General features: G+C 41.9%; 2 protein-coding genes and 2 non-coding genes across 5 annotated transcripts; 3 read left to right on the forward strand and 1 right to left on the reverse strand.

The window, feature by feature from the left end:
• Positions 1–21052: 21052 nt before the first annotated feature.
• Positions 21053–26871, forward strand: rpl12 (ribosomal protein L12). 2 transcript variants are annotated; one of them, XM_061975146.1, is made up of 6 exons: positions 21053–21210; positions 23419–23492; positions 25987–26085; positions 26199–26280; positions 26348–26434; positions 26724–26871. In XM_061975146.1, the coding sequence occupies exons 1-6, from the start codon at positions 21174–21176 to the stop codon at positions 26840–26842; spliced, it is 498 nt and encodes a 165-aa protein (XP_061831130.1). In that variant the 5' UTR covers positions 21053–21173; the 3' UTR covers positions 26843–26871. The 2 variants fall into 2 exon arrangements, with proteins under 2 accessions (XP_061831130.1, XP_061831131.1); XM_061975147.1 differs by having other exon boundaries at positions 21160–21308.
• LOC133616264 (small nucleolar RNA SNORA65) lies at positions 23534–23660 on the forward strand. Its single transcript, XR_009816837.1, has one exon. It is a non-coding gene; the product is annotated as a small nucleolar RNA SNORA65 (small nucleolar RNA).
• On the forward strand, positions 26514–26643 carry LOC133616263 (small nucleolar RNA SNORA65). The gene has a single exon (XR_009816836.1). It is a non-coding gene; the product is annotated as a small nucleolar RNA SNORA65 (small nucleolar RNA).
• A 3790-nt stretch (positions 26872–30661) lies between the features above and the next one.
• On the reverse strand, positions 30662–42864 carry pole3 (polymerase (DNA directed), epsilon 3 (p17 subunit)). Its single transcript, XM_061975432.1, has 4 exons — positions 42501–42864; positions 39650–39735; positions 34193–34311; positions 30662–31436 (listed from the first exon to the last, which is right to left on the reverse strand). Exons 1-4 carry the CDS (start codon positions 42564–42566, stop codon positions 31261–31263), a joined length of 447 nt encoding a protein of 148 aa, XP_061831416.1. The 5' UTR covers positions 42567–42864; the 3' UTR covers positions 30662–31260.
• Positions 42865–72089: the final 29225 nt, after the last annotated feature.

Here is a 72089-nt window from a genome sequence, read left to right on the forward strand (position 1 = left end):
CATACACGGTGTTGATAGTGCACTGCTTCCCCTTCCTGAGGCGGCGGATGGTGGTCCAGAATCGCTTCGAAGCCGTCCGGAAGTCGTTTTCCATGGCTTCCCCAAACTCCTCCCATGTCCGAGTTTTTGCCTCCGCAACCGCTGAAGCCGCACACCGCTTGGCCTGTCGGTACCTGTCCGCTGCCTCAGGAGTCCTATGAGCCAAAAGAACCCGATAGGACTCCTTCTTCAGCTTGACGGCATCCCTCACCGCCGGTGTCCACCAACGGGTTCTAGGATTACCGCCACGACAGGCACCAACTACCTTGCGGCCACATCTCCAATCAGCTGCCTCGACAATAGAGGCGCGGAACATGGTCCACTCGAACTCAATGTCCAGCACCTCCCTCGTGACATGTTCAAAGTTCTTCCAGAGGTGGGAATTGAAACTCTCTCTGACAGGAGACTCTGCCAGACGTTCCCAGCAAACCCTCACAATGCGTTTGGGCCTGCCAGGTCTGTCCGGCATCCTCCCCCACCATCGCAGCCAACTCACCACCAGGTGGTGATCGGTTGAAAGCTCCGCCCCTCTCTTCACCCGAGTGTCCAAAACATGAGGCCGCAAATCCGATGACACAACTACAAAGTCGATCATGGAACTGCGGCCTCGGGTGTCCTGGTGCCAAGTGCACATATGGACACCCTTATGTTCGAACATGGTGTTCATCATGGACAATCTGTGACGGGCACAAAAGTCCAATAACAGAACACCACTCGGGTTCAGATCCTGGCGGCCATTCTTCCCAATCACGCCTCTCCAGGTTTCACTGTTGCTGCCAACATGAGCATTGAAGTCCCCCAGTAGAACGAGGGAATCACCCGGGGGAGCACTCTCAAGTACTCCCTCGAGCGAATCCAAAAAGGGTGGGTACTCTGAGCTGCGGTTTGGCGCGTAAGCGCAAACCACAGTCAGGACCCGTCCCCCCACCCGAAGGTGGAGGGAAGCTACCCTCTCGTCCACCGGGTTGAACTCCAACGTGCAGGCTCTGAGCCGGGGGGCAACAAGAATTGCCACCCCAGCCCGTCGCCTCTCATTGCCGGCAACGCCAGAGTGGAAGAGAGTCCAGCCCCTCTCGAGAGAACTGGTTCCAGAGCCCTTGCTGTGCGTCGAAGTGAGTTCGACTATATCTAGCCGGAACTTCTCAACCTCGCGCACTAGCTCAGGCTCCTTCCCTCCCAGCGAGGTGACGTTCCACGTCCCAAGAGCTAGCTTCTGTAGCCGAGGATCGGATCGCCAAGTGCCCTGCCGTCGGCTGCCGCCCAGCTCACAATGCACCCGACCTCTATGGCCCCTGCTATGGGTGGTGAGCCCATTGGAGGGGGGACCCACGTTGCCTCTTCGGGCTGTGCCCGGCCGGGCCCCATGGGGACAGGCCCGGCCACCAGGCGCTTGCCATCGTGCCCCACCTCCGGGCTTGGCTCCAGAGGGGGGCCCCGGTGACCCGCGTCCGGGCGATGGAAATCTGGGTCCTTTATTTTTATTCAGTTCATGCATGTTTCAGAAAATACAAATCACTATCTTTTTGGTGTCTGATTGTTGTTTTGTGTCAAAAAGATAGAAAGTCACCACAGTTTGAATCAAAACACCAGTGTATTTGTAATGCGACCGTTGCATTTGAATTATTTACAAAACAGCGTAATACAAAAAGTTATGTTCAACAATATTGTTAGAATTTGCCACATTTGCATTTGAAAATAAGGTACATTTTCCAGAAAATTGTGGAAAATAAGGGGAATACACACCCTACCCACAGTTGATTTAAAGGTAAACTTGCATTGTAAGCTATCATGTACACCAGGGGTCCCCAAACTACAGCCCGCCAGCGTCCACAATCTGACCAGCGGGACGTCCCAAGTTGAAAATATATATATATGTATATATATATATATATATATATATATATATATATATATATATATATATATATATATATATATATATAATTAACGTCTGGACTTGAGGTAGTTTGTACAAAAAAGAGATCAGCACTGTAATCTGGAAAAGTAAATAAGTTTGTTTGTGTAACCCAGTAGAAATGACAGACCAAAACAGGGGAATCGAGAGGCATGTTCTTTGTTGACAACCATCACGTCTCTGGTCAAGGCACCTTCTTTCATATACACGCACTTCCAGCACGTCAGGTCCAACTGCACCAAAAAAATTATAAATGGTTTACATTTGTTTAAATAACTGGTTAAACTAAGCAAAAGAAAATACTGATGTAAATGGTGCACTACGTAACGTTGTTTATGGGTGTCTTTATTACATTACCTATTAATATAATGTACATCTGTATCTAGTGTGCTATAATATTGCAGAGACTTTCAAAATGTGCACTTAATTCTTACTAGGCCTGGGCTGATATTCAATAGGTCAATTAACTGATGTTGCATTAGGACCAGATGTTCCTCCAAGGGAATTTAAGTTACTGGTCAATCCCAAGTTCTTTTGATGACACATAAGATGAGTTTAAATTATCACCAGAACAGAATAGGTATTTTGTCATTTATTTTCAAAGCTTTGAAGAGATTAGCCTAGGACAACACATTCAAGTTGATCTGGAAAAACATAACCCAAGTGCTGTGTTCTTCAATATGTCCCTCGCCCCCACCCTCCAGAAGTAATACACAAGTCAAATGTTCTACTCTGAGAAGAGACAGGATAAGAAGAAAAAGGAGTATTGCTACTCCCTGCATTCCGAGCTCAAGGTAGTCCACAGTGTACCCTCGGTCATGAGATGGAGAAAAAAATAGAAAGAGCACAAAGAGAAAACACTAGTTATTTCAAACCTGACTATAGAAAGAAATAACTCTTAAATATGGATATATGTAGATATCTATCTTCGTCACTGACAATAAATGAAAATTAAGTCGGTAAGTTTTCCAACGTCAATAAATCGCCATGCGCATGCTTCAAGAGCATTCACTCTTTACGTCAGTTTTAGCAGCTGCGGACGTCTGTGCCATAGCGAAATGAAAAGAAAGGGGTGACTCCTCTTGTCATCATTAATGCTGCGTTCCATTTACCTCGGAAGTTGGAATGATGTCACAGCCGAGTTGTGAGCGTTCCTGTTATGTTCTTTGTTCGCCCGCTTTCCCTATTATTTTGTCCCTGCTGTTGTCTTTTTGTTTGTCCTCCTTAGTGCTTCCTTTCTCGATTGGGGACGGCCAAATTGGACACACCTGATCCTAGATGAGCGTATCATCACCGAGGATCCAGTTTGACAAACGCGCTCCTACACGACCGTAGCTAAACATGACAAACCTGCACGCCCACTTGAAACACAACCACCTGGCACACTCGCTGAGGCATTTGGTGAACAAGCCAGGACAGTGAAACCAACACAGCGCAAAAAAGGGTGTGCGCTCACTGAAATTGTGGTTTGAATCACCACTACATAGCCCAAAGACAAGCTGCCATTCAATACTGTTGAAAAGGCAGAATTTCAAAAAGTCCTGCAAACACTTGAAAGACGTTTGTCATGTCATGTTGGCGTTTCTCACTCAGAATATGCCAGACTTAAGTTTTGTTTTTGCATATAACCTGTTAATACCTGTCTTAATGAAATTAAACAATGGATGTCCGCTAACTTCTTGCAACTCAACGCCAAGAAAACGGAAATGCTGATTATCGGTCCTGCTAAACACCGACATTTATTTAATAATACCACCTTAACATTTGACAACCAAACAATTACACAAGGCGAATCAGTAAAGAATCTGGGTATTATCTTCGACCCAACTCTCTCCTTTGAATCACACATTAAGAGTGTTACTAAAACGGCCTTCTTTCATCTCCGTAATATCGCTAAAATTCGTTCTATTTTATCCACTAGCGACGCTGAGATCATTATTCATGCGTTCGTTACGTCTCGTCTCGACTACTGTAACGTATTATTTTCGGGTCTCCCTATGTCTAGCATTAAAAAATTACAGTTGGTACAAAATGCGGCTGCTAGACTTTTGACAAGAACCCAGAGCCAGAGCCAGAGCCAGAACCCAGAGCCAGAACCCAGAGCCCAAAAAAAGTCTGCGGGCTATAGAGCGTTTTCTATTGGGGCTCCAGTACTATGGAATGCCCTCCCGGTAACAATTAGAGATGCTACCTCAGTAGAAGCATTTAAGTCCCATCTTAAAACTCATTTGTATACTCTAGCCTTTAAATAGCCCCCCTGTTGGACCAGTTGATCTGCCGTTTCTTTTCTTTTCTCCTCTGCTCCCCTTTTCCTTGAGGGGGGGGGGGCACAGGTCCGGTGGCCATGGATGAAGTGCTGGCTGTCCAGAGTCGGGACCCGGGGTGGACCGCTCGCCTGTGCATCGGCTGGGAACATCTCTGCACTGCTGACCCGTCTCCGCTCGGGATGGTGTCCTGCTGGCCCCACTATGGACTGGACTCTTACTATTATGTTGGATCCACTATGGACTGGACTCTCACAATATTATGTCAGACCCACTCGACATCCATTGCTTTCGGTCTCCCCTAGAGGGGGGGGGGTTACCCACATATGCGGTCCTCTCCAAGGTTTCTCATAGTCATTCACATCGACGTCCCACTGGGGTGAGTTTTTCCTTGCCCGTATGTGGGCTTTGTACCGAGGATGTCGTTGTGGCTTGTGCAGCCCTTTGAGACACTTGTGATTTAGGGCTATATAAATAAAGATTGATTGATTGATTGATAATACGTAATATGTCGTGTTTATATTGTTACTCTGCACTTTTGTTTAAAAAGGTCCTAACTTGATTGTCAGTTAAGTAACGTACAACTCTACCTCTGCCTAGATGTTCAATAGTGAAGTGTCAATATTTTATAATTTTGCCATTTTATTTATTGATTTTATTTGGTATATTTGAGGGCCTCCAACCCCTCCTCCTCCCCCCCAACATATTGTGTTGCTTTTTGTTGTGAAATGCAAAATGTTGCTAACAAAGTAAATGTTAGTTATTGTTCCTTTTATTTAACTTGGAGATTTAAGTTTACATTCCAATTACAATGTTAAAATATACGAGAAACACACGTTTATTGCATTTGAAAGGATATATATGCAATATTGTAATGTTTTATCATTACATCATCAATCAATCAATCAATCTTTATTTATATAGCCCTAAATCACAAGTGTCTCAAAGGGCTGCACAAGCCACAACGACATCCTCGGTACAAAGCCCACATACGGGCAAGGAAAAACTCACCCCAGTGGGACGTCGATGTGAATGACTATGAGAAACCTTGGAGAGGACCGCATATGTGGGTAACCCCCCCCCTCTAGGGGAGACCGAAAGCAATGGATGTCGAGTGGGTCTGACATAATATTGTGAGAGTCCAGTCCATAGTGGATCCAACATAATAGTAAGAGTCCAGTCCATAGTGGGGCCAGCAGGACACCATCCCGAGCGGAGACGGGTCAGCAGCGCAGAGATGTTCCCTGCCGATGCACAGGCGAGCGGTCCACCCCGGGTCCCGACTCTGGACAGCCAGCACTTCATCCATGGCCACCGGACCTGTGCCCCCCCCCCTCAAGGAAAAGGGGAGCAGAGGAGAAAAGAAAAGAAACGGCAGATCAACTGGTCTAACAGGGGGGCTATTTAAAGGCTAGAGTATACAAATGAGTTTTAAGATGGGACTTAAATGCTTCTACTGAGGTAGCATCTCTAATTGTTACCGGGAGGGCATTCCATAGTACTGGAGCCCCAATAGAAAACGCTCTATAGCCCGCAGACTTTTTTTGGGCTCTGGGAATCACTAATAAGCCGGAGTTCTTTGAACGCAGATTTCTTGCCGGGACATATGGTACAATGCAATCGACAAGATAGGACGGAGCTAGACCGTGTAGTATTTTATACGTAAGTAGTAAAACCTTAAAGTCGCATCTTAAGTGCACAGGAAGCCAGTGCAGGTGAGCCAGTATAGGCGTAATATGATCAAACTTTCTTGTTCTTGTCAAAAGTCTAGCAGCCGCATTTTGTACCAACTGTAATTTTTTAATGCTAGACATAGGGAGCCCCGAAATTAATACGTTACAATAGTCGAGACGAGACATAACGAACGCATGAATAATGATCTCAGCGTCGCTAGTGGATAAAATAGAACGAATTTTAGCGATATTACGGAGATGAAAGAAGGCCGTTTTAGTAACACTCTTAATGTGTGATTCAAAGGAGAGAGTTGGGTCGAAGATAATACCCAGATTCTTTACTGATTCGCCTTGTGTAATTGTTTGGTTGTCAAATGTTAAGGTGGTATTATTAAATAAATGTCGGTGTTTAGCAGGACCGATGATCAGCATTTCCGTTTTCTTGGCGTTGAGTTGCAAGAAGTTAGCGGACATCCATTGTTTAATTTCATTAAGACACGCCTCCAGCTGACTACAATCCGGCGTGTTGGTCAGCTTTAGGGGCATGTAGAGTTGGGTGTCATCAGCATAGCAATGAAAGCTAACACCGTATTTGCGTATGATGTCGCCTAGCGGCAGCATGTAAATACCAAAGAGTGCAGGGCCAAGAACCGAACCCTGAGGAACTCCGCACGTTACCTTAACATAGTCCGAGGTCACATTATTATGGGAGACGCATTGCATCCTGTCAGTAAGATAAGAGTTAAACCACGACAAAGCTAAGTCTGACATACCAATACGTGTTTTGATACGCTCTAATAAAATATTATGATCGACGGTATCGAAAGCAGCGCTAAGATCAAGAAGCAGCAACATAGATGACGCATCAGAACATTACATCAACGGTTAATTTGGTCTCATAAAACTAACGGCAATAATATTGTTTATCGACATTAATTCATAGGTCAATATACCTATGTGTTAGCGGCCCAGGCATAATTCTTACTATACTTACTGTCATCAAGTTTTGAGCAAATCGATGACCTGCAGTTCAATAAAACATTTTTTCAAAATCGATCCTGTATGACGTTCTGACTACCAAATTGCATGTGTGTCCAAATATTGAGGTATTTTCTTCAATTTCATTTCTGAAACCAAAAAAATAACCTGTGATTAATATGCAAATAAATCATTAAGTCATATTGAAATGAGTCATGTGCCTGAGATCTGCACACCCTGAACGACCACCTCTGTGTGTCGCCAAAGTATCCACTGCATGTAGAAATGTGCGTACATGAAGCATAAAGTTGGTGCGAGGCACCGCACGTTCCCACCTCCAATTCACTACTGACACACATAGACAGCTTATAAGTAGTGGAATGTGCTCCCAACAGGTGTAAAAGAAAGGGCATCTCTATCCTCCTTCAAAACCGCAATAAAAGTACACCTCCAGGCAACTTCAACCCTAAACTAACACCCTCCCCGGATTGTTAATAATCAAATGTAAATAATCAAATGTAGATACTTTTTCATATGCTTTCTGATCTCTCTCTCTCTCTCTCTCTCTCTCTCTCTCTCTCTCTCTCTCTCTCTCTCTCTTTCCGTAAACGATGCATTTTCTTCTATTTTTAGGTTGTGTCGGGACTCCTGATGACATTTTGAGACATTTTATACAACTACAGCAGCAGAAATGTGCTGCTGAAGCAAGTCCGTTTTTTTGAATTTTTTGTAAGGGTCCCGCCTTACGAAATTTTAGCAAAATTTTTTTTCCGTAAACTATGCATTTTCTTCTATTTTTAGGTTTTGTTGGGACACCTGATGACGTTTTGAGACATTTTATACAACTACAGCAGCAGAAATGTGCTGCTGAAGCAAGTCCGTTTTTTTTTATTTTTTGTAAGGGTCCCGCCTTACGAAATTTTAGCAACATTTTTTTTTCGTAAACGATGCATTTTCTTCTATTTTTAGGTTGTGTCGGGACTCCTGATGACATTTTATGACATTTTATACAACTACAGCAGCAGAAATGTGCTGCTGAAGCAAGTCCGTTTTTTTGAATTTTTTGTAAGGGTCCCGCCTTACGAAATTTTAGCAAAAAAAAATTTCTGAAAACTATGCATTTTCTTCCATTTTCAGGTTGTGTCGGGACTCCTGATGACGTTTTGAGACATTTTATACAACTACAGCACCAGAAATGTGCTGCTGAAGCAAGTCCGTTTTTTTGAATTTTTTGTAAGGGTCCCGCCTTACGAAATTTTAGCAACATTTTTTTTTCGTAAACGATGCATTTTCTTCTATTTTTAGGTTGTGTCGGGACTCCTGATGACATTTAATGACATTTTATACAACTACAGCACCAGAAATGTGCTGCTGAAGCAAGTCCGTTTTTTTTAATTTTTTGTAAGGGTCCCGCCTTACGAAATTTTAGCAAAAAAATGTTTCCGTAAACTATGCGTTTTCTTCTATTTTTAGGTTGTGTCGGGACACCTGATGACGTTTTGAGACATTTTATACAACTACAGCAGCAGAAATGTGCTGCTGAAGCAAGTCCGTTTTTTTGAATTTTTTGTAAGGGTCCCGCCTTACGACATTTTAGCAAATTTTTTTTTCGAAAACGATGCATTTTCTTCCATTTTCAGGTTGTGTTGGGACTCCTGATGACGTTTTGAGACATTTTATACAACTACAGCAGCAGAAATGTGCTGCTGAAGCAAGTCCGTTTTTTTGAATTTTTTGTAAGGGTCCCGGCTTACGAAATTTTAGCAAAATTTTTTTTTCCTAAACGATGCATTTTCTTCTATTTTTAGGTTGTGTCTGGACACCTGATGACGTTTTGAGACATTTTATACAACTACAGCACCAGAAATGTGCTGCTGAAGCAAGTCCGTTTTTTTGAATCTTTTGTAAGGGTCCCGCCTTACGAACTTTTAGCAAAAAAAAAATTATATATATTGTAATGTTTTATCATTACATCAACGGTTAATTTGGTCTCATAAAACTAACGGCAATAATATTGTTTATCGACATTAATTCATAGGTCAATATACCTATGTGTTAGCGGCCCAGGCATAATTCTTACTATACTTACTGTCATCAAGTTTTGAGCAAATCGATGACCTGCAGTTCAATAAAACATTTTTTAAAAATCGATCCTGTATGACGTTCTGACTACCAAATTGCATGTGTGTCCAAATATTGAGGTATTTTCTTCAATTTCATAACCTGTGATTAATATGCAAATAAATAATTAAGTCATATTGAAATGAGTCATGTGCCTGAGATCTGCACACCCTGAACGACCACCTCTGTGTGTCGCCAAAGTATCCACTGCATGTAGAAATGTGCGTACATGAAGCATAAAGTTGGTGCGAGGCACCGCACGTTCCCACCTCCAATTCACTACTGACACACATAGACAGCTTATAAGTAGTGGAATGTGCTCCCAACAGGTGTAAAAGAAAGGGCATCTCTATCCTCCTTCAAAACCGCAATAAAAGTACACCTCCAGGCAACTTCAACCCTAAACTAACACCCTCCCCGGATTGTTAATAATCAAATGTAAATAATCAAATGTAGATACTTTTTCATATGCTTTCTGATCTCTCTCTCTCTCTCTCTCTCTCTCTCTCTCTCTCTCTCGCTCTCTCTCTCTCTCTCTCTGTCCACTACTTGCTGTACATATCAAGTCAGACGTACACTGTTTCAATGTCCATTTCTCTGTTCTCAATTGTTGATGACTGGAGTGATGATAACAACCAAACCATCACACAACCATGCAAATTTTGCATTTCCTTTGGAAATCGAGGTCCCAGAGTCTGGAGGAAGACAGGAGAGGCACAGGATCCACGTTGCCTGAAGTCTAGTGTAAAGTTTCCACCATCAGTGATGGTTTGGGGTGCCATGTCATCTGCTGGTGTCGGTCCACTCTGTTTCCTGAGATCCAGGGTCAACGCAGCCGTCTACCAGCAAGTTTTAGAGCACTTCATGCTTCCTGCTGCTGACCTGCTCTATGGAGATGGAGATTTCAAGTTCCAACAGGACTTGGCGCCTGCACACAGCGCAAAATCTACCCGTGCCTGGTTTACGGACCATGGTATTTCTGTTCTAAATTGGTCCGCCAACTCCCCTGACCTTAGCCCCATAGAAAATCTGTGGGGTATTGTGAAAAGGAAGATGCAGAATGCCAGACCCAAAAACGCAGAAGGGTTGAAGTCCACTATCAGAGCAACCTGGGCTCTCATAACACCTGAGCAGTGCCAGAAACTCATCGACTCCATGCCACGCCGCATTAACGCAGTAATTGAGGCAAAAGGAGCTCCAACCAAGTATTGAGTATTGTACATGCTCATATTTTTCATTTTCATACTTTTCAGTTGGCCAACATTTCTAAAAATCCCTTTTTTGTATTAGCCTTAAGTAATATTCTAATTTTGTGACACACGGAATTTTGGATTTTCATTTGTTGCCACTTCAAATCATCAAAATTAAATGAAATAAACATTTGAATGCATCAGTCTGTGTGCAATGAATAAATATAATGTACAAGTTACACCTTTTGAATGCAATTACTGAAATAAATCAAGTTTTTCAAAATATTCTAATTTACTGGCTTTTACCTGTATATCTGTATGGACCCCGACTTAAACAAGTTGAAAAACTTATTCGGGTGTTACCATTTAGTGGTCAATTGTACGGAATATGTACAAACCCCGTTTCCATATGAGTTGGGAAATTGTGTTAGATGTAAATATAAACGGAATACAACGATTTGCAAATCATTTTCAACCCATATTCAGTTGAATGCACTACAAAGACAAGATATTTGATGTTCAAACTCATAAACTTTATTTATTTTTTGCAAATAATAATTAACTTAGAATTTCATGGGTGCAACACGTGCCAAAGTAGTTGAGAAAGGGCATGTTCACCACTGTGTAACATGACCTTTCCTTTTAACAACACTCAGTAAATGTTTGGGAACTGAGGAGACACATTTTTTAAGCTTCTCAGGTGGAATTCTTTCCCATTCTTGCTTGATGTACAGCTTAAGTTGTTCAACAGTCCGGGGGTCTCCGTTGTGGTATTTTAGGCTTCATAATGCGCCACATATTTTCAATGGGAGACAGGTCTGGAGTACAGGCAGGCCAGTCTAGTACTCGCACTCTTTTACTATGAAGCCACGTTGATGTAATACGTGGCTTGGCATTGTCTTGCTGAAATAAGCAGGGGCGTCCATGGTAACGTTGCTTGGATGGCAACATATGTTGCTCCAAAACCTGTATGTACCTTTCAGCATTAATGGCGCCTTCACAGATGTGTAAGTTACCCATGTCTTGGGCACTGATGCACCCCCCATACCATCACAGATGCTGGCTTTTCAACTTCGAGCCTATAACAATCCGGATGGTTCTTTTCCTCTTTGGTCCGGAGGACACGACGTCCACAGTTTCCAAAAACAATTTGAAATGTGGACTCGTCAGACCACAGAACACTTTTCCACTTTGTATCAGTCCATCTTAGATGAGCTCAGTCCCAGCGAAGCCGACGGCGTTTCTGGGTGTTGTTGATAAACGGTTTTCGCCTTGCATAGGAGAGTTTTAACTTGCACTTACAGATGTAGCGACCAACTGTAGTTACTGACAGTGGGTTTCTGAAGTGTTCCTGAGCCCATGTGGTGATATCCTTTACACACTGATGTCGCTTGTTGATGCAGTACAGCCTGAGGGATCGAAGGTCACGGGCTTAGCTGCTTACGTGCAGTGATTTCTCCAGATTCTCTGAACCCTTTGATGATATTACGGACCGTAGATGGTGAAATCCCTAAATTCCTTGCAATAGCTGGTTGAGAAAGGTTTTTCTTAAACTGTTCAACAATTTGCTCACGCATTTGTTGACAAAGTGGTGACCCTCGCCCCATCCTTATTTGTGAATGACTGAGCATTTCATGGAATCTACTTTTATACCCAATCATGGCACCCACCTGTTCCCAATTTGCCTGTTCACCTGTAAATGGTAAATGGTAAATGGGTTATACTTGTATAGCGCTTTTCTACCTTTTTTTTTTTTTTAAGGAACTCAAAGCGCTTTGACACTATTTCCACATTCACCCATTCACACACTGATGGCGGGAGCTGCCATGCACGGCGCTAACCAGGCCCATCAGGAGCAAGGGTGAAGTGTCTTGCTCAAGGACACAACGGACGTGACTAGGATGGTAGAAGGTGGGGATTGAACCAGTAACCCTCAGATTGCTGGCACGGCCACTCTCCCAACTTCGCCACGCCGTCCTTTATTTGGAACATCCCACCTGTGGGATCTTCCAAATAAGTGTTTGATGAGCATTCCTCAACTTTATCAGTATTTATTGCCACCTTTCCCAACTTCTTTGTCACGTGTTGCTGGCATCAAATTCTAAAGTTAATGATTATTTGCAAAAAAAAAATGTTTTTATCAGTTTGAACATCTTTGTTGCATATTCAACTGAATATGGGTTGAAAATGATTTGCAAATCATTGTATTGCGTTTATATTTATATCCAACACAATTTCCCAACTCATATGGAAACGGGGTTTGTACTTCACTGTGCAACCTACTAATAAAAGTCTCAATCAATCAATCAATCAATATGGTCATACTCTTGTTTGCTAGCAGCTATGATTTCAGTACTATTGAAGATCTTTGCTCCTTCTCAACTCCATCCATCCATCCATTTTCTACCGCTTATTCCCTTCGGGGTCGCGGGGGGCGCTGGAGCCTATCTCAGCTACAATCGGGCGGAAGGCGGGGTACACCCTGGACAAGTCGCCACCTCATCGCAGGGCCAACACAGATAGACAGACAACATTCACACTCACATTCACACACTAGGACCAATTTAGTGTTGCCAATCAACTTATCCCCAGGTGCATGTCTTTGGAGGTGGGAGGAAGCCGGAGCTCTGTGGTAATATTATTTTCACAAAATACAACCAATAGTACGTTAATGTTAAATCTTATTTGTGAAAAGTAATCCCCCGATTCCTATTTTCAACAGTCCGCTCATTTGAGCAGGAAAACGCTGGACACCAGCCCGGCATCTTTGTTTTCTACCTGTCAACTGTCAGTTTAGGCTGCTCGCCGGCCCCTCATCACCACTTCAAGATGGCGGCCGAATTTCTCGCGTCACAGCAGCCAATGCTGCTTCTACTTATAACATGTCTATGCTGACACATCTCAACTTTGCCGTGAAAAAGGGCGTACATCAAGTTTTTGTGCGTACACACTAGAGATGCGCGGATAGGCAATTATTTCATCCGCAACCGCGTCAGAAAGTCGTCAACCATCCGCCATCCACCCGATGTAACGTTTGAGCAGAACTGCACCCGCCCACCATCCGCCCGTTGTTATATATCTAATATTAATTAAAAAAATTTAAAAAAGGGTGAAAACTACGCGAATTGCACCTTGTGCAGACAAGATTTTTCGATCGGACACGGAGGAATTAGCGATGTAAAAGACCACGTTGGGACAAAAAAACACAAGTCTAATGCCGTTGCTAGCGATACAAGTGGAAAACTTTCAACGTTTTTCGTCGCCCAAACAGATTCTTTGGATGTGATAAATGCCGAAGTTTTATTTACGGAGGCAATAATTGAGCATGGACTTCCAATCGCACTGGCTGATCACATGGGACAGTTAATAATGTAATGCAACCTTTAAAAATCATTACGCGGTGATCGCAATCCCAAAAATAAACTTTTCTTGCATGATAATGTCCAGAAAAATTCGCTTTATATTACTATAGAGTCCTTTTAACGAATGAGTTTGATGGTTTATCACAAACCTTAAATGAAAGAAGTCCTTTGTTCTCCTGCACCATGCATGCGCAATCCTGTCGGCTGTATTTCACAGCACGACATACTGTAAAAAGTGTTTATACTATTTATACTTTCAATTAACAAATTGAAGTCTTGTGAAAGGTTGACAAGATAACTGGCATTAACTGTCAAAATAATTTTATTTTGACAGTTATTTTAATTTTAGTTAGCTTACAGAATAAACATGTCAATCAACCCATATGATTTTTGCTGTAATATTTTTGTTTTGAAAAGTCACTGTGACTGATAGAAAAGTGATGGTTTTAGCAACATTTTAACCTGTCTGAATGCTAATAGTCATTTTGCGTCGGGGGGCGAAGCCCTGAACCCTCCACCAGGACTTTGTCCTGGACCTACCGGGGCCTGCGGCCCTTGGACCCTGGCTACTAGGTTTTTCTGATTTAAAAGTTGGCAGGTATGGTGAGGTTATAAAGCTTTTGCCTGTTAAAGAAAGGAGACTGATCCAATGCACAGACATTCGCGTGCCACGCTGTCACGACCCAGACGCACACCAGTGCGCAATCATATGGGAGCCGCGCTGAGCGCACCTCCAAGCGCGTCTCGCTGCCGGCGACGGCCAGGTATATGGGCCCACGCTCCAGCGCCATCCATTTTCAGGGCTAGTTGATTCGGCAGGTGGGTTGTTACACACTCCTTAGCGGGTTCCAACTTCCATGGCCACCGTCCTGCTCTCTATATCAACCAGGGTGAGCCCCACCCCTTTCATGAGCGCACTACACGCGGAGTGACCCCTGTTACGCGCCCCCGGCAACAGGGGTGGCAAGCAGGTAAGCTGCGCGGGCGGAGCGCGCGGAGTGACCCATGTTACGAGCCCCCGGCCACGGGGGTGGCGGGCAGGTAAGCTGCTTACCTGCTGCGCGTGACGCCGGCCGCGGCGAAAGCGGACGAGGCGGGGTGTCGGTGCGGTGGGCGCGGTAGTGACCCTGGACGTGCGTCGGGCCCTTCTCGCGGATCGCCTCAGCTACGGCTCCCGGTGGGGCCCTCTCGGGGGAAGGGGCCTCGGTCCCGGACCCCGGCGAGGCGTCCCTTCTCCGCTCCGTAAAAGTGTCCATCTCTTTTCTTTTTTTTTCTTCTGTTGTGGCATATGCAGCAGGTGCCTGCTCGTTTTTCGTATGTGGGTAACAACATTTAACTATGTATATATATTTCCGAATTGGTTTAACTGCCACCCGCAAAAAAAAAAAAAAAAAAAAAAATTAATCCGCCCGACCCGACCCGCGAGCGGATAAAATCTTAGTTTTTTTAATTTCATCCGCCCGATCCGCGGATAATCCGCGGACTCCGCGGTTGTGTCCGCAAACCGCGCATCTCTAGTACACACGCTTAATACATTAGCCTCCAGGTCAATGCATACGCCAGTTTAAAGATGAGTGAGGAGACTCCAGCTGGTGTGCTTGATGAAAATGTGGCTTCGAAATACACCCCGGTGTGTCTTTAAAACTGCTACCGGGTTTTGAGCACATAAATGATGTGCGTTCAAGGAAAACATTTTAAAATGTTCCTTTACAACATTCTGAAAATAAAATGGCATGTGTGTTCAAATATTAGGGTTTTTCTTAAGACAATTTAAATTATGCAAGCAATTAATCCGAATTCAAAAGTGTGATTACTCTGATTGATCATTTGACAGCATAGATACGGTATACATATATATATATATGTATATATATGTCTTAATAAGGTTATCCAAAAAATAGTGCTCGATACCGTAGTAGAGCGCAATATATGTATGTGTGGGGAAAAAATCACAAGACTATTTCATCTCTACAGGCCTGTTTCATGAGGGGGGGTACCCTCAATCGTCAGGAGATTTTAATGGGAGCATTCGCATACCATGGTTTATATAGGGCACAGAGTGGGTGGGTACAGGCTGGCCTAGGGGCGTGGTGATTGGCTCATGTGTTACCTAGGAGGTGTTTCCGTCTATGGCGGCATGCTGTTACAATTTCGCTGCGCTTGTTGAGGGATGACAGGTCTGGACGGTAAATAATAAACAGTTTCTCTTTCAAGCATAGGTTGCATCTTTTATTACCACTATTGTAAGGTGTGCTGGATGCAAGAATTTGCCATGTTATTGAATATTCAACATTATTGTCTTTGAGGTCCCAAATGTGTTTGCTGAGTTCTGTGGTATTTCGCAGGTTTTTGTTCCTGAAAGAAGCCTTGTGATTGTTCCATCTGGTTTTGAATTCTCCCTCGGTTAATCCTACATATGTGTCGGATGTGTTAATGTCCTTGCGTATTACCTTAGATTGGTAGACAACTGATGTTTGTAAGCACCCCCTGTTGAGAGGGCAATCAGGTTTCTTTTGACAATTACATCCTTTGTTGGTTTTGGAGTCGTTCTGTCTGAGGGCCGACGGCTCATTTGCAATTGTTTTGTTGTGGTTTGAGATGATTTGTCGTATATTGTTCATGCAGCTGTAGCTCAATTTAATGTTGTTCTTGTTGAATACTTTTCTTAGGATGTTGTCTTTGGGAAAGTGTTTGTCAATCAGATTGAGGAATTTGTGTCCAATGTTCGTTGAGACGTTTTTGCTGTATGGGGGGTTGTACCAGATGATGTCGTTCCGTTTTCTGTTCTTTTTTGGCTGGTTTCCTGGCGTGGGTTCATAGGTGAGGGTGAAATTGTATCCGCTTTCACCAAGGGCTTTTTGGTACGGGGGGGTTGCTTGGTCAAATTCAGCTTTGCTAGATGACAGCATCGATAGCCTTTTATTGATTCCGGTAGGTATTCTTTTCGTGGTGGCGCACCCACTCTGTGCCCTATATAAACCATGGTATGCGAATGCTCCCATTAAAATCTCCTGACGATTGAGGGTACCCCCCCTCATGAAACAGGCCTGTAGAGATGAAATAGTCTTGTGATTTTTTCCCACACATACATATATATATATGTATATATATATATATAGCCAGAAGTCGAGTTTCTTAACATGGAGATATTCTCACTACTTTTCTTTTGTCGACCACAAAGAAAATAACATTTTAGTTAAATGTAAGTTGTGTCTTGGATCAAAGATCCTATCCTAGCAATTCAAATCTGCTGAAACAGCTACAAAAGCAACATGCTTCGATGAAGCTAGTAAAGAGAGACACACTTCACCTCCTAAGCAACAGCGGCTGGATTTTAACAAGGCATCTGCCTCTGCTCATCATTCAACACTGAAGGTACACACACTCTGTCAATTCTCTTATATAATGTTGCTCTTTCATTCTAGACTTCTAGAATGTTTGATTATCACATCACTCTAAATGTATAGACTATAAAGTTCACAAACATAAAGAGGGATGCTAGTGTGCCAGGCCAATCTTTCCTTATCTCTAAACTAAAACTGGGGAAATGTGTAGAGTGTTCTGGGCTTCACTGAAGACATGATTTTATTTTAGAATTTCTTGAGAGAGAAAAAACGCCTGGTTAGGCATTGTGTATGTAGTTTGTGCCTTCCTTGGTTTACAGCTACAGTATGTTGTTATTATGCTGTTTGTTACTTATGTCTGTTATGTTGCAGCTATTTAAAATAGTTTTGTCAATTTGTTCTGGCCTGAAACAAATTGGCCCTTTGAAACATATCTTTGTGTTTGTGTGTTGTATGTAGACCACATGGCTTAGCAAAGTTCAGTGATGCAAATGCATGTCAAGTTGATCAACAGATTGTATTATTCTCCAGTGCAATAACAGTACTGAAATGAAGACTAAAAGGGCATTAAAGGGGGCCTTAAAAAAAATTAAAACATAAAAAAAATATATAAGTAATTAAATAGTTACTTTTCACAGTAACGCATTACTTTTTGGTGTAAGTAACTGAGTTACTTTTTAAATAAAGTAACTAGTAACTGTAACTAGTTACTGGTTTTCAGTAACTAACCCAACACTATGTATATATATATATTTATTTTTTTTAATTATTATTTTATTTATTTATTTATTTTTTATTGTTTTAGGGATGATTGATCGATACACAAACATTTTTCAATGTTAAATTGACTTCATATATTTAATATGTAAAGGTATTTCCTCATGTTTTGATCAAGACCACTGCAGGTTAGCAATGGACATAATATAAATCTGATTGTACTGTAATGTTGCAGTGCTGTGTTATCAATCAATCAATGTTTATTTATATAGCCCTAAATCACAAGTGTCTCAAAGGGCTGCACAAGCCACAACGACATCCTCGGTATAGCCCACATAAGGGCAAGGAAAAACTCACCCCAGTGGGACGTCGATGTGAATGACTATGAGAAACCTTGGAGAGGACCGCATATGTGGGTAACCCCCCCCCCCCCCCCCTCTAGGGAGACCGAATGCAATGGATGTCGAGTGGGTCTAACATAATATTGTGAGAGTCCAGTCCATAGTGGATCCAGCATAACAGTAAGAGTCCAGTCCATAGTGGGGTCAGCAGGAAACCATCCCGAGCGGACACGGGTCAGCAGCGCAGAGATGTTCCCAACCGATATACAGGCGAGCGGTCCACCCCGGGTCCCGACCCCGGACAGCCAGCACCCCATCCATGGCCACCGGATCTGTGTGTCTCCCCACAAGGGATAGAGGGGAGCAGAGGAGAAAAGAAAAGAAACGGCAGATCAACTGGTCTAAAAAAGGGGGGCTATTCAAAGGCTAGAGTATACAAATGAGTTTTGAGATGGGACTTAAATGTTTCTACTGAGGTAGCATCTCTAACTGTTACCGGGAGGGCATTCCATAGTACTGGAGCCCGAATAGAAAACGCTCTACAGCCCGCAGACTTTTTTTGGGCTCTGGGAATCACTAATAAGCCGGAGTTCTTTGAACGCAGATTTCTTGCCGGGACATATGGTACAATACAATCGACAAGATAGGCTGGAGCTAGACCGTGTAGTATTTTATACGTAAGTAGTAAAACCTTAAAGTCACATCTTAAGTGCACAGGAAGCCAGTGCAGGTGAGCCAGTATAGGCGTAATATGATCAAACTTTCTTGTTCTTGTCAAAAGTCTATATATAGCAGCCGCATTTTGTACCAACTGTAATCTTTTAATGCTAGACATAGGGAGACCCGAAAATAATACGTTACAGTAGTCGAGACGAGACGTAACGAACGCATGAATAATGATCTCAGCGTCGCTAGTGGACAAAATGGAACGAATTTTAGCGATATTACGGAGATGAAAGAAGGCCGTTTTAGTAACACTCTTAATGTGTGACTCAAAGGAGAGAGTTGGGTCGAAGATAATACCCAGATTCTTTACTGAGTCGCTTTGTGTAATTGTTTGGTTGTCAAATGTTAAGGTGGTATTATTAAATAAATGTCGGTGTTTAGCAGGACCGATAATCAGCATTTCCGTTTTCTTAGTGTTGAGTTGCAAGAAGTTAGCGGACATCCATTGTTTAATTTCATTAAGACACGCCTCCAGCTGACTACAATCCGGCGTGTTGGTCAGCTTTAGGTGCATGTAGAGTTGGGTGTCATCAGTGTGTTATACATTTTTATTTTCAACCAAACAGGGTTTTCTCAGTTCAAAAAAAAATATTATAATAGTTATAATAGTATTCATATATACAGGTAAAAGCCAGTAAATTAGAATATTTTGAAAAACTTGATTTATTTCAGTAATTGCATTCAAAATGTGTAACTTGTACATTATATTTATTCATTGCACACAGACTGATGCATTCAAATGTTTATTTCATTTAATTTTGATGATTTGAAGTGGCAACAAATGAAAATCCAAAATTCCGTGTGTCACAAAATTAGAATATTACTTAAGGCTAATACAAAAAAGGGATTTTTAGAAATGTTGGCCAACTGAAAAGTATGAAAATGAAAAATATGAGCATGTACAATACTCAATACTTGGTTGGAGCTCCTTTTGCCTCAATTACTGCGTTAATGCGGCGTGGCATGGAGTCGATGAGTTTCTGGCACTGCTCAGGTGTTATGAGAGCCCAGGTTGCTCTGATAGTGGCCTTCAACTCTTCTGCGTTTTTGGGTCTGGCATTCTGCATCTTCCTTTTCACAATACCCCACAGATTTTCTATGGGGCTAAGGTCAGGGGAGTTGGCGGGCCAATTTAGAACAGAAATACCATGGTCCGTAAACCAGGCACGGGTAGATTTTGCGCTGTGTGCAGGCGCCAAGTCCTGTTGGAACTTGAAATCTCCATCTCCATAGAGCAGGTCAGCAGCAGGAAGCATGAAGTGCTCTAAAACTTGCTGGTAGACGGCTGCGTTGACCCTGGATCTCAGGAAACAGAGTGGACCGACACCAGCAGATGACATGGCACCCCAAACCATCACCCAACCATACAAATGTTGCATTTCCTTTGGAAATCGAGGTCCCAGAGTCTGGAGGAAGACAGGAGAGGCACAGGATCCACGTTGCCTGAAGTCTAGTGTAAAGTTTCCACCATCAGTGATGTTTTGGGGTGCCATGTCATCTGCTGGTGTCGGTCCACTCTGTTTCCTGAGATCCAGGGTCAACGCAGCCGTCTACCAGCAAGTTTTAGAGCACTTCATGCTTCCTGCTGCTGACCTGCTCTATGGAGATGGAGATTTCAAGTTCCAACAGGACTTGGCGCCTGCACACAGCGCAAAATCTACCCGTGCCTGGTTTACGGACCATGGTATTTCTGTTCTAAATTGGCCCGCCAACTCCCCTGACCTTAGTCCCATAGAAAATCTGTGGGGTATTGTGAAAAGGAAGATGCAGAATGCCAGACCCAAAAACGCAGAAGAGTTGAAGGCCACTATCAGAGCAACCTGGGCTCTCATAACACCTGAGCAGTGCCAGAAACTCATCGACTCCATGCCACGCCGCATTAACGCAGTAATTGAGGCAAAAGGAGCTCCAACCAAGTATTGAGTATTGTACATGCTCATATTTTTCATTTTCATACTTTTCAGTTGGCCAACATTTCTAAAAATCCCTTTTTTGTATTAGCCTTAAGTAAAATTCTAATTTTGTGACACACGGAATTTTGGATTTTCATTTGTTGCCACTTCAAATCATCAAAATTAAATGAAATAAACATTTGAATGCATCAGTCTGTGTGCAATGAATAAATATAATGTACAAGTTACACATTTTGAATGCAATTACTGAAATAAATCAAGTTTTTCAAAATATTCTAATTTACTGGCTTTTACCTGTATATACATATTTATTTTTTTCCACTTTGAAAAAAGGTTGAAAATTCAAGCAAAGATTATTTATTGAATGTAATAGATAATAGAATAATGGAAGCAACTTGGCTCCACCCATACACGATGACGACACATCTCGCGATATTTGGTGCTAGTATATAAAAAGGATTTCCCTACATTCTGTCCTTTCTTTTCCACTCTAGCGGTGACGGTGCAACAGTAATCGGTCGTCCCAAACCGGGTTCATCCGACACCATCACCAACCAAACTGAACAGCGCTCAACCTCCAGCTGAACAACATGCCTCCCAAATTCGATCCCAACGAGGTTAAAATTGGTATGTTTATACTGTCAAGTGGTACTTAAAGCAGGCGCTTTCGAGACAGTCAAGATGGCGTCGCTCTGTGTTGGCCTCACCACGGCGGGTTTGCAACGGTAATATTTGGGTCTCAAATGTGATGAAAACGCCGATATATGTTCGCGTTTGATATGTTTAGTGGCGGCTGAGCCAGCGTTGTTGTAGCAATATTTAACGCATAGGATGAATGACACGTGGTTGACACATGCTAGCGGCTAATCATTAGCTAATGAGATTACTTTTCCCCTCTGAGTTAGGGGACATGTGGACCTGTTAACGTTGAGTAACGAAAACGTGTACATAAAAGAGCTACTTACGCAGTTTAAAAGTGTGTCCTGAACAAGAAGCGGGACAGTAAAAGTCATCATTCTCAGTACGACACAGGCCCGTTTTCGGTCCATCGTATGGTAATCGGTGTGCCCTGCCTATTTTGAGAAAGTAAATTCATCATTTTAAGCTGTATTCAGAGGTGGGTAGAGTAGCCAGAAATTGTACTCAAGTAAGAGTACTGTTACTTTAGAGATTTATTACTGAAGTAAAAGTTATGAGTAGTCACCCAAATATTTACTTGAGTAAAAGTAAAAAGTATGTTGTGAAAAAACTACTCAAGTACTGAGTAACTGATGAGTAACATACACACACATATCATATATATATATATATATATATCCATCCATCCATCCATTTTCTACCGCTTATTCCCTTTGGGGTGGCGGGGGGCGCTGGAGCCTATCTCAGCTACAATCGGGCGGAAGGCGGGGTACACCCTGGACAAGTCGCCACCTCATCGCAGGGCCATATATATATATATATACATATACATATATACACATACATTGATATATACAGTATATCATTTATATTTATTTATTTTGCCGTTTTTGTTTACATGTTAAAGGTGTTTTAATGAATATACATGCATGTTTAACACATATAGATTCCTTTCTTTCATGTTGACAAGAATATAAGTTGGTGTATTACCTGATTCTGATGACTTGCATTGATTGTAATCAGACAGCAGTGCTTAACGTCCACGTTTTCAAATGCAGGAGAAAAAAAGTTCCTCCTTTCTGTCTAATACCACATGAAAGTGGTTGGTTTTTGGCATCTTATCTGTCCAGCTTCCATATTCGTTTTTATACACTTTACAAGAAATACATTGGCGGCAAACTCCGTAGCTTGTTTGCGCTGGCTTTCGGAGACTCTTGTTTTGAAAGCGCAGGCGCGATGGAGCGGCACTTTTATTGTGAAGACAGGAACTGTGCAGTCAGTCTTTAGGCTTGTGACGTACGTTTGAAATAAAAAAGGGTCTTTTTTCCTTCACACTTTTGATTGATTGATTGAAACTTTTATTAGTAGATTGCACAGTACAGTATATATTCCGTACAATTGACCACTAAATGGTAACACCCCAATAAGTTTTTCAACTTGTTTAAGTCAGGTCATGTGACCGCCTGGCTCTGTTTGATTGGTCCAACGTCACCAGTGACTGCATCTGATTGGTGGAACGGAGTGAAACGTCACTAGTGACTGCATTTTATTGGTGGAACGGAGTGAAACGTCACCAGTAACGCAGGCACTTTGAAGGTCTGTCTGACAGACCAAAACAAACAAAGCGTGCATTAACAGATCGATAAAAATTAGTAGCGAGTAGCGAGCTGAATGTAGATAAAAGTAGCGGAGTAAAAGTAGCGTTTCTTCTCTATAAATATACTCAAGTAAAAGTAAGTTGCATTAAAACTACTCTTAGAAGTTCAATTTATCCCAAAAGTTACTCAAGTAGATGTAACGGAGTAAATGTAGCGCGTTACTACCCACCTCTGGCTGTATTGAATACTATTTGCCTGATTAATTTGTTACATTGGTCACATCGTAATGTTGTGTTGCTGATAAGAGTTCAGCATATATTATTTTACTGTTAATTTCTTTGTTACATTAAATATAGGATATTTTGATACTTTTTGTTAAAGGTTGAAACGGTCAATGTGTCATAGCTTTCTTTAATAGATACAATGCAAAACAACATGAAACTATTCATGGAACAAACCAGATGCTGTTTGAGAATTGGTGATACTCATGATCGTGCTATAAACTATAAAGGATGGGACAAATTGATTGTATATTAACATCCTACTGCCATTTACAATGCTGTGTTAATACAAGTGTGCATGTTTCTTTGTCTTGCAGTGTACATGAGATGCACTGGAGGAGAAGTTGGTGCCACCTCTGCCCTGGCCCCCAAAATTGGACCCCTGGGCCTGGTGAGTTTTTTTTTTAATTGTATAACTGAACAAAGCAGCCTCCCGCCACTATGGCAGTCTTCAACATGACTGACTATAATCCAGTGGAGGCTCAGAGTGACCCAGCTTTTAGGAAACGGAACTGCCCAAACAAGTGGGCAACTCTGTGCCGTAAAGTCAGGAACATTATTAGTAAAATGAAAACGTCTTTTTACCTGTTAAGTATACAGGTAAAAGCCAGTAAATTAGAATATTTTGAAAAACTTGATTTATTTCAGTAATTGCATTCAAAAGGTGTAACTTGTACATTATATTTATTCATTGCACACAGACTGATGCATTCAAATGTTTATTTCATTTAATTTTGATGATTTGAAGTGGCAACAAATGAAAATCCAAAATTCCGTGTGTCACAAAATTAGAATATTACTTAAGGCTAATACAAAAAAGGGATTTTTAGAAATGTTGGCCAACTGAAAAGTATGAAAATGAAAAATATGAGCATGTACAATACTTGGTTGGAGCTCCTTTTGCCTCAATTACTGCGTTAATGCGGCGTGGCATGGAGTCGATGAGTTTCTGGCACTGCTCAGGTGTTATGAGAGCCCAGGTTGCTCTGATAGTGGCCTTCAACTCTTCTGCGTTTTTGGGTCTGGCATTCTGCATCTTCCTTTTCACAATACCCCACAGATTTTCTATGGGGCTAAGGTCAGGGGAGTTGGCGGGCCAATTTAGAACAGAAATACCATGGTCCGTAAACCAGGCACGGGTAGATTTTGCGCTGTGTGCAGGCGCCAAGTCCTGTTGGAACTTGAAATCTCCATCTCCATAGAGCAGGTCAGCAGCAGGAAGCATGAAGTGCTCTAAAACTTGCTGGTAGACGGCTGCGTTGACCCTGGATCTCAGGAAACAGAGTGGACCGACACCAGCAGATGACATGGCACCCCAAACCATCACTGATGGTGGAAACTTTACACTAGACTTCAGGCAACGTGGATCCTGTGCCTGTCCTGTCTTCCTCCAGACTCTGGGACCTCGATTTCCAAAGGAAATGCAAAATTTGCATGGCTGGGTGATGGTTTGGGGTGCCATGTCATCTGCTGGTGTCGGTCCACTCTGTTTCCTGAGATCCAGGGTCAACGCAGCCGTCTACCAGCAAGTTTTAGAGCACTTCATGCTTCCTGCTGCTGACCTGCTCTATGGAGATGGAGATTTCAAGTTCCAACAGGACTTGGCGCCTGCACACAGCGCAAAATCTACCCGTGCCTGGTTTACGGACCATGGTATTTCTGTTCTAAATTGGCCCGCCAACTCCCCTGACCTTAGCCCCATAGAAAATCTGTGGGGTATTGTGAAAAGGAAGATGCAGAATGCCAGACCCAAAAACGCAGAAGAGTTGAAGGCCACTATCAGAGCAACCTGGGCTCTCATAACACCTGAGCAGTGCCAGAAACTCATTGACTCCATGCCACGCCGCATTAACGCAGTAATTGAGGCAAAAGGAGCTCCAACCAAGTATTGAGTATTTTCATACTTTTCAGTTGGCCAACATTTCTAAAAATCCCTTTTTTGTATTAGCCTTAAGTAATATTCTAATTTTGTGACACACGGAATTTTGGATTTTCATTTGTTGCCACTTCAAATCATCAAAATTAAATGAAATAAACATTTGAATGCATCAGTCTGTGTGCAATGAACAAATATAATGTACAAGTTACACCTTTTGAATGCAATTACTGAAATAAATCAAGTTTTTCAAAATATTCTAATTTACTGGCTTTTACCTGTATATGCACACTAATGACAAGTGATGCAGAGTAAACTCTGCCACCGGGGAAAAAAAACTTTGATCAACTTAACCGGATGTAAACAAGATGCATGCCATTGAGTGTTGGCTGTGATGTGGACATAACTTGTAGCCAAGATATACTTGCAGACAGCAAGCTACAAAATGTGCAAATAAAAGGGACTGTGGCAGCTTTTAAGGAGAGACAGTCAACTGGAGCTGCAGCACAGGGCAAGTGACGTTGTTCTCGCCGTACCTTGCCTTTTTCGTCAAGGACATTAAGGCACGGAAGTAATCAAGTTGAGCCATATTAAATAAAATTATACAGCAAATTGTGATGTTGTAGTGGCCACGCCCCCATCACCACAGGTATCTCTGCAATCCAGGGGAAACCCTATTTATCCTGATTTGTTAATCTACTTGCTAAATTTCTGTCTCCTCAGACTTCAGTTGTAGCGTGTGTTCTTTCACAACTTCACATTCAAGCTGTCTTGGTGACGGGGCTACCATAGCGTGTCCTCTCTTCCCTCTCTCTGCACTAGATCTGCAATATGGAACAGTTTATTACATTATTTAACATGGAAAAAATATTTGGGCATTCGTCCGTCACTTCAGAATTCGGATCACTCCAAAAATATCTCTTTGTCCTATTTTCTCAAAGTTTAATCAAAAAAATGTCATTGTTGCAGAGGTCCTTAACTGATTAAGTTATCCCTTTTCATCTTCTAGTCTCCCAAGAAAGTTGGTGACGATATTGCCAAGGCTACTGGTGACTGGAAGGGTCTGAGGATCACTGTGAAGTTGGTTATCCAGAACAGACAGGCAGTGGTATGAGCTCTTCAGCCTTCTCCATATTTAGGCATACAATTGACTGAATTCTTCTTATCAAAGACCAAACACTGAGGTGTGACCGCTGGCTTGGTGCTCATGATTATTTTTAGGTTGAGGTGGTGCCTTCTGCATCGGCACTGATCATCAAGGCTCTGAAGGAGCCCCCCCGTGACAGGAAGAAGGTCAAAAACAGTGAGTGACTATGCAAACAAAACTAGCCTTTCGGTAAGCATGTAAGAACACATTTTGTCTTTTTCAGTCAAGCACAGTGGAAGTGTGACGTTTGATGATATTTTGGGGATTGCCCGTGTCATGAGGCCTCGCTCCATTTCAAGAGAGATGTCCGGTAAGAACAAATACATTTGGACTGGCAGCAAAATGGCATATGTGCGTGAATGATTATTGGGTTTGTTGCTCTTGAGCCTCCCGCCACTATGCCTGTCTGTTCCGTGTGACATGAGTGTAATCCAGTGGAGGCTCAGATTGACCCAGCTTTAGGAAACAGAGCTGCTCAAACATAATGAACAACTTTGTGCCGCAAAGTCTGGAACATTATCAGTAGAATGTTATTTACTTAGACCTGTTAAATGGTGTTTGGGGAAAAAAAGTAATTGGATTGTTTTTTTTTTTGCCAGGAACCATCAAAGAAATCCTGGGTACAGCTCAGTCTGTCGGCTGTACCATTGATGGTCGTCCTCCCCATGATGTCATCGACGACATTAACAGTGGAAAAATAGAGTGCCCATCTGATTAAATGCACCAATAAAATATTGGGTGAAACAATCACTTGTCTTTTGTTTTTAAGCCAACAGTTGTAAGGAACCCCTAGGGTTCGATCGAACCCTAGGGGTTCGGTGAGCGACACGGAGATCTAGAATCACCTGACTCATCGTGTAAATAAAAACTTGTTCCTTCTAATTTTCCATCTGATTTGCGGGTGTGTAATTTGTTGTGAGTTCATGCACTGTTGGTTTTGTTCTTTGAACAAGGTGACGTTAATGCACGGTTCATTTTGTGCACCAGTAAAAAAAAAATGAATGCGCTTAAGAAAGTGGTGGGGTTCGGTATCCAAGGTTAAGAACCACTGGCCTAATGCCATCCATCCATTTTCTTCTGCTAGTCCCTTTCGAGGTCGCTGGAGCCTCTCCGCTGCATTTGGGCGGGAGGGGGTGTACACCCTGGACAAGGCGCCCCTTAACGCTAAACCGATATTGTTTTCCTGCACTTGTAATCTTGCTTCCCTGAATTTTTACCTGAGTTAATGCCACCGTTCAATGTATTGAATTTGTTCTAGCACCCTATACCTTTTTCTACAGCGTTAGGTCATTTTAGTTTGTGAATTAACTGATTTCAGTACATTTCAACCACTCGAGCATTTGTGGCCTGTTGGGATTGTTAAAATAAGTGAGGCTAAAACATTTGACTTCATGTCAAAGTGTACCACATTTCTACAAACTTCAAGCTTCTGGTGTGGGTGTACCGGTAGGTATCTTCTATTGTGAACTACTGCACCCATAGGGACAGGTTTTGGCCACAATTCACACCTGATATGTTAGGATAGTGATTTAACTTATTTGCACATTTCACGCTTACTTTTTCTTTGGCTTGGGGGACAAAAGGCTTGGGTTCCAACAGATGGGAATTTACGATATTACACCATAGTTTGGAATCCATTTGGTCTTCACTGTGAAGTTTGCATGTTCTCATGTGGGTTTTCTCCTAGTACTCTACATTCTGAAAAATATGTTACTTTAAATTGTCCATATGTCTGAGTGGCTGGCAACCGGAGTGTAACCTGCCTCGGCCAACGTTTAGTTTTATTAGTTTATTTCTTCAGTCAGTGGTCAACAAAATAAATGTCAAATGAGGACAAGCAGGAGAAAAATTGATGTATATATATATATATATATATATATATATACATACAGGTAAAAGCCAGTAAATTAGAATATTTTGAAAAACTTGATTTATTTCAGTAATTGCATTCAAAAGGTGTAACTTGTACATTATATTTATTCATTGCACACAGACTGATGCATTCAAATGTTTATTTCATTTAATTTTGATGATTTGAAGTGGCAACAAATGAAAATCCAAAATTCCGTGTGTCACAAAATTAGAATATTACTTAAGGCTAATACAAAAAAGGGATTTTTAGAAATCTTGGCCAACTGAAAAGTATGAAAATGAAAAATATGAGCATGTACAATACTCAATACTTGGTTGGAGCTCCTTTTGCCTCAATTACTGCGTTAATGCGGCGTGGCATGGAGTCGATGAGTTTCTGGCACTGCTCAGGTGTTATGAGAGCCCAGGTTGCTCTGATAGTGGCCTTCAACTCTTCTGCGTTTTTGGGTCTGGCATTCTGCATCTTCCTTTTCACAATACCCCACAGATTTTCTATGGGGCTAAGGTCAGGGGAGTTGGCGGGCCAATTTAGAACAGAAACACCATGGTCCGTAAACCAGGCACGGGTAGATTTTGCGCTGTGTGCAGGCGCCAAGTCCTGTTGGAACTTGAAATCTCCATCTCCATAGAGCAGGTCAGCAGCAGGAAGCATGAAGTGCTCTAAAACTTGCTGGTAGACGGCTGCGTTGACCCTGGATCTCAGGAAACAGAGTGGACCGACACCAGCAGATGACATGGCACCCCAAACCATCACCCAACCATGGAAATTTTGCATTTCCTTTGGAAATCGAGGTCCCAGAGTCTGGAGGAAGACAGGAGAGGCACAGGATCCACGTTGCCTGAAGTCTAGTGTAAAGTTTCCACCATCAGTGATGGTTTGGGGTGCCATGTCATCTGCTGGTGTCGGTCCATTCTGTTTCCTGAGATCCAGGGTCAACGCAGCCGTCTACCAGCAAGTTTTAGAGCACTTCATGTTTCCTGCTGCTGACCTGCTCTATGGAGATGGAGATTTCAAGTTCCAACAGGACTTGGCGCCTGCACACAGCGCAAAATCTACCCGTGCCTGGTTTACGGACCATGGTATTTCTGTTCTAAATTGGCCCGCCAACTCCCCTGACCTTAGCCCCATAGAAAATCTGTGGGGTATTGTGAAAAGGAAGATGCAGAATGCCAGACCCAAAAACGCAGAAGAGTTGAAGGCCACTATCAGAGCAACCTGGGCTCTCATAACACCTGAGCAGTGCCAGAAACTCATCGACTCCATGCCACGCCGCATTAACGCAGTAATTGAGGCAAAAGGAGCTCCAACCAAGTATTGAGTATTGTACATGCTCATATTTTTCATTTTCATACTTTTCAGTTGGCCAACATTTCTAAAAATCCCTTTTTTGTATTAGCCTTAAATAATATTCTAATTTTGTGACACACGGAATTTTGGATTTTCATTTGTTGCCACTTCAAATCATCAAAATTAAATGAAATAAACATTTGAATGCATCAGTCTGTGTGCAATGAATAAATATAATGTACAAGTTACACCTTTTGAATGCAATTACTGAAATAAATCAAGTTTTTCAAAATATTCTAATTTACTGGCTTTTACCTGTATATATATATATAGTGATAACTACTAAAATTGTAAACTACAACACAAAGCCAATGTTTTCTTCAAATATTTGAACATATACAGTATCAGTGCTTCTCAAATATTTTCTGTCCCTAGGAAGAAGAAAAGATTTCGCGCCCACTCGCCACCGTGACCACAAATAGTATAATTTGTCTATAAAATTTGTTATACCTATACCTCTGCATAACAGTCAGCTTATTAACAAAGGAAAGACACTAGTCTTTCCTTGTCTTCCACTGTGATTATAGTGAATCCCAGTGCTACATATGCTTCATCATATTCTGGTACGGCAAAAAAACATGTTCACAGAGGTCACACGCTTCCCCCCGAGGGGGCCCGCCACACTGTGAGAGGGACTGGCATATGTTGACCTACAGTGATTCCCAAACTGGCACATAGGCTCAATCTAGTATTAAGTTAAATAATCACTTAAATATTTAAACAGTGTCTTCAAACTTTGGTCAAAATGATCAAGTATACTTGTTAAATAAAATCTCGGTCTTGTTTTTGATGAATATTGAGGCCTACTGCACTACTGCATTTTAATGGTGGTACTTGGAGAGCCAATTGTTTTGAGGTGGTACTTGGTGAAAAATATAACTAGCTTAGCATGTATTGACCTACGTCGGATTGGTTTTTAGCTAAAAGACATCCTGAAACCTGCACACGGCCTTCAATGGAAAACATAAGGAATAGCTTTTACATGTGTTTCAACCCACAATGCAATAAGTATATTTGTTGTATGAGCTCCTAAGTGCCATCCTAGTTGTAAATCGTGCTAATTGCTTGATTAATTTTACAACATTTTTCAAAAAGGCAATTCTGACCGGTAGGAGGCCGCGGGGAAGACCCAGGACACGTTGGGGAGACTATGTCTCCCGCCTGGCCTGGGAACGCCTCGGGGTCCCACGGGAAGAGCTGGACAAAGTGGCTGGGGAGAGGGAAGTCTGGGCTTCCCTGCTTAGGCTGCTGCCCCCGCGACCCGACCTCGGATAAGCGGAAGAAGATGGATGGATGGATGGATGGCAATTCTGAGCATTTTTAAGTTTTACTGAAAATATTTATTGGAAATTTCAGCCTCTCACAAAAATTTTTACAAAAGTATAAATTGTTATTGATACATACATGTCATTGGCGCAGCAAACAAATTTAGGATCCACTTTTTGGTAACCAACTAACAGCATTTTGTGGTCAAGGTTTAGTTTATAATTCTACGTAAAAAAAATGACTTTGCTACAAACCAAAACAACTCCAAATTCTTTCCCAAAAGTGGCATTGCAGGTTTTCATATGGTATGGTTCTTCTCTGTTTAAATCATTTACTGTTAGACTGTATCCCATATAGTCATTCATGACTACTGCAAATATTTAGCCAGAAGCTATTTTGAAGCTATGTTCTCTGAGACGGATTATATTTTTGCCTGAGAACAGATCAATACCAGTTAGTGCAAGTTTATGTCACATTTTGTCACACACTAAGACATTGGAAGTACAGTATAACATATGTAAAAAAGAGACACTACAGACGGAATCCACACCTTGAATAGGACCTTACTGCGACCCTGACCAAGACTTGTCATCCAGACAGTGAAAACTTCTGAAGGGACTACTGAGAGCTTCGACCTGTGAGGAACGTCCTCAATTTTCCACCTCTTCATCTTCCACCTCGTTCTCTGCTTCCGGCTCTTCCTCCATTCGCTCCTCCTCTTCTTCCTCCTCCCTGCTCTTATCATTCTCAGAGTCCGTCTTCTTCTCTTTATCTTTGCGCTTTTGCTCAGACACCTCCTTCTTTCCCTTCTGGCCCTTCTTAAACACTGTTGAGAACATAAACAACCACCATCAAATTGGAAACATAGCAAAACCTAACAGATCTGTCTAGTTGTACAGTCCCACACTTTTTATATGATTACAGTGAAACCCGTTTAAGTTGACGCCACTCGGACTGACAGACGCTGACATAAACTGCTGTCGACGTAACTGAAATCTAAACTAGCCAATATTTTATACACTTAGGACTTATCTAACAGAGTATTATGTCTTGACGGCAATGAAAACAAAGCTTTTGTACATGCGCAAATCTTTTTTCCGGTGGCTAACAATCTAAATAATTAAATTGGTGAATTTTGTTGGTTGCTCTGACCAAAGCAATCGGGGTTATTATGCCATGTTTCATTAATTTATTACAAACCACAACAATGGCAAAAAATATCTTAAAAAGAAACAAAATAAGATACGACTACTAAAACAATAGACACCGGGAGAAAAATGATTAAGAAAAACAAAGTACAGAATGCGTCCAACAAGGAGCCAGGAAGGCAAACGTTTCTGATGTCCTGCCCCCATTATTCACATTACCATTTTCCTAATCCCAAAACATACTTACATGATTCATAATACATAATAGGGAGAACGGTTTATTAAAAGAATTTGAACCGTTTGGTTTGACCTGATGAGGATCGGATGTTTTTCATTGTTTAATCAGTTCGGAGCATATACAGGTAAAAGCCAGTAAATTAGAATATTTTGAAAAACTTGATTTATTTCAGTAATTGCATTCAAAAGGTGTAACTTGTACATTATATTTATTCATTGCACATAGACTGATGCATTCAAATGTTTATTTCATTTAATTTTGATGATTTGAAGTGGCAACAAATGAAAATCCAAAATTCCGTGTGTCACAAAATTAGAATATTACTTAAGGCTAATACAAAAAAGGGATTTTTAGAAATGTTGGCCAACTGAAAAGTATGAAAATGAAAAATATGAGCATGTACAATACTCAATACTTGGTTGGAGCTCCTTTTGCCTCAATTACTGCGTTAATGCGGCGTGGCATGGAGTCGATGAGTTTCTGGCACTGCTCAGGTGTTATGAGAGCCCAGGTTGCTCTGATAGTGGCCTTCAACTCTTCTGCGTTTTTGGGTCTGGCATTCTGCATCTTCCTTTTCACAATACCCCACAGATTTTCTATGGGGCTAAGGTCAGGGGAGTTGGCGGGCCAATTTAGAACAGAAATACCATGGTCCGTAAACCAGGCACGGGTAGATTTTGCGCTGTGTGCAGGCGCCAAGTCCTGTTGGAACTTGAAATCTCCATCTCCATAGAGCAGGTCAGCAGCAGGAAGCATGAAGTGCTCTAAAACTTGCTGGTAGACGGCTGCGTTGACCCTGGATCTCAGGAAACAGAGTGGACCGACACCAACAGATGACATGGCACCCCAAACCATCACTGATGGTGGAAACTTTACACTAGACTTCAGGCAACGTGGATCCTGTGCCTCTCCTGTCTTCCTCCAGACTCTGGGACCTCGATTTCCAAAGGAAATGCAAAATTTGCATGGTTGGGTGATGGTTTGGGGTGCCATGTCATCTGCTGGTGTCGGTCCACTCTGTTTCCTGAGATCCAGGGTCAACGCAGCCGTCTACCAGCAAGTTTTAGAGCACTTCATGCTTCCTGCTGCTGACCTGCTCTATGGAGATGGAGATTTCAAGTTCCAACAGGACTTGGCGCCTGCACACAGCGCAAAATCTACCTGTGCCTGGTTTACGGACCATGGTATTTCTGTTCTAAATTGGCCCGCCAACTCCCCTGACCTTAGCCCCATAGAAAATCTGTGGGGTATTGTGAAAAGGAAGATGCAGAATGCCAGACCCAAAAACGCAGAAGAGTTGAAGGCCACTATCAGAGCAACCTGGGCTCTCATAACACCTGAGCAGTGCCAGAAACTCATCGACTCCATGCCACGCCGCATTAACGCAGTAATTGAGGCAAAAGGAGCTCCAACCAAGTATTGAGTATTGTACATGCTCATATTTTTCATTTTCATACTTTTCAGTTGGCCAACATTTCTAAAAATCCCTTTTTTGTATTAGCCTTAAGTAATATTCTAATTTTGTGACACACGGAATTTTGGATTTTCATTTGTTGCCACTTCAAATCATCAAAATTAAATGAAATAAACATTTGAATGCATCAGTCTGTGTGCAATGAATAAATATAATGTACAAGTTACACCTTTTGAATGCAATTACTGAAATAAATCAAGTTTTTCAAAATATTCTAATTTACTGGCTTTTACCTGTATGTGTAGTTCTGATCATAACGCTACGGAGTGCATGCTACGCCCCACCCCTCGGTCTCGGCGCGGCTGTCTGTAAAGCATCCATCATGTCAGGTCGTCCGCAGAAGCAAAGATGTCACCCTGGTGTGTGAAATTACATAAAATGTAGGAAAAAACATACTGGTGGTGGTGACTCGCACAGGGCAAAAACTAAGAAATGAGTGGAGAGAGGAGGCCAGCTGGCAAGAAGGCAGTCCTAGACAGCCAATAAATGCGCTTGTGGGTGGTCTTAGCTGTGGTTTTTCACCTGGCACAAGCGTTTGACTTGCCTCCATTTAATGACGTTACATTATTTTTGGACAATAAAAAGTGCAGGGGAGAATAACTGCATTTTGAAAAAGTGTAGGGAATGTAGGTCAAGATCAAGAATACAAACATCTTGACTTTTGACTATTCAAACATCTATTGTTATACATGATCTTCCTTGTTCTGCTTCTTCATACGGACCTTCCAAAGCTTCTCTGAGGGGCTCCATAAAACGCTCAAATTCCATTTCCTCCATTGCGGCTAAGACATCACCTGCATTCAGAGTTTTCCGCTTGGCCTTCATGGCAAAGTTGTTTGCACTGTTAACATGGGAAACATTCACCAAAAAATAAGATGAGTGAAGTGTAGTTTCAAAAGCCATAAGCATACATTTGTTAGTCAAAAATCATGAATGAATGTGCTGAGTAACCACTAATAGAGCTATAAAGTTTGCATACGCCTAAAACAGGGCCACGAAGTTGCATAGTGTTTCCACGCAATGTACGTGATCTATGAAAACACAACCTGACGTCAGAATGTGTGCACCAGTACACAAGCTTTGTACCTGCCGTACGTATTTCATGGAAATATGGCAGACACGTTAAGTGCCAATAAGTGGTGTGAGAAATAGATTTTGATCCTGCATGCAGTGGAAGCGACTGAAGCTTCGTTAATAAATAAAAACACTGGTGTCTTTCTTACTTGTATTAAAAATGTCTCAATCGTTGTCGCATTGTTATTGACTTACAACGCTAACATGGTGGATATAGTTTGTCAAATGTAATATTCTCTTGATAGATATTGTATGTGCTTTTCAACATAGAAGTGAAGAAAGTAAACCGATTGATCGCCGCGGTAGCAGAAAGTAAACACCCTTATGTAAGAGTGTATTAGCGCCCTGACAAAAATATAGAGTAAAGAAACAGCTATGGAATATTTTAGTAGTCTATCGATTAGTATGTTCAATAACCGAGTGATGAGATAGAATACACTTTTAGCCTCAATTCGTATTTTAAGGAAAATAGTTTAAATTAAAAAAAAATCTGCTTGCCATAACTTTTATTAGTTTTTCTAATAAATGCACATCGTCAACATTAAAATTGCACTTATAACGTGTGTGCATTAATAAATACAAACATTTTAAAAACAAACAAAACTTCGCTGTTCACCGCACCTACACACCACCGCTCTCATGTCTGCTCTGTTGTAGCTGCCGCACGTAAAATCTAACTGCCGTTTTAAAGTTTTAGGCACTCCAAACGGCCTGGATTTGATCTATTTTATTGGTTACATGCAAACGATTATTGAAAGCAACCGAATATAAATCTAAGCTTTTTTCGAAACAAATGAATCGATTAATCGCTGCCGCTCTAATCACAATGTCATCATTTTATTTGATCATCATGACAATATTTGTATGTCCGTGATTAATTTTGATAAATATCAAGTTATCAAATGAATTATATGGGTTTAAGTTTACAAGATATTGTCCTCCAAACTGAGATGCTAAACTTTGGACAATTTTTCAAAAAATAGGGCAGTTCTTTGCTGCATTTGTTAAAGTACGTAAAACATTAATACCAACATGTATTTGTTTACCACCACTTTTATTAGTGTGAAGAGCGTCAGAGCCCTGTGCGTAAAGTTACTTTTAATTTACTAACTAATACACCTAAATATCTCAAAATAATAATAATGGTAACACTTCTGATATTTCCATGGTGTTAAAATCAGCATGATGGTATATCGCAAATTAATCTGTGGCCTTACTTCATCCATGTTTTGACTTTAAGGACAGCTGTGTCTTACTTATAAATTAAAAAGGTTTGACTACTCTTATTTTAGTCAAAAATGCTTTGTCAGTTACATAAAACTCTTAAAACATGCTTACTAAAAATTTAAATGTGCACTGATATTTTACCTCTTTGTTAAGTTCAGCACGGCGGACCAAAACACTGTACCAAGATTAGACCTCTCAAGCTTCTGTCTCCATGAAATTATGCCGCATTCATGAGTCATTTTGCATTGATCTTTTATACCTCCCAGGGGGCGGAACAAGGGGATGGGTCAAATGCAGAGGTTAATTTCACCACACTTAGTGTGTGTGACTATCAGTGGTACTTTAACTTTTTATGGCAAAATCATGCTTGGTGAGGCCATGACGTAGGGTTACTTGCTCATACTTCTACTCAAAATCGGGCGTGCACCACCTTTTATAAGTCGGAACAGTAGTTTTTTTTTAGATGAGGCCCCTGGTCCGTGTTGCAACAACATATCTTAATGTCTTATAATGACAACTGTTTGATAATGGTTGCCATGACGATGACAGAGATGCTCTTCTGTCAGAAACCATGAACAAATTTTTGATTTTTTTTTCATTCAAGCAAAATGGAAAGTCTCTCCAGATTTTTGCTGGCTTTTTTGTATATGTTGAAGCCAAAAATTCCGGACAGCTTTTTTAGAAAGTTGTGGCAAAAGTTGTATCAACTTGTGATTTTATGAATTTGTTATCAATGTTTTAAATGTTCCTTGAAACCTTAACCTTAGAACGCACAGGATTTTAACAAAATGGGAAAACAAATACTCTATGAATGTTTTACTCATTTTATACCACACACATTTAAAAGTAAACACTAGATAGCAGTAAAAGCAGTAAGTGCTCATTGTCAAATTATTTTAATTAATCAAAACTAATAGTAGTAATAATAATGACAGAAAAGAACAACCTAATTGTCTGCTGTCTGCTCTGATGAAGCCAAAAATTCTGGACAGCTTTTTAAGAAAGTTGTGGCAAAAGTTGTATCAACTTGTGATTTTATGAATTTGTTATCAATGTTTTAAATGTTCCTTGAAACCTTAACCTTAGAACGCACAGGATTTTAACAAAATGGGAAAACAAATACTCTATGAATGTTTTACTCATTTTATACCACACACATTTAAAAGTAAACACTAGATAGCAGTAAAAGCAGTAAGTGCTCATTGTCAAATTATTTTAATTAATCAAAACTAATAGTAGTAATAATAATGACAGAAAAGAACAACCTAATTGTCTGCTGTCTGCTCTGATGAAGCCAAAAATTCTGGACAGCTTTTTTAGAAAGTTGTGGCAAAAGTTGTATCAACTTGTGATTTTATGAATTCGTTATCAATGTTTTAAATGTTCCTTGAAACCTTAACCTTAGAACGCACAGGATTTTAACAAAATGGGAAAACAAATACTCTATGAATGTTTTACTCATTTTATACCACACACATTTAAAAGTAAACACTAGATAGCAGTAAAAGCAGTAAGTGCTCATTGTCAAATTATTCGAATTAATCAAAACTAATAGTAGTAATAATAATGACAGAAAAGAACAACCTAATTGTTTGCTGTCTGCTCTGTTGTGCACAAATTGAAGACACTCTCAATGTGTGTTTTACATTTAAAAAGTGTTGGTCCATCTTAAACTTTTAATTATCTATCTTCCAACACATTAAACTCCTGCTCATTAGGAGCATTTGTGAAATGCTGAGAGCAATATTTTTGTTGGTAAATGAGAGACGATGACAGCTTATCATCACACGTCAAGATCGCTGTCATGTAAATGCTGCCTTTTTGCTAGGGTCAGAATTGCAAACATCCATCCATCCATCCATCTTCTTCCGCTTATCCGAGGTCGGGTCGCGGGGGCAGCAGCTTAAGCAGGGAAGCCCAGACTTCCCTCTCCCCAGCCACTTCGTCCAGCTCCTCCCGGGGGATCCCGAGGCGTTCCCAGGCCAGCCGGGAGACATAGTCTTCCCAGCGTGTCCTGGGTCTTCCCCGTGGCCTCCTACCGGTCGGACGTGCCCGAAACACCTTCCTAGGGAGGCGTTCGGGTGGCATCCTGACCAGATGCCCGAACCACCTCATCTGGCTCCTCTCGATGTGGAGGAGCAGCGGCTTTACTTTGAGCTCCCCCCGAATGACAGAGCTTCTCACCCTATCTCTAAGGGAGAGCCCCCCCAACTCGGCGGAGGAAACTCATTTCGGCCGCTTGTACCCGTGATCTTGTTCTTTCGGTCATGACCCAAAGCTCATGACCATAGGTGAGGATGGGAACGTAGATCGACCGGTAAATTGAGAGCTTTGCCTTCCGGCTCAGCTCCTTCTTCACCACAACGGATCGATACAGCGTCCGCATTACTGAAGATGCCGCACCGATCCGCCTGTCGATCTCACGATCCACTCTTCCCCCACTCGTGAACAAGACTCCGAGGTACTTGATCTCCTCCCCAACCCGGAGATGGCACTCCACCCTTTTCCGGGAGAGAACCATGGACTCGGACTTGGAGGTGCTGATTCCCATCCCAGTCGCTTCACACTCGGCTGCGAACCGATCCAGCGAGAGCTGAAGATCTTGGCCAGAGGAAGCCATCAGGACCACATCATCTGCAAATAGCAGAGACCTAATCCTGCAGCCACCAAACCAGATCCCCTCAACGCCCTGACTGCGTCTAGAAATTCTGTCCATAAAGGTTATGAACAGAATCGGTGACAAAGGGCAGCCTTGGCGGAGTCCAACCCTCACTAGAAACGTGTCCGACCTACTGCCGGCAGAATTGCAAACATCCTTCTTCAAAATGGCCTTGAAAATATATATCTGCCAACTAATCAACGTTATAATCAACGTTTTGTTCTCCTGCTTTATGGGTTAAAAAGGAAGCATTGGTGATTTCTCTGCTAGCCCGGTATGGCTACGGTGCAACACTTCCTGCTTCAGTAAATTGCAACTTGTGAATGGATACTCAATTTGGTGAGTATCTAATCACAGTCAGGTTACCTAGATAGGCTACTGTCAACTTGTGATCTGATTGGTTTTCGCAACTTTCTATCAACTGTATGTGTTCTGTTCATTTACATTAAGTTATTCCGCTAACGGTCCCGGGTGTGGCTCTGCTGATCTGCATAGCACCGCCGTGGCTCAAAGCAGTAAGTATCTAATCACAGGACGCGTAAATGTCACGTTTAATGTGAAGCCAGCTAGAAGGCCTTACTGACAACAACTCGTGATCTGATTGGCTATCGCAATTATCGCTTACAGTGCACAGACGCCCGCAGTGTTGATTCTGAAGGCCCCGGACAGATTTGGTACAGCATGGCAACATAAGCTAGCTGAATTCTGATTGGATAAAAACTCTAACCTAAAAACAACAGCTCTGGAAGGAGCATACTATGACATGAAGAGATTTTGAATACTTGTAGATATTTTGTGAAAGTAAATTAAAAATTAATTTTATCTTTAATTATGATCATGATTTCTGGTTATGTAGATGAGAACCAGAAGTAGGTCTGAGCTTCAAGGGAGGATGACAATTGCTAGGTTTGAGCAATAGTTGATACATTGTTACACACTGTTGATCCTGCTTGGTCTACACAAGAAACAAACCTAAGCTTTGATTAGTTTAAACACCGCTGCTCAAAAACAAATTTGACTGCTCAGAATCTGCAGAGAAGTTGCAAGCTTTAGACGAAGTTGTGATGCAATGAATAATTTGCGGGAATTGGTTGAAATTATGTGAACTAGGCGTTATTGCCTTATTGCAAATTCCTGGAGGGACGGGTTTTCACACTTCAGTCAAACTCTTATTTTCTGAATCAGTACACAAGTTCACTCGGTTTTTCTGTACGCTTACCAAGATGTTGCATATAACACAAACACACTGGCAGCTTGGGATATTGCTCTCCTTGCTTCTTTTGACACATTCACCCCATCTGGGAGCTGTCGAAAACAAACGGTGCGTGGGAGTTATCTCAAAAACTGAAGAGACGTTCAAGATCACACAAGCTGGCAGATATTTACTTTCACAGGGAGGAAAACACCTTACTGCAAAAAGAACAGTGGCGCTTGGTCAAAGTGAGTTGTCTGGAGTCAAAGAGATAGCAACAGGCGAGTAAGCATGTACTGCGTAATTGATAATCTAACAATTGTCCATTTTGTTCACAATACACAACAACTGTATAGATTTCATAGGACTTCTGAGACTCAGTAATCCTGTGCGACCTCGGTTTTTGTATATTTCTTACTTTTTGATTAAAATGTTATTTTCCATTCTTCCCCAACTCCGTCGCCCCATATGACATAACCGCCAATTAGTTCTTAGTTATTGGCTAACTAACACAGTTAAACCACAAGTCTATGTGCTTATTATTTCATAGAGTATGACTGCAAAATAAGCAGTCACAAGGCCAAAAAAAGTTACAAGTGCTAGCACTTTGATAAATGTGAGAAACACTATTAAATTCAAGAAATAACTTGTAGCAAAGTACGAAGGTGGCTCATCCCTTCTCTTCCTCCGCCAACCAGCAACAATACAGGTAAAAGCCAGTAAATTAGAATATTTTGAAAAACTTGATTTATTTCAGTAATTGCATTCAAAAGGTGTAACTTGTACATTATATTTATTCATTGCACACAGACTGATGCATTCAAATATTTATTTCATTTAATTTTGATGATTTGAAGTGGCAACAAATGAAAATCCAAAATTCCGTGTGTCACAAAATTAGAATATTACTTAAGGCTAATACAAAAAAGGGATTTTTAGAAATGTTGGCCAACTGAAAAGTATGAAAATGAAAAATATGAGCATGTACAATACTCAATACTTGGTTGGAGTTCCTTTTGCCTCAATTACTGCGTTAATGCGGCGTGGCATGGAGTCGATGAGTTTCTGGCACTGCTCAGGTGTTATGAGAGCCCAGGTTGCTCTGATAGTGGCCTTCAACTCTTCTGTGTTTTTGGGTCTGGCATTCTGCATCTTCCTTTTCACAATACCCCACAGATTTTCTATGGGGCTAAGGTCAGGGGAGTTGGCGGGCCAATTTAGAACAGAAATACCATGGTCCGTAAACCAGGCACGGGTAGATTTTGCGCTGTGTGCAGGCGCCAAGTCCTGTTGGAACTTGAAATCTCCATCTCCATAGAGCAGGTCAGCAGCAGGAAGCATGAAGTGCTCTAAAACTTGCTGGTAGACGGCTGCGTTGACCCTGGATCTCAGGAAACAGAGTGGACCGACACCAGCAGATGACATGGCACCCCAAACCATCACCCAACCATGCAAATTTTGCATTTCCTTTGGAAATCGAGGTCCCAGAGTCTGGAGGAAGACAGGAGAGGCACAGGATCCACGTTGCCTGAAGTCTAGTGTAACGTTTCCACCATCAGTGATGGTTTGGGGTGCCATGTCATCTGCTGGTGTCGGTCCACTCTGTTTCCTGAGATCCAGGGTCAACGCAGCCGTCTACCAGCAAGTTTTAGAGCACTTCATGCTTCCTGCTGCTGACCTGCTCTATGGAGATGGAGATTTCAAGTTCCAACAGGACTTGGCGCCTGCACACAGCGCAAAATCTACCCGTGCCTGGTTTACGGACCATGGTATTTCTGTTCTAAATTGGCCCGCCAACTCCCCTGACCTTAGCCCCATAGAAAATCTGTGGGGTATTGTGAAAAGGAAGATGCAGAATGCCAGACCCAAAAACGCAGAAGAGTTGAAGGCCACTATCAGAGCAACCTGGGCTCTCATAACACCTGAGCAGTGCCAGAAACTCATCGACTCCATGCCACGCCGCATTAACGCAGTAATTGAGGCAAAAGGAGCTCCAACCAAGTATTGAGTATTGTACATGCTCATATTTTTCATTTTCATACTTTTCAGTTGGCCAACATTTCTAAAAATCCCTTTTTTGTATTAGCCTTAAGTAATATTCTAATTTTGTGACACACGGAATTTTGGATTTTCATTTGTTGCCACTTCAAATCATCAAAATTAAATGAAATAAACATTTGAATGCATCAGTCTGTGTGCAATGAATAAATATAATGTACAAGTTACACCTTTTGAATGCAATTACTGAAATAAATCAAGTTTTTCAAAATATTCTAATTTACTGGCTTTTACCTGTAGTCTTCAATAAAAGGTAAAATGGATGTCAAATATTCATTTATCCATTTAGTTTGTCATTTATATGTATTTTGCATTGTTTTATACATGTAAAACTATAATTATAAGATGTGTTTTATGTTAATATTTTTGGGGTCTCAGGAACGGATTAATTGGAAAATTCTTGGTTTATAGCTGACCTTTTGGAATGGATACTAACGAATAACGAGGTTAACCTGTATATAGTTTGTGAATTAATACAAATCTAAACAAACTATAACTTCAATAACGTTACTGTTCTACTTTTATAGCTGTAATTGGGGGGCTAAACAAAATATTAGTTATTCGTTAATACTTTGTAAAGTGTGAATCAACAAAAATAGAACGTCAGTTCCTTTTTAAAGGGCAAACACAAAACATTAGTAATAACGAAAAAACGACATGAATGAAGCCGCAATATTAAAAGTATAAATACAACTAGTATATTACGTTAACACGAGAGGGGGAAGCGAATGAGCTTTGATTGACTTCATGTCACAAGTAATGTTACTGGGTTAGCATGTTTTGAATACATGTGTTTTACTACCTGCTATATTTTACTTACAGCCTCCTTGATGATGCGAGTGATGACCGCATTGGGAAGGTTCAAATCTTCTGGCCTTTCTGCCATTTTCTCTCAGTTTGTCGTATTCGCAACACGATGATTTGACAGTTCGCCACCCGACACAAGTCTCACAAAACTCGTTTCAAGCTCCAGCGATAACCACACCGACAATGACTTGAAGCTGCTCACTAGCTAGAGCTGTTAGCTCGGATACTTTTAGTCGAACGTTTAACAACTTACAAACTAAATGTAAACGGTGGAGAATCGGTGTAGTTTTAACAGTTAAAAAAGTAATTGCGCTTTCAAAATTACTAGTTTGGATTTTTTTCCCGCGAACCACCCCCCCGTGCACTTTCAACTTTGACCTCTAGCGCATGCGCATACTCCGAATTGTGTTTACAATGGCGGTTACTCTTTTTGCTTCGTCTGGTATAGATATAAAATAAGATACGACTATGTTTATAACCTACAAATCAGTCTGGCCTAAACCTTGAGTCACATTCGTCATGATATTACAAGAACTTGGGTTTACATTTGTGTTTAGTAGTGATGGGTCCGGTAAAACACCGATGCATCGGCGCATGCGTCGAGCTCATAGAGCAAAACCCTGTGTCGGTGCGCGTACCGCTTTTAGAAAGTCACGTGACCGATCATGAGCTGTTTTGGTCACGTGACCGATACGCGAACTGTGTCGCACTGACGCCTCCTCTGTGCCCTGTGAGCGGGTCTTTTCTACAGCCGGAGAAATAATAACTAAGAAGAGAAATCGTCTAAAATGCAATATGTCGGAAAACCTTTTTTTAAATTTTTTTTTTTATAAAAATGTGTAAAAAAAATAAATAAATAAAAAATTCCCAGTCCACAATCATCCACAACACGTTCTCTTAGATTTCCATGTTATGATACATGTTCACATTATTTATTGACTGTATCTAAAAAAGATAAAAAATATATTTTTATTTAAATGAAGATATGAAATAATCCTAAATGAAATACAATGACTTGGTTTATATTATTGTATATACTAGGGCAGGGGTCACCAACGCGGTGCCCGCGGTCACCAGGTAGCCCGTAAGGACCAGATCAGTCGCCCGCTCGCCTGTTCTAAAAATAGCTCAAAGAGCAGCACTTACCAGTGAGCTGCCTCTATTTTTTAAATGTTATTTATTTACTAGCAAGCTGGTCTCGCTTTGCTCGACATTTTTAATTCTAAAAGAGACAAAACTCAAATAGAATTTTAAAATCCAAGAAAATATTTTAAAGACTTGGTCTTCACTTGGAATAAGCGGTAGAAAATGGATGGATGGATGGGTCTTCACTTGTTTAAATAAATTCATTTATTTTCTACTTTGCTTCTTATTACTTTTAGAAATACAATTTTAGAGAAAAAATACAACCTTAAAAATGATTTTAGGATTTTTAAACAAATATACCTTTTTACCTTTTAAATGTCTTCCTCTTCTTTCCTGACAATTTAAATCAATGTTCAAGTAATTTATTTTTTTTAAATGTAAAGAATAATAAATATTTTAGCTTCTGTTTTTTCGACGAAGAATATTTGTGAAATATTTCTTCAAACTTACTATGATTAAAATTCAAAAAAATTATTCTGGCAAATCTAGAAAATCTGTAGAATCAAATTTAAATCTTATTTCAAAGTATTGTGAATTCCTTTTAAAATTTTTGTTCTGGAAAATCTAGAAGAAATACTGATTTGTCTTTGTTTGAAATATAGCTTGGTCCAATTTGTTAAATATTCTAACAAAGTGCAGATTGGATTTCAACCAATTCAAAACATGTCATCAAAATTCTAAAATGTATCTTAATCAGGAAAAATGACTAATGATGTTCCATAAATTATTTTTTTAATTTTTTCCAAAAAGATTCAAATAAGCTAGTTTTTCTCTTCTTTTTGTCGGTTGAATTTTGAATTTTAAAGAGTCGAAATTGAAGATAAATTATGTTTCAAAATTTTATTTTACATTTTTTCCCGTGTTTTCTCCTCTTTTAAACCGTTCAATTAAGTGTTTTTTTCATAATTTATTCTCTACAAAAAACCTTCTGTAAAAGGAAAAAAATAGACAGAAATACCCATTTTTTTAATATATATACATTTATTTATTTAGCTATTCTTGTTTAAATCACACTTACGTGTAACTTACAAATGACAATATATTTATTTATTTAAGTGTGTATCAAACTGGTAGCCCTTCGCATTAATCAGTACCCAAGAAGTAGTTTTTGGTTTCAAAAAGGTTGGTGACCCCTGTACTAGGGCATCAAATCAGTGTCAGTTGAGTCGGTCCATAGGTTGCCTGTAGGGATTTTTAATGTCCAGCAGATGTCAGTATTTAGTGACACAGTATCGACCCAGTATCAATACAGTTTTGCAATGTGTCGAAACGCTTCATGATGCCTCATCAACCCATCACTAGTTTAGTTTTTACTGAAAAATAATGTACATTGGACGGGTAATCTAAAAACGTTAAATTGATTTGTGACCGTGTTTATTAATTATTTTGACAATATAACTGGTTTATAGCCAATACAATGATAGCTGTGTACAGTCAGTACATACTTGTGTGCAGTGCCGGCCCAAGCCTCCATGGGGCACTAAGCAAAATTTGATTTTGGGGCCCTCTATTTCTGCCAATAATATATAAATAATATATAAACTCATTGCGGCTCTGGCAGTGTTGTTTACATTATCCTATTGTCCAGAGGTGTGGACTCGAGTCACATGACTTGGACTCGAGTCAGACTCGAGTCATGAATTTGATGACTTTAGACTCGACTTGACAAAATGTAAAAAGACTTGCAACTCGACTTAGACTTTAACATCAATGACTTGTGACTTCACTTGGACTTGAGCCTTTTGAATTGACATGACTTGACATGACTTGCTACTTTCCCCAAAACCCAAAGATGAAAAAGTTATTCGGGAGCGCTCCGTATTTTTCATTGTGTACTTGTCTATCAGCGTTGCGTGTGTCAGCTGGTGTGGTCTCAGTACAACAGCCAATCAAATTAGATCTACCGGTACTTTGTTTTCATCACACAGCATTCATCCAATCAAATTGCAGGACAACCAACGAAGAAGACATGTCCAAACCACACGCCAGTGAACAAAAAATGATACCTAAAATAATTTTGTTTGGGTGTAAAAATTACGAGGTGGTCAACACAAAACGGTTTGCAGTATGCAACACATGCGGTTCGAAAATTACTGATGGAGAGGCAACAACTTCCAACTTCGTCCGGCATTTGAAGTTGCACAAAGAACGGTAAGTTTTGAATGTAAGATAACGTTTATTGGCTAAGTAACGTGACTTTTATTTGCTGTGTAGTTAAATCAGTGAGGCTGTAAACTCACTGCTAACGTTATAACGTTATTGCAAACACGGGAATCTGTTGCAGTTCACTACCTTATTCATACTTTTTGTTCAGTGATTTTATTTAAGCAGGGTTACGTTAGTCAATATATCACACGTAACGTTAGACGGCGGTCAGCAGCACCGCGTATTTTAGCCACCTAAAAAAAGACAAAAATAGTAAAATAAAGGTCAGTTTAAATGTATACTATATTATGAATATGTGTACCGTTTTAGCTAGCTTTCTGACATACTGTTGGTTGTTTACCTCAGTGGTCCCCAACCACCGGGCCACGGCCCGGTACTGGTCCGTGGATCGATTGGTATCGGGCCGCACAAGAAATAATTTTTTTTTTCTTTTTTTAATTAAATCAACATAAAAAACACAATATACACTTACAAGTAGTGCACCAACCCAAAACAACTCTCTCCCCCCTTTTGTTCTGGGCATTGAACATGAAGACTCTTCCTTCACTGTTCCGAGTGGCCATGAGAGTCTTGGCAGTGCCTGCCTCCAGTGCTCCAGTGGAGCGAGTTTTCAGCCATGGTGGCATCATACTACGCCCCCATCGTGCACAAATGACTGACAGACTCTTGGCTAATTTGGTCTTTTGCAAATGCAATGCAGCATAGGGCCCTGACATATAAAAAGTACAACTTTTTTGTTATGTTCACGTATATGTCATGTTTTTTCAATGTTAACACTTTTGTACAAATAAGTACATTTGCACTTTATTTTTCAATGTGTTTGTTCTGTAAAGGAATGAGTTAATGTTTAAAATGACTGGTTAATAGTGCTATTATAAAGTGCAATGTCAGCACAATTTTCTTTCCTGCAATTTAAAATGCACTTCTTTTAATAAATAAATACAGCGTTTGAAAAGCATACACAATCTGTGTTAATATATTAGTCTGTGGTTAAAAGGACTTGAAAGGACTCGAAACTCAAAATGCAGGACTTAGGACTTGACTTGAGACTTTCCAGTCTTGACTTTGGACTTGACTCGGGGCTTGCCTGTCTTGACTCGGGACTTGACTCGGACTTGAGGGCAAAGACTTGAGACTTACTTGTGACTTGCAAAACAATGACTTGGTCCCACCTCTGCTATTGTCAGCCTGGCATGTCTTTACAAATGACATGTCATTTATAAAGATATGGGGGTGGCCCAGTTAAGAACATAAATAATACCAATGAATGAACGAATGATGTCCAGAGTGCCACATATGGTTCCTAATCTTAAAATGTAGAAAACATTCAGCTACAAGCAGGCCCGGCCCTAACCAATCTGGCGCCCTAGGCAAGATTTTAGGTGGCGCCCCCCCACATCGGCAGTGAAGTGTATATACTCACAAGAAACCGAATAGCTTTGTCTTTGACCTTTTTTTTTTTACTTACAACTATACCTAATATATAAAGGGGTGGAAAAGTTACCTGCAGGGCAAACATTAGCTAACCAGAAGGCAATAACAATGTAAACAAAAAACACCTGCTTAAAAGATCTAATACAAATGTCCCTGAGGAATGTAAGGTGGGAGTACTGTAATTACCTAACGTTACATTATTATTTTCCATAACAATTTAGCCCCCTCCACAATATTAACCCGACGTTAAAACAGAACTAGCTATTTATTGATTAGCAATTGCCGAATCATGTAACATTAGCTTAATGCTAAAAAGCCAGGTTACTATCACATTCTGTAACAGACAAATAATTTCATGTAGGCTAACGTTACCTACCTGCTACCTCTGTCTTTTCTCGTTTCTCCTCCTCTTCTTTTCTCTTTTTTCTTCCCTGGGCACATAAAAGTTTTGGCCGTTTTGACATCTTGTGTTGATTTTTTGATGTGGTGACGTCCAAAAAGAGTCATGATACGGGAAGGGAGGGGGCGCACCGTGCGGGGGTGGGGGGGCGTAATGTTGTAACAAATAATATTTCTATTAAATAGGCTTTACTTTGCATTTTAATTAACGTGGGATTATTTTGTGTATTTAGAAATAATAGTACCAACTTTTTTTTTCTTTTTTTTTTTTTCTCCAACATTTGTGGCACTGGCGTGGCGCCCCCTAATGGACGGCGCCCTTAGCATTTGCCTATACGGCCTATGCCACGGGCCGGCCCTGGCTACACGAGTGGCCTGGGGTTGAACAGTCCAAGTGATAAAGCTTTGTATTTACAGTAAAAGTGTCATCTTGTCTCATCAGTCTTGTACATATTAGTCTATTACTAGTTTATATTTTTAGTTAATTGTTCATATTTAATGTTTACTTTGTACAAAGAGAGCGCAGTCTACTGAAGTTAAATTCCATGTGTGTTAAACATAACTGGACAATAAAGCTGATTCTGATTCACTTTATTATTTTTGGTAACAAAAACCTGAAACAGCAATGTGCAAAAATGTTGACCTAAAATTGGGTTTTTGTACAATAATATATCTTTGATCATTTAGAAATCATCAGTCAGACTCCTACTTGCAAAAAATAAAAAATAAGAATTTTTTGTTAATTGCTTTTGGGGGCCCCCTGGTGGCCGCGGGGCCCTAAGCAAGCGCTTAGTACGCTTATGCCTTGGGCCGGCTCTGCTTGTGTGGGTGTGTATGGGGCATTCTACCGAATTAATTCAAAGTGCTGTCCAGAGGTGGGTAGTAACGCGCTACATTTACTCCGTTACATCTACTTGAGTAACTTTTGGGATAAATTGTACTTCTAAGAGTAGTTTTAATGCAACTTACTTTTACTTTTACTTGAGTATATTTATAGAGAAGAAACGCTACTTTTACTCCGCTACTTTTATCTACATTCAGCTCGCTACTCGCCACTAATTTTGATCGATCTGTTAATGCACGCTTTGTTTGTTTTGGTCTGTCAGACAGACCTTCAAAGTGCCTGCCTTACTGGTGACGTTTCACTCCGTTCCACCAATAAAATGCAGTCACTGGTGACGTTTCACTCCGTTCCACCAATCAGATGCAGTCACTGGTGACGTTGGACCAATCAAACAGAGCCAGGCGGTCACATGACCTGACTTAAACAAGTTGAAAAACTTATTGGGGTGTTACCATTTAGTGGTCAATTGTACGGAATATATACTGTACTGTGCAATCTACTAATAAAAGTTTCAATCAATCAATCAAAAGTGTGAAGGAAAAAAGACCCTTTTTTAATTTCAAACGTACGTCACAAGCCTAAAGACTGACTGCACAGTTCCTGTCTTCACAATAAAAGTGCCGCTCCATCGCGCCTGCGCTTTCAAAACAAGAGTCTCCGAAAGCCAGCGCAAACAAGCTAGCAAGCTACGGAGTTTGCCGCCAATGTATTTCTTGTAAAGTGTATAAAAACGAATATGGAAGCTGGACAGATAAGATGCCAAAAACCAACCACTTTCATGTGGTATTAGACAGAAAGGAGGAACTTTTTTTCTCCTGCATTTGAAAACGTGGACGTTAAGCACTGCTGTCTGATTACAATCAATGCAAGTCATCAGAATCAGGTAATACACCAACTTATATTCTTGTCAACATGAAAGAAAGGAATCTATATGTGTTAAACATGCATGTATATTCATTAAAACACCTTTAACATGTAAACAAAAACGGCAAAATAAATAAATATAAATGATATACTATATATATCAATGTATGTGTATATATGTATATATATATATATATATATATATATATATATATATATATATATGGCCCTGCGATGAGGTGGCGACTTGTCCAGGGTGTACCCCGCCTTCCGCCCGATTGTAGCTGAGATAGGCTCCAGCGCCCCCCGCGACCCCAAAGGGAATAAGCGGTAGAAAATGGATGGATGGATGGATATATATATATATATGTCTTAATAAGGTTATCCAAAAAATAGTGCTCGATACCGTAGTAGAGCGCAATATATGTATGTGTGGGGAAAAAAATCACAAGACTATTTCATCTCTACAGGCCTGTTTCATGAGGGGGGGTACCCTCAATCGTCAGGAGATTTTAATGGGAGCATTCGCATACCATGGTTTATATAGGGCACAGAGTGGGTGGGTACAGGCTGGCCTAGGGGCGTGGTGATTGGCTCATGTGTTACCTAGGAGGTGTTTCCGTCTATGGCGGCATGTTGTTACAATTTCGCTGCGCTCACCCAACACAACACTCCAATACGTGCACCATGACAGCAACCATCCACCCACCACCACGAAAAGAATACCTACCGGAATCAATAAAAGGCTATCGATGCTGTCATCTAGCAAAGCTGAATTTGACCAAGCAACCCCCCCGTACCAAAAAGCCCTTGATGAAAGCGGATACAATTTCACCCTCACCTATGAACCCACGCCAGGAAACCAGCCAAAAAAGAACAGAAAACGAAGCGGCATCATCTGGTACAACCCCCCATACAGCAAAAACGTCTCAACGAACATTGGACACAAATTCCTCAATCTGATTGACAAACACTTTCCCAAAGACAACAACCTAAGAAAAGTATTCAACAAGAACAACATCAAATTGAGCTACAGCTGCATAAACAATATACGACAAATCATCTCAAACCACAACAAAACAATTGCAAATGAGCCGTCGACCCCCAGTCAGAACGACTCCAAAACCAACAAAGCATGTAACTGTCGAAAGAAACCTGATTGCCCTCTCAACGGGGGGTGCTTACAAACATCAGTTGTCTACCAATCTAAGGTAATACGCAAGGACATCAACACATCCGACACATATGTAGGATTAACCGAGGGTGAATTCAAAACCAGATGGAACAACCACAAGGCTTCTTTCAGGAACAAAAACCTGCGAAATACCACAGAACTCAGCAAACACATTTGGGACCTCAAAGACAATAATGTTGAATATTCAATAACATGGCAAATTCTTGCATCCAGCACACCTTACAATAGTGGTAATAAAAGATGCAACCTATGCTTGAAAGAGAAACTGTTTATTATTTACCGTCCAGACCTGTCATCCCTCAACAAGCGCAGCGAAATTGTAACAACATGCCGCCATAGACGGAAACACCTCCTAGGTAACACATGAGCCAATCACCACGCCCCTAGGCCAGCCTGTACCCACCCACTCTGTGCCCTATATAAACCATGGTATGCGAATGCTCCCATTAAAATCTCCTGACGATTGAGGGTACCCCCCCTCATGAAACAGGCCTGTAGAGATGAAATAGTCTTGTGATTTTTTTCCCCACACATACATATATATATATATATATATATATGATATGTGTGTGTATGTTACTCATCAGTTACTCAGTACTTGAGTAGTTTTTTCACAACATACTTTTTACTTTTACTCAAGTAAATATTTGGGTGACTACTCATTACTTTTACTTGAGTAATAAATCTCTAAAGTAACAGTACTCTTACTTGAGTACAATTTCTGGCTACTCTACCCACCTCTGGTGCTGTCCCATTACCAAAAAGGGTTTAACAAAACAAATAAATATTCAGACATGAATATTTACTAAGACTATGTTATGATCTGTTTAAACCCAGGGCATTAATTGAGATAATGATGAGATAAATAAATACAATATCATCATTTATAGGGTACTTTCTATTGAGAAGTGGCTGTCCACAATTTGGCACCCTAAATTTCAATTAGTAAAAATATCGCTGGTGTAACTGAAAATATATTTGTGATTAAGTTTAAACAGAGGTTGAAAGACAGATTTAATGTGGGTTTGATTTTTGAATTAAAAAATTAGGCTAAAAAAATCATGTCCCTAGTTTTTGTGTCCCTACCGAAAAATAGTTTTAGAGGCGTGGCTGATTCTAGATTTAAGACACACCCCTGCATTTTTGACCAGGAAGTGACATTACATTTCTGCCCCCCATTTCTGCACCCCAAACCATCACTGATGGTGGAAACTTTACACTAGACTTCAGGCAACGTGGATCCTGTGCCTCTCCTGTCTTCCTCCAGACTCTGGGACCTCGATTTCCAAAGGAAATGCAAAATTTGCATGGTTGGGTGATGGTTTGGGGGGCCATGTCATCTGCTGGTGTCGGTCCACTCTGTTTCCTGAGATCCAGGGTCAACGCAGCCGTCTACCAGCAAGTTTTAGAGCACTTCATGCTTCCTGCTGCTGACCTGCTCTATGGAGATGGAGATTTCAAGTTCCAACAGGACTTGGCGCCTGCACACAGCGCAAAATCTACCCGTGCCTGGTTTACGGACCATGGTATTTCTGTTCTAAATTGGCCCGCCAACTCCCCTGACCTTAGCCCCATAGAAAATCTGTGGGGTATTGTGAAAAGGAAGATGCAGAATGCCAGACCCAAAAACGCAGAAGAGTTGAAGGCCACTATCAGAGCAACCTGGGCTCTCATAACACCTGAGCAGTGCCAGAAACTCATCGACTCCATGCCACGCCGCATTAACGCAGTAATTGAGGCAAAAGGAGCTCCAACCAAGTATTGAGTATCGTACATGCTCATATTTTTCATTTTCATACTTTTCAGTTGGCCAACATTTCTAAAAATCCCTTTTTTGTATTAGCCTTAAGTAATATTCTAATTTTGTGACACACGGAATTTTGGATTTTCATTTGTTGCCACTTCAAATCATCAAAATTAAATGAAATAAACATTTGAATGCATCAGTCTGTGTGCAATGAATAAGTATAATGTACAAGTTATACCTTTTGAATGCAATTACTGAAATAAATCAAGTTTTTCAAAATATTCTAATTTACTGGCTTTTACCTGTATATACTTGACTTGGTGAATTCTAGCTGTAAATATACTCCTCTTAACCACGCCCCCGCCCCCAACCACGCCCCCGCCCCACCCCCGACCACGCCCACCCCACCCGCCTCATCCCACCTCCCGAAATCGGAGGTCTCAAGGTTGGCAAGTATGCGATACGCTGAGGAAATGGGTTCCAACATTAGCACGGCTATCATGGCGATGTGAAACGTATGGAGACAGCCAAATCACATGATAAAATAATTCCTACTTTGTGTTTGCATATGGTGTACTACATTGCCAAGTTATATGGCAATCTGAATTTGAAACAGGAGCCTATAGGCATACCTTGGTAAAATGTCTCCTCTTTAGTTTTGGGCGTACATTAGGCTGCTAAGTATGCTCTACTTATTTTTACCAGTACAACCATTGCTAGCGTTGGTTGTAGTTAATTTTAGCCCTTGTTTTCTGATAGAACTGACAATAACCATATGATTGCCATTTGTTGTGATATTGTAAGCAGGCATGATGTACTTCTTCCTGAAAATAGCCTAATTTCTGTGTAATATGTGTTGGTTAGAGATTTGTATTGACAAAACGCTTGTCTATTCAGTAGAGATGCGCGGTTTGCGGACACAACCGCGGAGTCCGCGGATTATCCGCGGATCGGGCGGATGAAATTAAAAAAACTAAGATTTTATCCGCTCGCGGGTCGGGTCGGGCGGATTAATTTTTTTTTTTTTTTTTTTTTTTGCGGGTGGCAGTTAAACCAATTCGGTACATAGTTAAATGTTGTTACCCACATACGAAAAACGAGCAGGCACCTGCTGCATATGCCACAACAGAAGAAAAAAAAAGAAAAGAGATGGACACTTTTACGGAGCGGAGAAGGGACGCCTCGCCGAGGCCCGGGACCGAGGCCCCTTCCCCCGAGAGGGCCCCACCAGGAGCCGTAGCTGAGGCGATCCGCGAGAAGGGCCCGACGCACGTCCAGGGTCACTACCGCGCCCACCGCACCGACACCCCGCCTCGTCCGCTTTCGCCGCGGCCGGCGTCACGCGCAGCAGGTAAGCAGCTTACCTGCCCGCCACCCCCGTGGCCGGGGGCTCGTAACATGGGTCACTCCGCGCGCTCCGCCCGCGCAGCTTACCTGCTTGCCACCCCTGTTGCCGGGCGCGCGTAACAGGGGTCACTCCGCGCGTAGTGCGCTCATGAAAGGGGTGGGGCTCACCCTGGTTGATATAGAGAGCAGGACGGTGGCCATGGAAGTTGGAACCCGCTAAGGAGTGTGTAACAACCCACCTGCCGAATCAACTAGCCCTGAAAATGGATGGCGCTGGAGCGTGGGCCCATATCTGGCCGTCGCCGGCAGCGAGACGCCTTTGGAGGTGCGCTCAGCGCAGCTCCCATATGATTGCGCACTGGTGTGCGTCTGGGTCGTGACAGCGTGGCACGCGAATGTCTGTGCATTGGATCAGTCTCCTTTCTTTAACAGGCAAAAGCTTTATAACCTCACCATACCTGCCAACTTTTAAATCAGAAAAACCTAGTAGCCAGGGTCCAAGGGCCGCAGGCCCCGGTAGGTCCAGGACAAAGTCCTGGTGGAGGGTTCAGGGCTTCGCCCCCCGACGCAAAATGACTATTAGCATTCAGACAGGTTAAAATGTTGCTAAAACCATCACTTTTCTATCAGTCACAGTGACTTTTCAAAACAAAAATATTACAGCAAAAATCATATGGGTTGATTGACATGTTTATTCTGTAAGCTAACTTCAATAGTTTGAAATTATTTTGACAGTTAATGCCAGTTATCCTGTCAACCTTTCACAAGACTTCAATTTGTTAATTGAAAGTATAAATAGTATAAACACTTTTTACAGTATGTCGTGCTGTGAAATACAGCCGACAGGATTGCGCATGCATGGTGCAGGAGAACAAAGGACTTCTTTCATTTAAGGTTTGTGATAAACCATCAAACTCATTCGTTAAAAGGACTCTATAGTAATATAAAGCGAATTTTTCTGGACATTATCATGCAAGAAAAGTTTATTTTTGGGATCGCGATCACCGCGTAATGATTTTTAAAGGTTGCATTACATTATTAACTGTCCCATGTGATCAGCCAGTGCGATTGGAAGTCCATGCTCAATTATTGCCTCCGTAAATAAAACTTCGGCATTTATCACATCCAAAGAATCTGTTTGGGCGACGAAAAACGTTGAAAGTTTTCCACTTGTATCGCTAGCAACGGCATTAGACCTGTGTTTTTTTGTCCCAACGTGGTCTTTTACATCGCTAATTCCTCCGTGTCCGATCGAAAAATCTTGTCTGCACAAGGTGCAATTCGCGTAGTTTTCACCCTTTTTTTTATTTTTTTATTAATATTAGATATATAACAACGGGCGGATGGTGGGCGGATGCAGTTCTGATCAAACGTTGCATCGGGTGGATGGCGGATGGTTGACGACTTTCTGACGCGGTTGCGGATGAAATAATTGCCTATCCGCGCATCTCTACTATTCAGCTATTATGGTCCCAGCACCTCAACCCCTAGTAAGAGGCAGTGGAAGTTTGAAGTTCCTTGTAGTAGCCCAGTCGATCGAGCTGGATTCGGCTGCGTATCTGGCAACCTCAGTAAGGGAAGGGAGGGGGCTACAGAATTTTGACCACGATTGCAGTACCATCTCTGGCCAGATTTTCGCATTTGGTTCCTTTAAACCCAAAGTTTTTCGATAAATATGTGCCAAAGTCTGAAAATCGGTTTGTATCTTTAAAAATTGTCACTATTGAACACATCTTCAATTATGTAAACTTTTTCAGCTTTTATGCAAAATGCAGTGTTTTTATGAGTGTACAACTATTCAAATATGTGCTTGCTAGCCACGTGCTTGCTAGCATGATTTAGCTACGGTCAGAACTACCGTATTTTCCGCACTATAAGGCGCACCTAAAAACCACAAATTTTCTCAAAAGCTGACAGTGCGCCTTATAACCCGGTGCGCTTTATATATGGATAAATATTAAGATTCATTTTCATAAAGTTTAGGTCTCGCAACTACGGTAAACAGCCGCCATCTTTTTTCCCCGTAGAAGAAGCGCGCGGTGCATGCTGGGATATGTGACGTTTCATTTCCATTTGTGTGTTTATGTAAAGACCCCAAATGGCTCCTATTAAGTGTGTTGTCTGTCTAATTATAAATAATGCAGACGAGGCGTGTTAACTGAGTTCTCAACGTTTACTCACAGCGTGCTCATAACCACATTCTAACTGCCAGCATACAACGCTTCTCAGGGCTACCGCGCATGCTCGTAACTATCGTTGCATGCTGGGTAGTGTAGTTGTTATATTTGCTAGCTCATAACAGCACATTGAGAGACACGCTTACGCGCTTAATTCAATACTCGCCGTCATTCCGGGTGGATTGACAAAAGACCTCCAGCCGCTAGATATTGGTGTCAACAGGGCATTCGAAGCTAGACTGCTAACTGCGTGGGAACAATGGATGACAGAAGGCGAACACACCTTCACTAAGACGAGGAGGCAGCGCCAGACGACGCCAACATCTGCCAGTGGATCGTAAATTTGCCCAACTTTTCACTTCGGACACCGAAGACGAAGGATTTACGAATGAAGAATAACTTCAGAAAGTGAGCGCTATGTTTATTTTGTGTGTTGTGACATTAACGTTCGAGCAACATTATGTTGCTATTGCTCTGCACTATTTTGAATTTTACTATGTTTGTGATTGCACATTTGCGTACATTTTGGGAGTGAACAGAGTTGTTAGAACGCTGGTTTTTAATATATTATTAAAGTTTGACTGACCTATCTGACTGTTTTTTTGACATTCCCTTTAGCGCAGCGTAGGCGCGGCTTATAGTCCGGGGCGGCTTATTGGTGGACAAAGTTATGAAATATGCCATTCATTGAAGGTGCGGCTAATAATCCGGTGCGCCTTATAGTGCGGAAAATACGGTAGATAGAATTGTCACTACCGATACAGTCACTAACAAAACATATGAAAACGTTTCGGTGGTGACATGATAATTTCGGTAATGACAAAAGGAAATAGAAAGTAGTTTAAAAGTTCATTTTGAAATAAATGTGTTCACAAAGTCTTGAAATAAGTAATTGGCTTCAAGAATCATCATTTAATTCATCTGTTTGAAGCAAATAAGCATGTTAAGGGAGACAGATTTAAGGCACCAACATGCCAAAACCAAAAAAAGAGTGGGAAAGAAAGGTTGAGAGAATACAGAGAAAGAGCTGACCCAGTTAAACACCAAGAATATTTGAAAAAGGAACAAGAAAATAAATAAGAAAAGAAAAGAAGAAGGAAAGTGGAAAAGTAATAACGATTTATCGGCCAGGGAGCAGAGGAAGGCTAACCCTAGCCCTGGAGGTCAAAGACTACGTTTACACTGCAGGCCAAAGTCGACCAAATCTGATTTTGTCATATCTGATTTGTTTCTGTTGACTGTTTAGATAACAAGTAAAATGTGATCTTTATCGGACTGCAGTATAAAAGCGCACATGTACAGGCCCTAATGTGGCCTCGATGTCACTTACATGCACAGTTCTATGAAGTAAAATCAAAGTACCGTATTTTCCGCACTATAAGGCGCACCGGATTATTAGCCGCACCTTCAATGAATGGCATATTTCATAACTTTGTCCACCAATAAGCCGCCCCGGACTATAAGCCGCGCCTACGCTGCGCTAAAGGGAATGTCAAAAAAACAGTCAGATAGGTCAGTCAAACTTTAATAATATATTAAAAACCAGCGTTCTAACAACTCTGTTCACTCCCAAAATGTACGCAAATGTGCAATCACAAACATAGTAAAATTCAAAATAGTGCAGAGCAATAGCAACATAATGTTGCTCGAACGTTAATGTCACAACACACAAAATAAACATAGCGCTCACTTTCTGAAGTTATTCTTCATTCGTAAATCCTTCGTCTTCGGTGTCCGAAGTGAAAAGTTGGGCAAATTTACGATCCACTGGCAGATGTTGGCGTCGTCTGGCGCTGCCTCCTCGTCTTAGTGAAGGTGTGTTCGCCTTCTGTCATCCATTGTTCCCACGCAGTTAGCAGTCTAGCTTCGAATGCCCTGTTGACACCAATATCTAGCGGCTGGAGGTCTTTTGTCAATCCACCCGGAATGACGGCGAGTATTGAATTAAGCGCGTAAGCGTGTCTCTCAATGTGCTGTTATGAGCTAGCAAATATAACAACTACACTACCCAGCATGCAACGATAGTTACGAGCATGCGCGGTAGCCCTGAGAAGCGTTGTATGCTGGCAGTTAGAATGTGGTTATGAGCACGCTGTGAGTAAACGTTGAGAACTCAGTTAACACGCCTCGTCTGCATTATTTATAATTAGACAGACAACACACTTAATAGGAGCCATTTTGGGGTCTTTACATAAACACACAAATGGAAATGAAACGTCACATATCCCAGCATGCACCGCGCGCTTCTTCGTCATCCACTGTTCCCACGCAGTTAGCAGTCTAGCTTCGAATGCCCTGTTGACACCAATATCTAGCGGCTGGAGGTCTTTTGTCAATCCACCCGGAATGACGGCGAGTATTGAATTAAGCGCGTAAGCGTGTCTCTTAATGTGCTGTTATGAGCTAGCAAATATAACAACTACACTACCCAGCATGCAACGATAGTTACGAGCATGCGCGGTAGCCCTGAGAAGCGTTGTATGCTGGCAGTTAGAATGTGGTTATGAGCACGCTGTGAGTAAACGTTGAGAACTCAGTTAACACGCCTCGTCTGCATTATTTATAATTAGACAGACAACACACTTAATAGGAGCCATTTTGGGGTCTTTACATAAACACACAAATGGAAATGAAACGTCACATATCCCAGCATGCACAGCGCACTTCTTCTACGGGGAAAAAAGATGGCGGCTGTTTACCGTAGTTGCGAGACCTAAACTTTATGAAAATGAATCTTAATATTTATCCATATATAAAGCGCACCGGGTTATAAGGCGCACTGTCAGCTTTTGAGAAAATTTGTGGTTTTTAGGTGCGCCTTATAGTGCGGAAAATACGGTAAGTTGACTGGATTCTGTAAATACCGGTAAACAAGGAAGTCACTACTACAGGAGAAAACATAGATGCCAGATATAAGGGTGTTAGTGGGTTTGTGCTTTGGCTGTTGTGTAGAGGAAGTAGTCAGATAATAGAAAACAAGTGCAGGAAGAGGAAGAGAATTGCAAAAAGTAAAGCGATCTGGCTGCGTACACAGATGACGTAGCTCGACCAAAGATTACATAAAAGTCGCAAACAGGTCGCATTGCCGTATAGACTGCAGTCACATTTGAAAAAATCAGATTCCAAACGGATTCGGACGACCTGCTGATGCAGCCAAAATCTGATGCGAAAATAACAGATTTGAAGCACTTCGGAGCGTTTAGACTGGCAAAAAATATAATTTCTATGTCACTTGAGGGCAAAACAAAATCTGATTTGGTATCCAGTGTACACAGAGGAAAAGTAATGCACAATAATTTTCAGAAGCCTGACAGTAATGTCAAATGTTTTCTGAATACCACTTGCCCCTCTGGCATCACGGGAGGGCTGGAGCCTATCCCAGCTTCATTCGGGTGGAAGGCAGGATACACCCTGGTCAAGTTGCCACCTCATCACAGGGCCAACACAGATAGACGGACAACATTCACACTCACATTCACACACTAGGGGAAATTTAGTGCTGCCAATCAGCCTATCCCCAGGTGCATATCTTTGGAGTTGGGAAGAAGCCGAATAACCAGAGACAACCCACACAGTCACGGGGAGAACATGCAAACTCCACACAGAAACATCCGAGCCTGGTAGGCACAAGCATGCTGCGCCACTGCCACTGTACAGTGAGCCCACGTGGGTTATTATTTTCAACTGATATCAACAGTTTTCTTCAAAAATAAATTATTGTATTGACCACAAAAAGTATGTGTTTGTAGTATTTTCAACATCAAGCATGTTATAAGTAATAACTGGAGTAAGAATTAGTTTAAGCTAAGGTAAGAGCGTATAATAAGCTATCAAACTATCACTCCATGCTTTATGGAAAACCTAAAGTTTAGTCGCACGCCATTTGCGTTCTAGCTTTCTACATGATAATTTAAGAGCTCTGGTTCTTCCGTGAACCAGGGGGTTCGCCTTTTAGGGGCCTTTTTTAGCTTTAGCGGTGCTCTCAGGACTGGACTGTGCACCTTACCTCCTTTTGCACTATTTTTCTTTTTCTTTCCTATGTTTTGCATATTTGTAGACTGTCACACTGATACTGGAGTTGCTTTTAATCTCATTGTACCTGTGTATAGTGACAATAAAAGGCATTATTTTCTATTCTATTCATTCTATTCTATACTATTAATGGCGTTGTGCAGAGTATCGTTAAAGTTGTTAGTGAGGTTATTAATAGAGCCCACATAATGTAGGAATGGTGCCATTACCGAGGGCAGTAGGCCAGCGAGATTCGTAGTTGTGGCAGCATTAATGCTAGGACTGCTAAAGCATTGGTTGGCAAAATAAGTTTTCTTCTTCCAAGGGGGGGGGGGGGCGTAACAGAAAACAATTGAGAAACACTGCTTTAGTATACGGGAGTACTACAACTTTAGAGGTGGTAACACCCCTGACAAGGATTAGATCCATCGTATTTTCGTTGTGATGCGTGGGTTCATGTATTATTTGTGTGACGCCACAGCTATCAGTTATAGTCTGGAGCGCCACGTACAAAGGATCAGACGGGGTATTCATATGGATATTAAGATCGGCCATTATAACTATATTATTTGCATGCGTCATTAGATTAGTAACAAACTCTGACAATTCACTCATAAAGTCCGAATAGGTAACAGCCAGATGGAGCGGTAGCAGTGTAACAGACCTCATAGTAAGCACCTCAAATGATTTGTATTGATTATTTAGGTTAGGGCTAAGGTTAAAAGTGCCATATGTAGTAATGTGGCCAGAAATGGTACTGCAATCACTGTCAAAATTCCGGAGTCCCCTCCCACTCTCCATGACTGAGGTTGTCAGATACGCAGTCGAATCCAAATTCTACTCCAAGGAACTTCAAATGGCAATCGACGAGTCCTACGTTGTAGGTTTCCCTTTTTTTTGCTTCTTGCAAGATGGTTTACTAAGTAATTGTGCCACATTTTACTGATGTCGATTAGCCAAATGTATTTGTAAAGTTACGCAGCAATATTTTCGTCGGGAGTCGGGACAGATTGTTGGCATTACCCTGCAAAAATGTCTAGTTTGACTGCACAGACCACCATCAAAAAAATGATGTATAATGATATATAATACATTATATATCGCATAGACTTACTTTGATGGCAAGCCAAGGCCAACAGTAAAATTACCGCCACATTTCGTTCAGCATAACTCCATGTTGCATCCAACCTGACGCACTGCATTCTCTTCCATGTACGCATATCACCATCTTTCAATTCTGTGAGCCAACCCACGTTACGCATAAATCATATAGCCTACTACCATGTCAATACACAAAGTAGAAAATCATTACATGTAATGCATTATATTGTGCCAAGCAAATACCACCCCAAATGTGCCTGATGTACACATGCAATTAGCCGTGGTAATGTTGGAACACATTTTCTCAGCGAATCAACATATTGAGAACGAAATAGGTGCTGACACTACACATATGGGGCATTAAGGGCGCCGCCCTCAACTGGTTCCGGTCGTACCTAACCGACAGGAGTTTTTGTGTAAAAGTAGACAGTTTTATGTCGTCCACAGCTCCTTTACCACATGGGGTCCCCCAGGGCTCAATCCTTGCCCCAATTTTATTTGCGCTTTACCTTCTCCCCCTTGGTTCTATTTTTAGGAAGTACAGTATTGCATTTCATTTTTATGCCGATGATTGCCAGATTTATTTTCCCATGGCACAAAATAACACGGTTCAAAGTCTTATTGACTGCCTGCACGACATCAAAGTCTGGCTTTCAGCTAACTTCCTGAGCCTAAATGAAGACAAAACAGAAGTTATGTTGTTCGGTCCAAGTCGCTCTCCCTCCCCCAACGTTGACCTCGGCACTCTGACCCCGTATCTCAGCGACTCTGTCACAAACCTGGGGGTAAAGTTCGACTCAGATTTTAAATTCGAAAAACAAATCAGCAGCGTCGTTCAAAAAAGCTTTTATCAATTACGCCAAATAGCGAAAGTGAAACCGCTTCTATCAAGACATGATCTTGAGAAATTAATCCACGCTTTTATCTCGACTCGTCTTGATTACTGTAATGCCCTGTATGTTGGCATTAGCCAGGCCTCCCTCGCCCGCCTGCAGCTCGTGCAGAACTCTGCTGCTCGTCTGCTAACACAGACCCGCAGACGTGAGCACATCACCCCTATTTTAGCGTCCCTTCACTGGCTCCCTGTGCGTTACCGAATACATTTTAAACTCCTTTTATTTGTTTTTAAATGTCTAAACAACCTTGCGCCAACCTATCTCTCCGACCTCCTTCAGCCTTACTGCCCCACCCGATCCTTAAGATCAGCCGATCAGCTGCTGTTGACGGTCCCTGACACAAGGCTGAAGCTTAGAGGTGACAGAGCTTTCGCCGTTGCTGCTCCCAAGCTCTGGAACGACCTACCCCTGAGTGTTAGACAAGCCTCCTCTCTTCCTGTTTTTAAATCTCTCTTAAAAACATACTTTTATTCCATGGCTTTTAACACTGAGTGATATCCATCCTGCAATGGCGCCCCATAATACACCTGCTGTGATCCTGTTTTTATGTTTTTATGTTTTTATTAATTCTATTTTAATTATTTATTTTTTATCGTGTTCTGTTTGTGTTGTGTTGTGTTTGCTCGGTACTCGTTTTATCTTTTAACCTGCTCATTGTACAGCACTTTGGCTACCCCTGTGGTAAATTTTAAATGTGCTTTATAAATAAAGTTGATTTGATTTGATTTGATATCCACATAGGTTTTATTTGTAAAAAATTTACTTTGCCCTGTCAGTTGGATGACACATCGACATATAGGCTAACGGGTATATATTTCCCCCGTTAGCCCACATGTCGACGTGTCATTGACCGGGCTAGCATTCCAAGCTACACTAGTGTGATGGTGCTTCGCTCCTAAGCATTCGTTGCACGAACATACTAGTTTTGTTAGACAAGATCATAGACTGTCTTGAACAATATAGTTTACAAACGAAATGTCCATTTCCATTTATTACAAGTAATAAGAAAACTTAAATTCCTGATTTACCTATCAAGGAAGAAATTAGCAAGTTTGGCGTCAGATGAAAAAATCTTCTCTGCCCTCAAACGTCTCAATCTTTCAAAGGCATCCCCAATACAAATTCTCATTTTGTTCCCGGCTTTTTCATGAATACGTTGAGAATCGTAACGACGCCTTTTAGATTTACTAAGGTCTGACATGTTCAGTAACTTTACCAGTGGCAGTAGCTCGACGAAGAGGGCGGTGCGTAACTGGCATCCTGGATGTGACACACCCACGAACTTTATAATTGGTCAAACGGTGGAGGGCGGGGCATCAAAATAAAAACAATAACAATAACAACGCTGCTAGACTTTTGACAAGAACAAGAAAGTTTGATCATATTACGCCTATACTGGCTCACCTGCACTGGCTTCCTGTGCACTTAAGATGCGACTTTAAGGTTTTACTACTTACGTATAAAATACTACACGGTCTAGCTCCAGCCTATCTTACCGATTGTATTGTACCATATGTCCCGGCAAGAAATCTGCGTTCAAAGAACTACGGCTTATTAGTGATTCCCAGAGCCCAAAAAAAGTCTGCGGGCTGTAGAGCGTTTTCTATTCGGGCTCCAGCACTATGGAATGCCCTCCCGGTAACAATTAGAGATGCTACCTCAGTAGAAACATTTAAGTCCCATCTCAAAACTCATTTGTATACTCTAGCCTTTGAATAGCCCCCCTTTTTTTTAGACCAGTTGATCTGCCGTTTCTTTTCTTTTCTCCTCTGCTCCCCCCTATCCCTTGTGGAGGGGAAGACACACAGATCCGGTGGCCATGGATGGGGTGCTGGCTGTCCGGGGTCGGGACCCGGGGTGGACCGCTCGCCTGTATATTGGTTGGGAACATCTCTGCGCTGCTGACTGGTTTCCTGCTGACCCCACTGTGGACTGGACTCTTACTGTTATGCTGGATCCACTATGGACTGGACTCTCACAATATTATGTTAGACCCACTCGACATCCATTGCATTCGGTCTCCCTAGAGGGGGGGGGGTTACCCACATATGCGGTCCTCTCCAAGGTTTCTCATAGTCATTCACATCGACGTCCCACTGGGGTGAGTTTTTCCTTGCCCTTATGTGGGCTATACCGAGGATGTCGTTGTGGCTTGTGCAGCCCTTTGAGACACTTGTGATTTAGGGCTATATAAATAAACATTGATTGATTGATTGATTGAATATTTTGGGGCTGTAAATCTAATTTTGAAATAAGCATTTCCCGGCTAAATTACTGTTATCAGTTATAAAGGTATTTGAAAACAACATGATTTATTAATGACTTTTGACACATCAGGGTCATTTAATGATGACTTGACATAAAATTATTACATATGGCACCTTTAAGGTTTTCATCGGCGATTAGTGCAACTCCTCCACCCCTTTTGAAAATTAATCTGGTTTTAGCTAAGTCTTACTGTGACCAATGACATTAAGATCGTTGTCTCTTACGACCTCATTAACTAATAATGCTTTGGAAGACAATGATCTAATGTTTAAAAAGTCTATATTATAGATAGTGGGCTGTTTTAAGGGCATTTTTGTCTAACAGGTGCTGTAATTGACTGTGTCCGAGCTTGCTCTAGTGTAGCTAGTCAAACAGTGATCTATGTTGCTAGTTGGTGCCTTCCTGGTTAGTGTGAAGGCCGTCCAACCTCAGCATGCCCGGTTTGCCCCAGAAAAAGGGCCAATTTTCAATAAAGGTTTTTCCCTGTTCTCTACAAAAACTAGCCAGCCACCTGTTAAGCAAGACTAATCTGCTATATCTCTCATCATTGCCTCTTGCAGGCAGGGGCCCAAGACAAGTACTCAATGTCGAGCCAAATTTCTGGCGTGATTACAAGTCCTAGCTATGTTCCTCTTTGTAATCTCTGATTGTCTCGTCCTAGTGTCATTGGAGCTGACGAGTACAACTAGGTTCGAGTAGATTGTTGATGCAGTACAGCCTGAGGGATCAAAGGTCACGGGCTTAACTGCTTACGTGCAGTGATTTCTCCAGATTTTCTGAACCCTTTGATGATATTACGGACCGTAGATGGTGAAATCCCTAAATTTCTTGCAATAGCTGGTTGAGAAAGGTTTTTCTTAAACTGTTCAACAATTTGCTCACGCATTTGTTGACAAAGTGGTGACCCTCGCTCCATCCTTGTTTGTGAATTACTGAGCATTTCATGAAATCTACTTTTATACCCAATCATGGCACCCACCTGTTCCCAATTTGCCTGTTTACCTGTGGGATGTTCCAAATCAATCAATCAATCAATCAATCTTTATTTATATAGCCCTAAATCACAAGTGTCTCAAAGGGCTGCACAAGCCACAACGACATCCTCGGTACAAAGCCCACATACGGGCAAGGAAAAACTCACCCCAGTGGGACGTCGATGTGAATGACTATGAGAAACCTTGGAGAGGACCGCATATGTGGGTAACCCCCCCCCCTCTAGGGGAGACCGAAAGCAATGGATGTCGAGTGGGTCTGACATAATATTGTGAGAGTCCAGTCCATAGTGGATCCAACATAATAGTAAGAGTCCAGTCCATAGTGGGGCCAGCAGGACACCATCCCGAGCGGAGACGGGTCAGCAGCGTAGAGATGTTCCCAGCCGATGCACAGGCGAGCGGTCCACCCCGGGTCCCGACTCTGGACAGCCAGCACTTCATCCATGGCCACCGGACCTGTGCCCCCCCCCCCCCCCCCTCAAGGAAAAGGGGAGCAGAGGAGAAAAGAAAAGAAACGGCAGATCAACTGGTCTAACAGGGGGGCTATTTAAAGGCTAGAGTATACAAATGAGTTTTAAGATGGGACTTAAATGCTTCTACTGAGGTAGCATCTCTAATTGTTACCGGGAGGGCATTCCATAGTACTGGAGCCCGAATAGAAAACGCTCTATAGCCCGCAGACTTTTTTTGGGCTCTGGGAATCACTAATAAGCCGGAGTTCTTTGAACGCAGATTTCTTATATAAATTTCTTATATAAATAAGTGTTTGATGAGCATTCCTCAACTTTATCAGTATTTATTGCCACCTTTCCCAACTTCTTTGTCACGTGTTGCTGGCATCAAATTCTAAAGTTAATGAATATTTGCAACAAAAAAAAAGTTTATCAGTTTGAACATCAAATATGTTGTCTTTGTAGCATATTCAACTGAATATGGGTTGAAAATGATTTGAAAATCATTGTATTCCGTTTATATTTACATCTAACACAATTTCCCAACTCATATGGAAACGGGGTTTATAGTAGGTAGAATACTGATAGGCCTGTAGTTGGTCACCTCATGACAGTTCGCCCGATTTAAAAATTGGGGTTACTGGAAACAATTATGGAGTCATCAGACTTAGAGGATGTTTCTTCATTTGTTTTATTTTAGAGATAAAAAGATAGATAAGCAGATAACAGACACAACACAAAATTATAGTAATTTTAAATGGTAACTTTCTGGCATTAAGAAAACTTGTGTATTTAAAAAAAAATGCATTTATTGAGGATGTAACAACAGCCATCGCCCCAGAGCCATGACACAAAGCCCCATATCATCAATGACTGTGGAAATATGTATGTTTTCTTCAGGCAGTCGTCTTCATAAATCTCATTGGAACAGCTGAAATTCCAGCATCATCACCTTGCCAAATGTAGACTTTCATCCAGTCATCCATAATCCCTGATTGCTTTTTCTTAGCCTATTGAAACCTTGTTTTTATCCTGTTCAGGTGTTAATGACAGCTTTCGTTTAGCTTTTCTGTATTTAAATCCTATTTCCTTTTGGCAGATTCTTACATTTCGGTCACAGACTACGACTCCAGTTTCCACCCATTGTTCTTCATTTGTTTTACTGTTTTCAAGACATATTGCTTCATGTTTTCTTTCATGGCACTATGATATTTTCCTTAGTTTACCAGTAGGCTTGCCTTTTCCAACATTCCCATGCTGTTTGTATTTGGTCCAGAGTCTACACAGCTGACTGAACAATCACCTTCTCGAATAAGTTTAATAATCCTCTCCTTTGTTTCAATTGACATCTCTTGTGTTGGAGCCATAATTCGTGTCAACAAGCAACAGCTCTCCAAGTTGTTTACATTCCTTTTTAACTGCAGACTAATGAATATATTCAATCTGATACAAGTGTTTGCTTTGGAAATGGAAATTTTCAGGGTGATTATATATTACTTTGCCTCAGATTACAGTGATTCCATATTTTCACTCTGCTTAATCTAAATATGATACTGTTAAAGACTACCACAATCTATAATATGCTTGATTTCTTCTATTGTTTCTTTAAGCCAGAAAGTTGAAATGCCTATAGTTGTGTCATGTCTGTTATGAACTTTTTTTCTTCAAGACTATACAACTGAACGAAGATCCTCAGTCTGATGATTCCATAATTTTACAAAGTTTGTAATATGAGTCAAAGGTGTTACTAAACTACTTTGATACGTTTTTTATACATAGAGTAAAGTTCCCAGATGTCTTTGGCTTTAGAATTAAGCAGAGATGCTAGAGTTTTATGACATCTATCTACATGAGACAAGTTCCCAATTTTACTATTACCCTTAACTTGTTGTGTTACATCCATAAAGAAATTAGCTTTTGCTTCCTAAGGTGACTTGTCATTTGGTTTATTTGTCTACAGTTATAAAATATCAATAGACACTGCAGTCATTCCAGCACCTTGAAGCAATAAGAACTGACATACTGTACAGGTAAAAGCCAGTAAATTAGAATATTTTGAAAAACTTGATTTATTTCAGTAATTGCATTCAAAAGGTGTAACTTGTACATTATATTTATTCATTGCACACAGACTGATGCATTCAAATGTTTATTTCATTTAATTTTGATGATTTGAAGTGGCAACAAATGAAAATCCAAAATTCCGTGTGTCACAAAATTAGAATATTACTTAAGGCTAATACAAAAAAGGGATTTTTAGAAATGTTGGCCAACTGAAAAGTATGAAAATGAAAAATATGAGCATGTACAATACTCAATACTTGGTTGGAGCTCCTTTTGCCTCAATTACTGCGTTAATGCGGCGTGGCATGGAGTCGATGAGTTTCTGGCACTGCTCAGGTGTTATGAGAGCCCAGGTTGCTCTGATAGTGGCCTTCAACTCTTCTGCGTTTTTGGGTCTGGCATTCTGCATCTTCCTTTTCACAATACCCCACAGATTTTCTATGGGGCTAAGGTCAGGGGAGTTGGCGGGCCAATTTAGAACAGAAATACCATGGTCCGTAAACCAGGCACGGGTAGATTTTGCGCTGTGTGCAGGCGCCAAGTCCTGTTGGAACTTGAAATCTCCATCTCCATAGAGCAGGTCAGCAGCAGGAAGCATGAAGTGCTCTAAAACTTGCTGGTAGACGGCTGCGTTGACCCTGGATCTCAGGAAAAACCGACACCAGCAGATGACATGGCACCCCAAACCATCACTGATGGTGGAAACTTTACACTAGACTTCAGGCAACGTGGATCCTGTGCCTCTCCTGTCTTCCTCCAGACTCTGGGACCTCGATTTCCAAAGGAAATGCAAAATTTGCATGGTTGGGTGATGGTTTGGGGTGCCATGTCATCTGCTGGTGTCGGTCCACTCTGTTTCCTGAGATCCAGGGTCAACGCAGCCGTCTACCAGCAAGTTTTAGAGCACTTCATGCTTCCTGCTGCTGACCTGCTCTATGGAGATGGAGATTTCAAGTTCCAACAGGACTTGGCGCCTGCACACAGCGCAAAATCTACCCGTGCCTGGTTTACGGACCATGGTATTTCTGTTCTAAATTGGCCCGCCAACTCCCCTGACCTTAGCCCCATAGAAAATCTGTGGGGTATTGTGAAAAGGAAGATGCAGAATGCCAGACCCAAAAACGCAGAAGAGTTGAAGGCCACTATCAGAGCAACCTGGGCTCTCATAACACCTGAGCAGTGCCAGAAATTCATCGACTCCATGCCACGCCGCATTAACGCAGTAATTGAGGCAAAAGGAGCTCCAACCAAGTATTGAGTATTGTACATGCTCATATTTTTCATTTTCATACTTTTCAGTTGGCCAACATTTCTAAAAATCCCTTTTTTGTATTAGCCTTAAGTAATATTCTAATTTTGTGACACACGGAATTTTGGATTTTCATTTGTTGCCACTTCAAATCATCAAAATTAAATGAAATAAACATTTGAATGCATCAGTCTGTGTGCAATGAATAAATATAATGTACAAGTTACATCTTTTGAATGCAATTACTGAAATAAATCAAGTTTTTCAAAATATTCTAATTTACTGGCTTTTACCTGTATGTATAGAAGAGATGAGTGTTACAGGGCACCCTTTTAAGTTCTGCTCACACCTTCCTTTTACCCAGGAGAATATCAGCTTTTATGGCATCATACTGGTTTCCATGGCAGTTGGCTTCATTACTAATGGAGCAGAGTGATGCAGCCCACACATTTTACATTACTCCTTTGTGCAGACTATCGGGTGAGTTTCTACACCCACCAAGTTCAAGGTGCTGTATCTTCTCGGCTGTGCTCCAGGATACCAAAGTTTCCTCACAAATCACACAATTGTTGAAGCAAGCCCTATTCTTCATTTATTTTCTTTTAGGTAACGCAGGAGAAAATGAATGTATAACCCCATTTTACAGTGTGTGAAATCATGCTTTACATTGAAATTCTGTTGATTACAGAGCAAATACCGAATACAAATATGTAATTATTCATTCGTAGTCTACTAATTTCAACTAATTTTCACCTTACCCCTGCTCCTGATCTATAAAAAGGTTTTTACACTTCCAAAAGTGCCTACCACTAACATTAGTACCAGATTGACACTCTCTTGTATGTTTATTTTCACAAATAACTGTTTTTGTTGTTGTATCTTTTTTATATTTTTTACATTGTTAATGTTGGTGTCAAGGTTTGTTGTTGACGAACCCCAATATGCAGAGATGGCAGCAGGCGCTATGACGACAGCGACAAGGACAGGTAGACACTACAATGACAATCAGGTAGTGATGACAATGATCCAGCAGTGACTGGAGGGTAGGGCAGGTATAAATAGCAGCTGGCTGATTGACACCAGGTGTGGCCAGGTGCCAATCAGCCACAGCTGAGGGGACACAGCACTCAGTGAGACAAGTAGGAAATAAAGACAAAATAAAAGTGCTGGACAGAAAACTAAGACAAACTCAGAGAAAAAACTAAAACACAGTCAAACTGTCAGGGACAAGCCTGACAGTAGCCCCCCTTCCTATAACGGATACCAGACGTTCTAGAACCCCCCCGCCCCAAAAAAGTCCAAAGTCACGGGAGGGTGGAGGGAGGACAAGGAGGTGGGCCACCAGGCTAAGTGTCCCCGCAACCAGCGGGGAAGAGTTAGGTGGCGACGGCGAGTTGAACGCCGCCGCAATTGGCGAGGCGGCTCGGCCGCCGGTGTGGGAGAACCCACCGGAGACGATGGTGGCGCCCTCTGCTGGCCCACCGGAGAAGATGGCGGTGGCGCCCTCTGCTGGCCCACCGGAGAAGATGGCGGTGGCGCCCTCTGCTGGCCCACCGGGGAGGATGGCGGTGGCGCCCTCTGCTGGCCCACCGGGGAGGATGGCGGTGGCGCCCTCTGCTGGCCCACCGGGGAGGATGGCGGTGGCGCCCTCTGCTGGCCCACCGGGGAGGATGGCGGTGGCGCCCTCTGCTGGCCCACCGGGGAGGATGGCGGTGGCGCCCTCTGCTGGCCCACCGGAGTGCATGGTGGCGGCGTCTGTTGGCTCACCGGAGAGGAGGATGGTGGCGCCCTCTGCTGCTGGCCCACCGGAGAAGAGGATGGTGGCGCCCTCTGCTGCTGGCCCACCGGAGAGGAGGATGGTGGCGCCGTCTGCTGCTGGCCCACCGGAGAGGAGGATGGTGGCGCCGTCTGCTGCTGGCCCACCGGAGAGGAGGATGGTGGCGCCGTCTGCTGCTGGCCCACCGGAGAGGAGGATGGTGGCGCCGTCTGCTGCTGGCCCACCGGACAGGATGGTGGTGACGTTGGTTGTAGACCCACCGGAGTGCATGGTGGCGTCTGCCGGCCCACCGGACTGCATGGTGGCGTCTGCCGACCCACCGGACTGCATGGTGGCGTCTGCCGGCCCACCGGACTGCATGGTGGCGTCTGCCGGCCCACCGGACTGCATGGTGGCGTCTGCCGGCCCACCGGACTGCATGGTGGCGTCTGCCGGCCCACCGGACTGCATGGTGGCGTCTGCCGGCCCACCAGAATGCATGGTGGCGTCTGCCGGCCCGCCGGAGTGCATGGTGGCGTCTGCCGGCCCACCGGAGTGCATGGTGGCGCCGTAGGTTGCAGACCCACCGGAGATGATGGTGGCGTCTGCCGGCCCACCGGAAATGATGGTGGCGTTTGTTGCAGACCCACCTGAGATGATGGCGTTGTCTTTTGCAGACCCACTGGGGCGAGAAGTAGCTGTGCCTCCCTAGCTGCACAGCCACTCATAGCCCCCCCCTCAAGGGACGGATCCCAGACATCACCAGATAGGCCCACAGACGACAGGGGTGGGTGGGAGAGGGCTTGGAATGAGGCCGAACTTTTCTTTAATTTATCCATTAATTCCAAAGCCTTGTTCATCCTCTCCGCCATGGACATGTCTGCGAGGTTCGAATTTGGCTGGATCATTATGTCAAGGTTTGTTGTTGACGAACCCCAATATGCAGAGATGGCAGCAGGCGCGCTATGACGACAGCGACAAGGACAGGTAGACACTACAATGACAATCAGGTAGTGATGACAATGATCCAGCAGTGACTGGAGGGTAGGGCAGGTATAAATAGCAGCTGGCTGATTGACACCAGGTGTGGCCAGGTGCCAATCAGCCACAGCTGAGGGGACACAGCACTCAGTGAGACAAGTAGGAAATAAAGACAAAATAAAAGTGCTGGACAGAAAACTAAGACAAACTCAGAGAAAAAACTAAAACACAGTCAAACTGTCAGGGACAAGCCTGACAGTTGGTAATCTATACAATATTTACGAATCCCAATGAAACGTCTCACATTGAAATAAATTGTGTGAAGTGAATTATATTTATATAGTGCTTTTCTCTGGTGACCCAAAGTGCTTTACATAGTAAAACCCATTATCTAAGTTACATTTAAACCATTGTGGGTGGCACTGGGAGCAGGTGGGTAAAGTATCTTGCCCACGGACACAACAGAAGTGACTAATATGGCGGAAGCGGGGATCGAACCTGGAACCCTCA

The sequence above is a fragment of the Nerophis lumbriciformis genome, linkage group LG15 (genome assembly GCF_033978685.3).
Source record: "Nerophis lumbriciformis linkage group LG15, RoL_Nlum_v2.1, whole genome shotgun sequence".
Classification (NCBI taxonomy): domain Eukaryota; kingdom Metazoa; phylum Chordata; class Actinopteri; order Syngnathiformes; family Syngnathidae; genus Nerophis; species Nerophis lumbriciformis.

Bases quoted from the DNA above. Each gene is read 5' to 3' on its own strand.
- rpl12 (XM_061975146.1), top strand. From the start codon at position 21,174: ATGCCTCCCAAATTCGATCCCAACGAGGTTAAAATTG. The intron at 23,493-25,986 runs GTGAGTTTTTTT...TTCATCTTCTAG, and splicing joins AAATTGGACCCCTGGGCCTG to TCTCCCAAGAAAGTTGGTGA. The intron at 26,281-26,347 runs GTGAGTGACTAT...TGTCTTTTTCAG, and splicing joins CAGGAAGAAGGTCAAAAACA to TCAAGCACAGTGGAAGTGTG.
- pole3 (XM_061975432.1), bottom strand. From the start codon at position 42,566: ATGGCAGAAAGGCCAGAAGATTTGAACCTTCCCAATGCGGTCATCACT. The intron at 39,736-42,500 runs GTAAGTAAAATA...TGTTTTCGACAG, and splicing joins CTCGCATCATCAAGGAGGCT to CTCCCAGATGGGGTGAATGT. The intron at 31,437-34,192 runs GTCCGTATGAAG...TGTTCTCAACAG, and splicing joins CCTCAGAGAAGCTTTGGAAG to TGTTTAAGAAGGGCCAGAAG.